Genomic DNA, 72,089 nt, shown 5'->3' on the forward strand with positions numbered 1-72,089 from the left:
TCAGTACATGCACATGGAGCAAATTTCATCAGAGATGTGAGGACTAAAATGTTATCAAAAGATACTCAACTGTAATTTTGCAATTTAGGCACTAAATTATTTGCTCTAGGGGTATCTCAGAAAGTAAAAAATTGAGATTTTTTCCTCATACATGACTTTTATCTCATATATGATTTATGAATGACAAGAGCCCCAGGATTTGTTGTGCTTTATTCTTTTCTTGTTTCTGTACAATGATAGTTTTAAAGTTGACTTAATTTTATCCAGGGGTGAAAGCTCACTCTGCTTATTTAATTTATATGCAGAATTCAGTTCAGTTCAGTCACTCAGTCATGTTCAACTCTTTGTGACCCCATGGACTGTAGCACGCAAAGCCTCCCTGTCTATCACCAACTCCCGGAGTTTACTCAAATTCATGTTCATTGACTTGGTAATGCCATCGAACTATCCATCCTCTCTTTTCCCCTTCTCCTCCCACCTTCAATCTTTCCCAGCATCAGGGTCTTTTCACATGAGTCAGTTCTTTGGATCAGGTGGCCAAAGTATTGGTGTTTCAGCTTCAGCATCAGTCATTCCAATGAATATTCAGGACTACATCATGTGAAATGCTGGGCTGGATGAAGCACAAGCTGGAATCAAGATTGCTGGGAGAAATACCAATAACCTCAGACATGCATATGACACCACTCTTATGGCAGAAAACAAAGAGGAACTAAAGATCCTCTTGATGAAGGAGAGTGAAAAAGCTGGCTTAAAACTCAACATTCAAAAAACTAAGATCATGGCATCCGGTCCCATCACTTCATGGCAAATAGATGGGGAAACAATGGAAACTGACAGACTTTATTTTGGGGAGCTGCAAAATCACTGCAGATGGTGACTGCAGCCATGAAATTAAAAGATGCTTGCTCCTTGGAAGAAAAGCTATGACCAACCTAGACAGTATATTAAAAAGCAGAGACATTACTTTGCCAACAAATGTCCATTTAGTCAAAGCTATGGTTTTTCGAGTGGTCATGTATGGATGTGAAAGTTGGACCATAAAGAAAGCTGAGCACTGAAAAATTGATGCTTTTGAACTGTGGTGTTGGAGAAGTCTCTTGAGAGTCCCTTGGACTGCAAGGAGATCCAACCAGTCCATTGTGAAGGAAATCAGTCTTGAATATCCATTGGAAGAACTGATGCTGAAGCTGAAGTTCCAATACTTTGGCCACTTGATGGAAAGAACTGACTCATTGGAAAAGACCCTGATGCTGGGAAAGATTTAGGGAAGGAGAAGAAGGGGATGACAGAGGATGGGATGGTTCGATGGCATCACCGACTAAATGGACATGAATTTAGTACACTCGATTGTACCATGACTGAGAAAGTTTTATTGGACAATACTAAATCAGGAGTGGAAAGAACTCCAAGGAATTTTTGATATCTGAAATATTTGAACGTCACCAAGAAATTGCTAACTCTCAGAAGACTTCAGTAACACCATAGTGAGAAGCAGGAGAAGCTATATGGAATATTAAAGGCTATTTTTTTTTCCCTAATAAAAATATCCATACCCTTACAAATTCAATTATGCTAAATTTCTATATAAATGTAATATTCTCTATGAAATGATTTTTTTCTGCAATTCTGTGAGTCAAAACATATCTTTTGCTAGAAGTTTTAAACATACAGTCACATTTTTTTATGACTCATTAGCAGCTTAAAGTAGCTTAAAAATATAAGGTGCCTATCTCACAAAATCACAGTACAACATGTAATGCCCCATTTACAAAAATATATCCAGATTTTGCTCCACACAAATATATGTAGCTCAATTTTCTAATATTTTCAATTGTTGAATACCATATAAAATTGAATTAAATCAGACCTAAAAGTAATATCTATAATAATAACTTTTCATTTGATCTTAATCTGCAGAAAGAGAATTTGTATCACACATATAGCTTAAAATGTTAAACATATTGAAGATTAAATTCAACAATTAAAATAAATGTGAAGCTAGGAATTTAAAATTGTGACATGACTGTACTACAGAAAAATCATTTTTGGTTCTTTAATATTATTTCTCAATTAATTTTAATTTTGCAAAACAAGTATGCCAGGCAGTCTCTTGGGCTGAGAATCATAGAGATGAATACCACACAACATTGTCTTTCTCACATTCTGCTGAGAAAGGCAGGCAAGAATGGGATGTTTTGTACAGTTTTATTTGTTCAGTAATGCTGGTAGATCATCTGTGAACATCTGGCTGACTAGATATCTTAATATTTATGTATTTTGTCTAGCCACAATTGTCAACTTATTCTAAGAACTGAACAGTCAGGCCTGATATAAAATATTGGCTATATTCTGCATGTTGTGCAATATATTCTTATAGTCTATTTTACTCATAATTGTTTGTACCTCTTATGGGCTTCCCTGGTGGCTCAGATGGTAGACAATCTGCCTGCAATATGAGAGACCTGGGTTCAATCCCTGGGTCAGAAAGATCCCCTGGAATAGGGAATGGCTACCCACTCCAGTATCCTTGCCTGGAGAAGTCCATGGACAGAGGAGCTTATTGGGCTACAGTTCATGGGATTGCAAAGAGTCAGACATGTTCACTTTTTAAATCTCTTACCCCTATGTTGCCTCTCCCCTCTTCTTTTTCTCCAATAGTAACCAATTATTTGTTATCTATGAGTCTCTTTTTTACTAATATATTCACTAGTGTGTTATATTTTTCAGATTCCACATATAAGTGATATCATATTTATAAACTTTTTCTGTATGACTTATTTCACTTAGCATCATGCTCTCCAAGTCCATCAATGTTGCTGCAAATGGTAAAATCCTGTTCTTTTATATGACTGAGTAGTATCCCATGGTGTGTGTGTGTGTGTATATATATATATATATATACACACCAGATACATGATTTCTAAGAGGAGAATGATGATAGAATTTTCATGAACCTTGTCCTTTTATATGCTAATGCTTTCAAAACTTTTATTTATATTTCTTTGTTATTGCAATGGGACCTTTTTATAAGCAAAATAGTTTTAGAGGAGAATTTCTCAAATATTCTATCATTTCTCTTTGAACTCCAAATTATCATGTATCGCATAAATAGTTCACTTAGTTGCTCTTTGAGGTGGGTCATCCTTAATGAATATTCTTATATAAAATAGGTATCTTCCTCCTCAACTTTCTATTACAACTTGTACAGATCAAAGCTGAGGTATTTGCTTGTATGTACTTGTTAAGATATTTGTTCACTGCTGCTGCTGCTAAGCCGCTTCAGTCGTATCTGACTCTGTGCGACCCCATAGATGGCAGCCCACCAGGCTCTGCTGTCCCTGGGATTCTTGAGGCAAGAACACTGGAGTGGGTTGCCATTTCCTTCTCCAATGCATGAAAGTGAAAAATCAAAGTGAAGTCGCTCAGTTGTGTCCAACTCTTAGCGACCCCATGGACTTCAGCCTACCAGGTTCCTCTGTCCATGGAATTTTCCAGGCAAGAGTACTAGAGTGGGTTGCCATTGCCCTCTCCAACTTGTTCACTACACTAGATAATAACATCTCATGGTAAGGAATTATGTCTTAGTAGCTTTAAATTTGCCCATCCTCGGTCTTAGTTGAATGCATAAATGAATGAATGTTGCTAAGCTGCTAAGTCATTTCAGTCGTGTCCAACAACTCTGTGTGACCCCATAGATGGCAGCCCACTAGGCTCCTCTGTCCCTGGGATTCTCCAGGCAAGAATACTGGAGTGGGTTGCCTTTTCTTCTCCAATGCGTAAAAGTGAAAAGTGAAAGTCAAGTCGCTCAGTCATGCCCGACTCTTAGCGACCCCATGGACTGCAGCCTACCAGGCTCCTCCATCCATGGGATTTTCCAGGCAAGAGTACTGGAGTGGGTTGCCATTGCCTTCTTTGAAATGAATGAATAAACTACTACAAATATCTTATTATTTATTTATGCTAGATTCCCCTGTCTCTTGTTGTAGTTCTCACAATTACAGTTAACACTTCTACAAATTTAGGGATTTGTTAATGTTTGTTTCCTACCTTGAATCTAGGTCCTTGAGAGAACAGACTTCATCCATTGCAAGGAATAGCAGAACAATTAACTAATGTTATATGAAAAGTTTCACCTTCCCAGGTGGTGCTAGTCGTAAAGTATCCACCTGCCAATCAGGAGATACAAAATATGGGTTTGATCGCTGGTTCAGGAAGACCCTCTGGAGAAGGTCATGGCAACCCACCCCAGATTTCTTGCCTGGGGAATTCCTGGACAGAGGAACCTGGTGGGCTACAGTCCATGGGGTCACAAAGAGTTGGACATGACTGAGTGCTAGCACAAACACACACACACACGTGGAAAGTGGAAATAAATAAGAATATAGCAGAAAGACCATGACTAGAATTGTAGGTTGGAGACTCACCTACTCAGTGGTATTTACAGTCTTAAAAAGGTATAACTGCATTGAGGAGTGAAAAGATAGACTCAACTGAAGGCTTGGGTGACAGTCACATTTAAGAAATGGGGAAAGAAAAAGAAAATGAAGGAAAGAAGTAGACGCAGTGATTAGAGAGATTGGAGAATGGGTAAATGCGAGGCAAGGAAAAAATTGTGCAAGGAATAGAGATTTAATGACACCACATACCGTAGACAGGCCAAGTAGCACTGAAGAAAGGTAATTGAATTTGAAGATTATGGGTGACATTTGAGAAATTAAATTCAACATAGAAGTGGGAGTTTAACCATATAAAATGAGATTTATGAGGGGATAAATTGTCCAAAGCAGCAGTTTTGGAGTACATATTAAAGAATTTGGGGGGTAAATGGAAATAAAACACTACAGTACTTTACTATTTAGTAAGAAATTATATCAAAGGTTCTAAAAGTCAAATCAATGGGCTTACCATATCAATCTTGCTGTGGACAGGGATGAAGCTGGTAGTAAGGGTGTTTACATCATCTCTAATGTCAGAGACATGATGTTTATTTCCCTTACTTTATGGTCCTTCTCAACACAGAGAGAATGCTACCACTAAACTTTATGAATTATTTGTATATTAATGAATTTCATGTTGTATATGTACCAGGAATTAATAAAAAATCTAATTTTATGAAAATTTCTACTTAACTATAAGCAGTGTAGGACATGTGGAGAAGGCAATGGCGATCCACTCGAGTACTCTTGCCTGGAAAATCTCATGGGCGGAGGAGCCTGGTAGGCTGCAGTCCATGGGGTCGTGAAGAGTCGGACACAACTGAGCGACTTCCTTTCACTTTTCACTTTCATGCCCTGGAGAAGGAAATGGCAACCCACTCCAGTATTCTTGCCTGGAGAATCCCAGAGATGGGGGAGCCTGGTGGGCTGCCGTCTGTGGGGTCGCACAGAGTTGGACATGACTGAAGCGACTTAGCAGCAGCAGCAGCAGGACATGTAATTCAAATAAAAATAAAAGTTTGAAATTTATTAGCAAGTAGTAGTTTTTTTTAGCAAGTAGTAGTCTTTTTTCCCCCTGACCAAAGATTACAGGCTTTAATAAGTTACCTTGGAAATGCTTACCAGACAAAAGTTAATGCATAAGTTCAAATATATCCTATTTTAAAAGTAAACGTATACTCAAATAACTTTAAATGCTAAAACAAAAGCATATTTTATATATTCAATATACATTATTCATTCAATTTGTTTGTTTGTTTGCAAGCTTATTTGGTGCCAGATATATCAGTGAACAAAAGCAAGTGAAGATCCCTGCCCTCATTCAGCTTACCTTCCAAGGACATCAGACTGTAAACATAACAAATAAGCACTTATATATTATATGAGAAGATGATTGAAGCTATGGATAAAACAGAGTAGAGCAGAGTAGGAAGTAAGGGGTAGGAAGGCAGAGTGTAGTCTCAAATGAAGCGGTCAGGGTAGGTCTTAAGGGAAAATGAACTTGAGCAAAGGTTTAGAGGAAGACTGTAAGGAAGGTAAGTTGAGGGAATTTCTGCAGAAGAGCAACCCTGGGAAAGGAAACAAAGGCTTTGTGATGTATGAGAAACTAGCAAGGAGGCCAGTGTAGTTAGAAGCAGGGAGCAAGGAGAAACCAGGAAGAAGGGGCAGGAGATCAGAAAGGTAAAGGGGACAGGGTGAGCATGATCTAGGTCTTTGAAGGTCATTGTAAAGACTTTGGTTTTTGTCACAAAGATAATCAAGTCTCCTTCTCTTTTGCTGGCTCCTATCAAATCTCTTATAGTTGACTTGGGGATACATTAAATGTTCCCCATATCCATAATCGAATGGATATGTTTATGTATGTTCCAGTCACCTCTGCTTCTAAGAATATAATTCAGGAATCTTCCTACCCACAATGTAGTGACTCAGTTTACCCACCATGCTTTAAAAGAGTGAGCTATATAACAATATGACATTGTCCTAAATATGCAGCTAGAAGTTAATCTATGAAACTTCATCTTTTTTAATTTTAATTTATTTATGTAAATTGGAGGCTAATTGCTTTACAATATTGTAGTGGTTTTTGCCATACATTGACATGAATCAGCCATGGGTATACATGTGTTCCCCACCCTGAACCCCCTTCCCACCTCCTTCCCCATCCTATCCTCAGGGTCATCCCAGTGCACCAGCCCTGAGCACCCTGTCTCATGCATCAAACCTGGACTGGTGATCTGTTTCACATATGATAATATACATATTTCAATGCTATTCTCTCAAATCATCCCACCCTCGCCTTCTCCCACAGAGTCCAAAAGTCTGTTCTTTACATCTGTTTCTCTTTTGCTATCTTGCATATAGGGTCATCGTTCCATCTTTCTAAATTCCATATATATGTGTTAATATATTATATTGGTGTTTTTCTTTCTGACTTACTTCACTCTATATAATAGGCTCCAGTTTCATCCACCTCATCAGAACTGATTCAAATGCATTCTTTTTAATGGCTGAGTAATACTCCATTGTGTATATGTACTACAGCTTTCTTAACCATTCATCTGCTGCTGGACATCTAGGTTGCTTCCATGTCCTGGCTATTATAAACAGTGCTGTGATGAACATTGGGGTATACGTGTCTCTTTCAATTCTGGTTTCCTCAGTGTGTCTGCCCAGCAGTGGGATTTCTGGGTCGTATAGCAGTTCTATTTCCAGTTTTTTAAGGAATCTCCACACTGTTCTCCATAGTGGCTGTACTAGTTTGCATTGCCACCAACAGTGTAAGAAGGTTCCTTTTTCTCTGCACCCTCTCCAGCATTTATTGTTTGTAGACTTTTTAATAGCAGCCATTCTGACCAGCGTGAGATGGTACCTCATTGTGGCTTTGATTTACATTTCTCTGATAACGAGTGATGTTGAGCATCTTTTCATGTGTTTGTTAGCCATCTGTATGTCTTTGGAGACATGTCTGTTTAGTTCTTTGGCCCATATTTTGATGGGTCATTTATTTTTCTGGACTTGAGCATATGTTTGTATTTTTAATAATTCTTTTCCTGTAGTTGAGATCTAATCTTACCGCATTGTGATCAGAAAAGATGCTTGGAATGATTTCAATTCTTTTGAATTTACCAAGGCTAGATTTATGGCCTAGGATGTGATTTATTCTGGAGAAGCTTCTGTGTGCACTTGAGAAAAAGGTGAAATTCATTGTTTTAGGGTGAAATGTCCTATAGATATCAATTAGGTCTAATTGGTCCATTGTATCTTTTAAAGTTTCTGTTTCCTTGCTAATTTTCTGTTTAGTTGATCTTTCTATAGATGTGAGTGGGATATTAAAGTCTCCCACTATTATTGTGTTGCTGTTAATTTCCCTTTTCATACTTGTTAGCATTTACCTTACATATTAAGGTGCTCCTATGTTGGGTGCATATGTATTTATAATTGTTATATCTTCTTCTTGGATTGATCCTTTCATCATTATGACGTGCCCTTCTTTGTCTCTTTTCACGGCCTTTATTTCAAAGTCTATTTTATCTGATAAGAGTATTGCTACTCCTGCTTTCTTTTGGTCTCCATTTGCATGAAATATCTTTTTCTAGCCCTTCACTTTCAGTCTATATGTGTTCATTGTTTTGAGATGGATCTCTTGTAGACAGCATATAGGGGTCTTGTTTTTGTATCCATTCAGCCAGTCTTTATCTTTTGGTTGAGGCATTCAACCCATTTACATTTAAGGTAATTATTGATAAGTATGATCCCGTTGCCATTTACTTTGTTGCTTTGAGTTCAAGTTTATAAACCTTTTCTGTGTTTCCTGTCTAGAGAAGATCCTTGAGCATTTGTTGAAGAGCTGGTTTGGTGGTGCTGAATTCTCTCAGCTTTTGCTTGTCTGTAAAGCTTTTGATTTCTCCTTCATATTTGAATGAGATCCTTGCTGGGTACAGTAATCTGGGTTGTACGTTTTTCTCTTTCATCACTTAGTATGTCCTGCCATTCCCTTCTGGCCTGAAGAGTTTCTGTTGAAAGATCAGCTGTTATCCTTATGGGGATCCCCTTGTGTGTTATTTGTTGTTTCTCACTTGCTGCTTTTAATATTTGTTCTTTGTGTTTGATCTCCGTTAATTTGATTAATATGTGCCTTGGGGTGTTTTGCCTTGGGTTTATCCTGTTTGGGACTCTCTGGGTTTTGGACTTGGGTGGCTATTTCCTTCCCCATTTTAAGGATGTTTTCAACTATTATCTCCTCAAGCATTTTCTCATGGCCTTTCTTTTTGTCTTTTTCTTCTATGATTCGACTATGATTCTATGACTCCTATGATTTGAATGTTGGGACATTTGACACTGTCCCAGAGGTCTCTGAGGTTGTCCTCATTTCTTTTAATTCTTTTTTCTTTTCTTGTCTCTGCTTCATTTATTTCCACCATTCTATCTTCCACCTCACTAATCCTATCTTCTGCCTCAGTTATTTTACTGTTGGTTCCCTCCAGAGTGCTTTTGATCTCAGTTATTGTATTATTCATTATTTATTGACTCGTCTTTATTTCTTCTAGGTCCTTGTTAAACATTTCTTGCATCTTCTCAATCCTTGTCTCCAGAGTATTTATCTGTAACTCCGTTTTGTTTTCAAGATTTTGGATCATTTTTACTATCATTATTCTGAATTCTTTTTCAAGTAGACTCCCTGTCTCCTCCTCTTTTAATTGGTTTGGTGGGCATTTATCATGTTCCTTTCCTGCTGAATATTTCTCTGCTTTTTTACCTTGTTTAGATTGCTGTGTTTGGGATGGCCTTTATGTATGCTGCTAGTTTGTGGTTCCTCTTTATTGTGGAGGTTCCTCCCTGTGTTTGGGGTTGGATGAGTGGCTTGTCAAGGTTTCCTGGTTAGGGAAGCTTGCATTGGTGTTTTGGTGAGTGGAGCTGGATCTCCTCTCTCTGGAGTGCAATGAAGTGTCCAGTAGTGAGTTTTGAGGTGTTTATGGGTTTGGTGTGACTTTTGGCCACCTGTATTTTAATGCTCAGGGTTATGTTCCTGCATTGTTGGAGAATTAGCTTGATATGTCTTGCTCTGAAACTTGTTGGCTCTTGGGTATAGCTTGGTTTCAGCGTAGATATGGAGGCTTTTGAATGAGCTCTTGTCAATTAATGTTCCCTGGAGTCAGGAGTTTTCTGGTGTTCTCAAGTTTTGGGTTAAGCCTTCTGCCTCTGGCTTTCAGTCTTATTCTTACAGTAGTCTCAAGACTTCTCCATCCATGCAGCACCAATGATAAAACATATAGGTTAATGGTGAAAAGATTCTCCACAATGAGGGACACCCAGAGAGAGTCACAGAGTTACATGGAGAAAAGAAGAGGGAGGAGGGAGATAGAGGTGACCAGGAGGAGAAGAGGGGAAATCAAAAGGGGAGAGAGCAATCTAGCCAGTAATCAATTCCCTATGTGCTCTACATAATCTGGATCACTCAGAGAGGTTCCAGGAGTTCCACAGAGAAGAGAAGAAGGAGGAAGGAGATAGAAGTGACCAGGAGGAGAGGAGGGGGGAGTCAAAAAGTCAAAAAGAGAGAGACAGATATAGCCAGTAATTAGTTCCCTAAGTGTCCTCCACAGCCCAGACCACCCAAAAAGATTTACAGAGTTGGATAGAGAAGAGAAGGGGGAGGGAGGAGATAGAGGTGATCTGGGGGAGAAAAAGGAGAGTCAAAAGGGGGAGAGAGCAACCAAGCTAGTAATCATACTCCTAAGTAAAAATGGGTACTGAAGATTGAATCCCTAAAGGTACAAAATTGATAACAAAAACCAAAAAGTGAAGATTAAAAATCTAGAGTAGAGTTAAATTCTCAAAAATACAATATTAAAAAAATCACAAAAATTGTAAAAATATATATGAAATTTGCTTTAAAAATAGGGTCTTTTTTTGCAAGTAATAATAGGTTATAAAAATGAAAATCAAAGGAGTAATAAAGAACTTAAAAATTTAAAAATTACAAAATGATAATAGTAAAATATATCTAGGAATATCTCTGGAGCTGTTAAGGGCAGTGTGGGGTCAGTTCAGTTTCAGATAGTTCCTTGTTCCAGCTTATACTTCTTCTCAAGGTCTATAGGCCCCTTCCAATGTAGTCAGTGCTAACTACGGGGTTTTAATCTGTTGCACCTGTCACTTCCAGAGTTTTTCCCTCTTCTTTGTTTATTTTAGCTTCCTCTGTTTGCAAGTCTCTTCAGTGCCTAATTTACGCCCTGACACAGGGGGTAAAGGTGGTCACTTATTTAGGCTTGCTTGTTCAGTTATGCTCTGGGGAGGGAGGAACACTGCAAACAAATATCACTGACATGTGTGGGGAGTGCTCACGGTGTCTGGGCCACACTGGCTTTGCCCCTGCTCATGGCATGTGTGATTTTCTGGTCTACACTGCTCAGGCTCCAGGTTGCTCTGCAGGGGAACTGTCTAAAGCGGGCCTTGGGTTGTGTGCACTTCCCAGGTCTGAACCACTCAAGTTCAGTTTCTTGGGTATTCCACAAAGGCACAGACTCGGTTGGGCCTGCGTTCTGTGCCTTTCCCAGGTCCATACAGCTCAGGTGACCAGGTGGTTGGCGGCTCACTCTCCCAGCTGGGTGGTGGGTCTTATTACCTCCGCAGTCGCAGCCCCTCAGTTTCCTGGGTGCACCGCAAGAACACCATCTCAGGTGTACCGTGTGTCTCCTCTGGGGACCTGATCTCCAACTGCAACTCTCCTGGCGGATGTCAACCATCCAGAATTACAGGAAGACTTCGTTAGTAAATGAGAGTCTGTGCACAGTTTGGTGAAGGATGCCACCTCTGGGGCCAAGGTTGCCCCTTGCCTTCCGGCTCTGACTGTCGCCCACCTGTCTCTCTGCCTCCAGTGGGGGGAGGGGCTGGTCCACAGCTGGCTAGCTCTCCTCTGGTATTCGCTTAATCCTTTGTTCTGTGAGTGGGCCAGGCTGTGCCTCAGCGCTTTTAGCAGAAAAGCCTAAGACACTAGAGATCTCTTAAAATTAGAGATACCAAGGGAACATTTCATGCAAAGATGGGCACAGTAAAGGACAGAAATGGTAGGGCCCTAACAGAAGCAGAAAATATTAATAAGAGGTGGCAAGAATACACAGAAGAACTGTACAAAAAAGATCTTCTTGACCCAGATAATCACGATGGTGTGACCACTCAGCTAGAGCAAGACATCCTGTAATATGAAGACAAGTGGGCCTTAGGAAGCATCACTACGAACAAAGCTAGTGGAGGTGATGGAATTCCAGTTGAGCTATTTGAAATCCTGAAAGATGATGCTGTGAAAGTGCTACAAACTCCAAGGAACCCCCACAAAGAAAGCAGGAGGGGGTCTTGTGCTGCAATCCAAGTGAAGAAAATGCATAAAATAGGAAATGAGCAGCTGTGTCTGCTAGTGGACTTAATTTCAAGTGAATCAAGAACTTGATGTTTCTTTTTAATTTCTGAGACACAAAATAAAATGTCTAAATTTATTTTAAATTTTCTCAATTGTTTTAATTTTTTTTTCAAATTTTCACTCAGTTTATTTTCTTGTTAGTTCACTTTTATGTTTACTTCATTTGGCTACAAGCTCTCTGCAGAAAGAGACGTGACATCATTTTGTATCTTCAGCATATATTTTGATGCCTGTGATATAACAGCTGTTCATTCAGTGTTCAGTAAGTGAGAGAATGAAGGGACAAAACAAAGTAAAACCGTTAGGCTTTCCATTTCAACTGAGGATTCACTCTGAAAGTATATAGTTTCTTGAAATTATTCTCACAATTTACCAGTTTCAGATGTCACAAACCAAGAACACTGATCTGTATACCATCCAAACATGCCAAGAAATGTGTTCACAAAAATATCACTTTGTTTCTATTAACTGTTATATTTGTGAGTGCATTGGGTCAAGAATGAAGGAAAGGGAAGCCACTCAGGTAGAAAGCTAGTAGCCTTTAGATGATTAAAGAGGCTTATTCTTCCAGGAGGTTCCTTTGTGTTTTAGATACAAGCCTTCTGTTCCCCTTTAATAAAGGAAGGGAAAGGATGTTATATGCAGGAGCTCAGATACCCATAGTAAAGCTATCTTTTATCCTGTGAGTTTTCTCATCTCCTCCAGCTCCATTGGTTACTTTCTGCTAATGCTGCCCTTTTTGCTGCATATTCCATGTCAAGGTCACCTTTCTTACTTTTTAAAGTCAAACGTCCTTTTTTTTACTTGAGTTTCAAACACTATCCTCAATTGCTTACTTCTAAGACTTACTGAAAGAATATAACCTCTGAGAACTAAAAGAATTGTAATATTTATATATAGATTCTAATGCATTAAACACAGAATTTTAAGTATAGTTTAAATATTACTGAGTTGTATGGCTTCCTCTCTATTTATGTCCAGAATTGCATTTGCCATACCTAGCCACAGAAATAGTGTGATTTAATTAATAAATTGCAGGAGGTAAGATGCTAAGCCTTGTTTCTTATTTTCATGAATATGCAGCCATTTAATCATAAATGCACAGCTTTTCAATTACTACCTGTGTGACCTTGGTAAATTACTTAACCTCTATGTAGTTTAAGGACTCATGCTGAAAAATAGATATTAACTAGGGTAGCTAGTTTACTACCTAATAAATGTAATTTATTTTCCACCCAGAGACAGTTTTGTGAATGGTAGAGAAAGCTAATAGTAAGTTTAGTCTAAAAAAAAGGCATAAAAAGCTGGATCATTCAAGAGAATCCAGGACATATAGTCTTCCCATAAAAAATAGTGCAAGTGAAAGTCACTCACGAGTCTGACTCTTTGCAATTCCATGGACTGTAGAGTCCATGGAATTCTCCAGGCCAGAATACTGGAGTGGGTAGACTTTCCCTTCACCAGGGGATCTTCCCAACCTAGGTCTCTGGCATTGCAGGTGGATTTTTTACCAGTTGAGCCACAAGGGAAGCCCCAAAATACTATAGTAGGTAGCCTATCCCTTCTCCAGGGGATTTTCCCCACCCAAGAATTGAACTGGGGTCTCCTGCATTGTAGGCAGATTCCTTACCAATTGACCTACCAGGGAAGGTCATTATTAAATGAGAAAACACATAGACTTAGAACTGTAGGTATTCAATAAATATTAGATTATTGTTATTAATATTGTAATTTATTATTATTTACCTAAGAAAATTCTTGAGCCATCTTTGGTCAGTAAGTAAGTGTCACCCTTCCAAGACAAGTAAACCAGCGTAGTTGTTTTGCCCACTTTTGATTATTTTACATTTTCTTTTGATAGCATCAGTTCAGTCAGTTCAGTCACTCAGTCGTGTCTGACTCTTTGTGACTCCATGAATCGCAGCACGCCAGGCCTCCCTGTCCATCACCAACTCCCGTCGTTCACGCCAAAGTTAATCCATTCTCACCATCAGTAAGTTTCTCTAGTCTGGAGGCAATAAATGAAATACATTCTCAACTGAATGATTGTTTAGTAGAAATCTATCCTCAGTAGATTTAGAAGAGCTGTTCAGTTTTTGTTTGTTTTGTTTTTCTTTTTGTTTTCTGAGTGAGCCCTTCAGGATTATTTTGAAATTGGTCTTGCTCTCTCATTTTAGAGGCAGAATCATTTCAATCCCTTTAATTTCTCCTTATAAGTATAATTTTCCAGGTCCTTCATTTATGTGGTTCTCCAGTGAATTCTACACAAAGTTCTTTAAACTCCTTGCTGCTGCTGCTGCTGCTAAGTCGCTTCAGTCGTGTCCGACTCTGTGCGACCCTGTAGACAGCAGCCCACCAGGCTCTCCCGTCCCTGGGATTCTCCAGGCAAGAACACAGGAGTGGGTTGCCATTTCCTTCTCCAATGTGTGAAAGTGAAAAGTGAAAGTGAAGTCACTCAGTCGTGTCCAACCCTTAGCGGCCCCATGGACCATAGCCTACCAGGCTCCTCCATCCATGGGATTTTCCAGGCAAGAGTACTGGAGTGGGGTGCCATTGCCTTAAGGAGCCTCAAATTGGTCACAGTCCTCTAATAGAGATAAAATGTTGAATATAGTAAGAGTATAACTTAAGATTGTCATATGCTAATCTAGAATTCTATAAAACATTTTATGTGGATAACATACTTGATTTGCTACTCTCCATTTGTGTCTTAGGGGTTTCCTAATAGATATATATAATATCTATTTTTATTTTTCCAATAAAAATATAGATTTTTTCAGGTCTTAATATAACTTCATGATAGTATAGATACTAGACTGAGAGTTCCACAAGGATCAAGACCATGTTTATTTTTATCACCAGTATATAACAAGCTCCTAGCAGAGCACCTGCCACATCAGAGGGTGCTAGCAAATATTTGCTGAACAGGTGAATGAGTGGATCAATAAATGAATAAATGAAGATAGATAGAAATGAGAGACTGCTAAATAAATGTAGTGAATTGCATATCAAAGTTATGTACAAGTAAAAATATCAGTTCTCTGTGATTATGGTTTCAGTGTGTCTGCCGTCTGATGCCCTCTCACAACACCTACCATCTCATTTGGGTTTCTCTTACCTTGGACGTGGGGTATCTCTTCGCAGCTGCTCCGGCAAAGCACAGCCACTGCTCCTTACCTTGGATGAAGTCATCCCTCATACCTTGAACGTGGAGTAGCTGCTCTCTGCCTTCCTGCGCCCACGCAGCCGCCTCTCCTTGGACATGGGGTTGCTCCTCTCGGCCGCCACTCCTGGATCATCGAAAAAGCAAGACAGTTCCAGAAAAACATCTATTTCTGCTTTATTGACTATGCCAAAGCCTTTGACTGTGTGGATCACAATTAACTGTGGAAAATTCTGAAAGAGATGGGCATATCAGACCACCTGACCTGCCTCTTGAGAAACCTATATGCAGGTCAGGAAGCAACAGTTAGAACTGGACATGGACAAACAGACTGGTTCCAAATAGGAAAAGGAGTACGTCAAGGCTGTATATTGTTACCCTGCTTATTTAACTTATATGCAGAGTACATCATGAGAAATGTTGGGCTGGAAGAAGCACAAGCTGGAATTAAGATTGCCGGGAGAAGTATCAATTACCTCAGATATGCAGATGACATCACCTTTATGGCAGAAAGTAAAGAGGAACCAGAAAGCCTTTTGATGAAAGGGAAAGTGGAGAGTGAAAAAGTTGGCTTAAAGCTCAACATTCAGAAAACGAAGATCATGGCATCCGGTCCCATAACTTCATGGGAAATAGATGGGGAAACAGTGGAAACAGTGTCAGACTTTATTTTTGGGGGCTCCAAAACCACTGCAGATGGTGATTGCAGCCATGAAATTAAAAGACGCTTACTCCTTGGAAGGAAATTTATGACAAACCTAGATAACATATTAAAAAGCAGAGATATTACTTTGCCAACAAAGGTTCGTCTAGTCAAGGCTATGGTTTTTCCAGTGGTCATGTATGGATGTGAGAGTTGGACTGTGAAGAAAGCTGAGTGCTGAAAAATTGATGCTTTTGAACTGTGGTGCTGGAGAAGACACTTGCGAGTCCCTTGGACTGCAAGGAGATTTAACCAGTCCATCCTAAAGGAGACCAGTCCTGGGTGTTCATTGGAAGGACTGAGGCTGAGGCTGAAACTCCAGTACTTTGGCCACCTCATGCGAAGAGTTGACTCAGTGGAAAAGACCCTGATGCTGGGAGGGATTGAGGGCAGGAGGAGAAGGGGATGACAGAGGATGAGATGGCTGGATGGCATCACTGACTCGATGGACGTGAGTCTGAGTAAACTCTGGGAGTTGATGATGGACAGGGAGGCTTGGTGTGCTGCAATTCATGGTGTCGCAAAGAGTTGGACATGACTGACCAACTGAACTAGAACTAACTAACTAAAAATATCAGATATTAATATCTATCCATTTCTTCAAGGAATATTTATTGAATACCTTTATGCTAAATACTAAGAATATAAAATAAAATTAAGATAGAGTCATTGCTCACTTATAAAAATAGAGAAAACAACTATGGATTAGAAAAAATAATGATAACTTTAATATACACTAAAATAATACACTCCCCTAGAGAAGAAATGGAAACCCACTCCAGTATACCTACCTGGAGAATTCCATGAACAGAGGAGCCTGATGGGCTACAGTCCATGTGGTATCAAAGAGTCAGACATGACTGAGTACTAGCAGCTTATGTACAATATAATTTATCCTATATATATATGAAGATGGTTTAACAATATGTATTTTTTGTTCATTAAATTATTAACTGAATGGAAAAAATCATATAATCATGGGAATAGGTGAGAAATGTCTTTTGATAATTTCCAAGTATTTCTGGCATTTGTTTTGGCAAGCTGGAAATAGAAAATAACACAAAAAGTAGAAATTAGAAATAATTACAGAGATTATTCTGAAACAGTGAATCACTAGAGGGAGTTTCATTTAATTCAGGAACAAGTTCCCTATATGGACACTATTTTTCAAAAGTCTAGTGTGCATTTTTTTTTTCCACTGATTGCCTTTGGTTTCTATGGTATTCTATTATATTATACAGTCTACAAATAAAATTATTTTCTCCCTTAAAAAAAAGAAATGCCTTGTATTGAGTCTTCCCTAAGTCCTTTTAGTTTCACTTAATATTGCTACTTTGAGAAAAGACATGTAGCAAAAAATATTTTACTTATAAAGAGTACAAATTTTCTTCAAATACTTGATCAATAAAATGATTTTCACCAAATAAAAAGAAAGAAAGGAAGGAAGAAATGAACAAACAAGGGTATAGATACTGGAAAGTGTTAGTCAGTCAGTCATGTTCAACTTTTTATGACCCCATGAACTGTAGGCCCACCAGGCTCCTCTGCCTATGGAATTCTCCAGGCAAGAATGATGGGATCGGTAGCCATTCTTTTCTGCAGTGGATCTTCCTGATCCAGGCATTGCAGACAGATTCTTTACCATCTGAGCCACCAGGGGAGCCCCTATATAATGAAAAGGAAGAGATAAAATTATAATCATTAATATATTCCTGTGTTTGTGTATGAGAATCTATGCAAAGATGTTCATCAAGTTGTCAATAGTATCTTAAAAGAGGGGACATTTGAGAATTTAAGAAATTGCAATTTTCTTATTTTTCTGTTTATATCCTATAGTTAGCATGATAAGAATGGTTATAGCTAAATATATAGTACAGTCCCTGCCCTCACAGAACTGTACTGAGGAGAAGAGACATAGCCATGACCAGACAACTACCTTGTAATAACCTAGCACAAGAGAAGCCCTAACTGATTTCAAGAGAACAGAGAAGGAAGTAACCATGTAAATTACAGGGAAGACTTTGGAATGTGACAAGATTGAGAAAAAAAGAAGTGTTTTCAAGACAATGAAAATAGTGATTATGAGATTAAGGATTATAAAATCAAAATGTGTTTTGGGAGAGGAAATTGTTCCATGTGGCAAAGAACATAGGGTGCAAGACAAGAAAAGAGTAGCTGATAAGGAAGGAGGATTTAACCAGATTGTAAGATTTCTTTATCATGCCAAGAAGATAAGGCTTAATTTTATACCAGTGGTAATCATACATTTTCATTCATGCACACTCAAAATGTTAAAAATTATCCATGTAATATAATATGCATGTGTATGCTACATACTATATGCAGTATAAAAATATATACTATATTGTCTAAAAAACTATATACTGTTTTATATTTCCAAATTGACATAAAAAATTATCAAATTTTAAATGGTTTCAAAGAATAATTTATGAGGACTTCCCTGGTGGTCCAGTGGTTAAGACTCTGAGTTTCCACTTCAGGGGCTCAGGTTCAATTCCTGGTTAGGGAATTAATATCCCACATATTTCACAGTCAAAGAATAATTTCTGTTATATTATATACATGTTTTAGTTGTATGATTGATTCTTGAACAACATTGTTCTGAACTTCAAGGGTCTACTTATGCACAGATTTTTTTCAAAACATATACCATCAGCTCTTTGTATACTCAGGTATTGCATTCTTGGATTACACCAATGATGGATCACAAACTTAACACACCATCAGTCATTCATTACTCTATAGTTGTGGAACCCATTGATATAGAGGGCCAACTATGGGACTGAAGCAGCCAAGGATTCTGGTGTCCACAGCACATCCTAGAACCAATCCCTCACAGATGCAAAGAACAATGGTATTTGCAAATCCTGGAGCTCCAGAGTGTCTCATTTAATTTAAATAAAAGAGCCTTCATGTAAGCTAAATAAAAGATGTCCTGTCATTAAAACCCATCATCCATATTAGCAAGACAAGCAAGTAGGTATATAGGTAGATGTGTAGGTAGACAGGGCTTTGCTTATACTGCAATCGATGAAGAATCTGCCTACAATACAAGAAATCCAGGTTTGATCCTGGGTCAGGAAGATTCCCCTGGAGAAGGAAATGCAAACCCATTCAAGTTTTCTTGCCTGGAAAATCATCAGACAGACAGGTGGATTACAAAATGAAGCCTTGACAAAAATAAGTTCTCTGGCTGAAATAAGATAAAGATTCCTTTAACGTTTCTCTTTTTTTAATTATTTTAATTGGAGGCTAATTAATTTACATTATTGTTGTAATTTTTACCATACATTCACATGAATCAGACATGGGTGTACATGTGTTCCCCATCCTGACCCTCCCTCACATCTCCCTCCCCATCCCATCCCTCAGGGTCATCGCAGTGCACCAGCCCTGAGCACCCTGTCTCATGCATCAAACCTGGACTGGTGACCTGTTTCACATATGATAATATACATGTTTCAATGCTATTCTCTCAAATCATCCTGCCCTTGCCTTCTCCCACAGAGTCCAAAAGTCTGTTCTTTACATCTGTTTCTCTTTTGCTATCTCACATCTAGGGTCATTGTTACCATCTTTCTAAATTCCATATATATGTGTTCATATACTATATTGGTGTTTTTCTTTCTGACTTGCTTCACTCTGTAAAATAGACTCTAGTTCCATCTACCTCATCAGAACTGATTCAAATGCATTCTTTTTAATAGCTGAGTAATACTCCATTGTGTGTATGTATCACAGATTTCTTATCCAGTCATCTGCCAATGGACATCTAGGTTGCTTCCATGTCCTGGCTGTAACAGTGCTGTGATGAACATTGGGGCGCACGTGTCTCTTTCAATTCTGGTTTCCTTGGTATTCATGCCGAACAGTGAGATTGCTGGGTCGTATGGCAGTTCTATTTCCAGGTTTTAAGGAATCTTCACACTGTTCTCCATAGTGGCTGTACTAGTTTGCATTCCCACCAACAGTGTAAGAGGGTTCCTTTTTCTCCACACCCTCTCCAGCATTTATTATTTGTAGACTTTTTGATAGCAGCCATTCTGATCGCCATGAGATGGTACCTCATTTTGCTTTTGATTTGCATTTCTCTGATAATGAATCATGTTGAGCATCTTTTCATGTGTTTGTTAGCCATGTGTATGTCTTCTTTGGCCCATTTTCTGATTGGGTCGCTTGTTTTTCTGGAATTAAGCTTCAGGAGTTTCTTGTATATTTTTGAGATTAATTCTTTGTCAGTTGCTTCATTTGCTATTATTTTCTCCCATTCTGAAGGTTGTCTTTTCACCTTGCTTATAGTTTCTTTCGTTGTGCAAAAGCTTTTAAGTTTAATTAGGTCCCATTTGTTTATTTTTGCCTTTATTTCCATTACTCTGGGAGGTGGGTCATAGAGGATCCTGCTGTGATGTTTGTCAGAGTGTTTTGCCTATGTTTTCCTCTAGGAGTTTTATAGTTTCTGGTCTTACATTTAGATCTTTAATCCATTTTGAGTTTATTTTTGTGTATGGTGTTAGAAAGTGTTCTAGTTTCATTCTTATACAAGTGGTTGACCAGTTTTCCCAGCACCACTTATTAAAGAGATTGCCTTTTCTCCATTGTATATTCTTACCTCCTTTGTCAAAGATAAGGTGTCCATAGATGCATGGATTTATCTCTGGGCTTTCTCTTTTGTTCCATTGATCTATGTTTCTGTCTTTGTGCCAGTATCATACTGTCTTGATGACTGTTGCTTTGTAGTATAGCCTGAAGTCAGGCAGGTTGATTCCTCCCGTTCCATTCTTTCTCAAGATTGCTTTCAGATGACATGATCCTCTACATAGAAAACCCTAAAGACTCCACCAGAAAATTGCTAGAGCTAATCAATGAATATAGTAAAGTTGCAGGATACAAAATTAACACACAAAAATCCCTTGCATTCCTATACACTAACAATGAGAAAACAGAAAGAGAAATTAAGGAAACAATTCCATTCACCATTGCAACAAAAAGAATAAAATACTTAGGAATAAATCTACCTAAAGAAACAAAAGACCTATGTATAGAAAACTATAAAACACTGATGAAAGAAATCAAAGATGACACAAATAGATGGAGAAATATACCATGTTCATGGATCAGAAGAATCAATATAGTGAAAATGAGTATACTACCCAAAGCAATCTATAGATTCAATGCAATCCCTATCAAGCTACCAATGGTATTTTTCAGAGACCTAGAACAAATAATTGCACAATTTGTATGGAATTTCAAAAAAACTTGAATAGTCAAAGCAATCTTGAGAAAGAAGTATGGAACTGGAAGAATCAACCTTTAACATTTCTTAATGAAGCCCTTCTGGCTTTTTTCTCAGGGAAATCACTATCAGAAGCTATGAATTCTTGAAATGCCCTTTTGTTTATAACTCTGAAGATATCTGTTCCTTGGGAATGTACAAAATACCATTCAAGGTGGATGAGTAAAAAGGACAATGATAATTATCAAAGAAGTGTTGGGAAAGGAGGATTTCTAGACAGCAAGATCATTTTCAGGAAAATCTACTGTAGGAGAAAATATACATGAAAATTGAAGACCTGGAGATGTGCTTAATTAAAATCTCATATTCCCTAAAGAGTCTTATTGTGGCCAAGATGTACAACTGTCTCCTTTTCTAGAACACTTTCATTGTCAAGAAAGAGTCAGTACATATTTTTAAATCTATAAAATAAGTGACCTGAGGATATTTGTGTTTTAGGAAATTAGTTGACTATATCATTACTATTGCATTCCACCTACCTAATATGGTGCCAAAAACAAAGAAAGTAATCAATAAGTATCTATAAATGAGTATCAATAAAGTAATCAGCAAATGAAATAAGTAATTAAATAAATTAGAAACTCCAGACTTTCAAGCATTGGAGAAGGAAATAGCAACCCATTCCAGTATTCTTGCCTGGAGAATCCCAGGGATGGGGGAGCCTGGTGGGCTGCCATCTATGGGGTCACACAGAGTTGGACATGACTGAAGCGACTTAGCAGCAGCAGCAGCAGAAACTCCAGAGAATAGGAAGTGTGTATTTCCTATTCTTGGAACTTTCCCAGCCACAGTATTACTTTTCTGACTAGAGTATTTCTATCTTTCTATAAAGTTTAATCTCTTTTGAAGAAACTATGCTCAGATAAAGCTACTTACCCAGTCTTCTCTTTAAGCCTGTTGTGCTTTGTGGTTATCTATGTAATATTTAATGATCACATCACACTTTATTTGTTGACATAATGTTTGTCTTTTTCCTTTAGTATATGATAATATGAATCCCTCTGGCCAGACATTCTCAGTGCGTGAGATATAATGTGTTCAACAAAAATTTAATTAATAGATATTGCAAAAACATAAAGTTATATACTTACATCCCTCTCATTGGTGCTGCCACGACAGTTTTCTGGAATTTTGTGAGGAAATGTAGTTAAATTTAATGATTGCATCTAACGGAGCCTGAGGATCAGCTGGAGACATTTCTCCCTCATTTGAACACAGAGCATAGTTATTTTCTTTCCAAGCCATTACTTTGCCTTTGTCTTTGAAAACTGTGAATCATAAACATTTGTGTTTCACTCTTTGTAATGAATAATAAAAGAGCCAAAGTGTTCATCACTAGAAAAAAACACTCAGTTCAGTCCCTTGGTCGTGTCCAACTCTTTGTGACTCCATGGACTGCAGCACACCAGGCTTCCCTGTCCATCACCAACTCCTGGAGCTTGCTCTAACTCATGTCCATTGAGTCGGTGATGCCATCTAACCATCTCGTCTTCTGTTCTCACCTCCTTGAACCTTCAGTCTTTGCCAGCATCAAGGTCTTTGCCAATGAGTCAATTCTTCATATCAGGTGGCCAAATACAGGAGATTCAGCTTCAGCATCAGTCCTTCCAATGAATATTCAGGGCTGATCTCCTTTAGGATGGACTGGTTTGATCTCCTTTCAGTCCAAGTGACTCTCAAGAGGCTTCTCCAACACCACAGTTCACAAATGTCAATTCTTTGGTGGTCAGCTTTCTTTGTAGTCCAATTCTCACATCCATACATGACTACTCGAAAAACCATAGCTTTTACTAGATGGACCTTTGTTGGCAAAGTAATGTCTCTGATTTTTAATATGCTATCTAGGTTGGTCATAGCTTTTCTTCAAAAGAGCAAGCATATTTTAATTTCATGGCTGGATTCACCATCTGCAATGATTTTGGAGACCAAGAAAATAAATCTTGTCATTGTTTCCATTGTTTCCCCACATATGTGCCACGAAGAGATGGGACCAGATGCCATGATCTTTGTTTTCTGAATGTTGAGCTTTAAGCCAGTTTTTTCACTCTTCTCTTTCACTTTCATCAAGAGGCTCTTTGCTTTCTGGCATGAGGGTGGTATTATCTGTATATCTGAGGTTACATTGAGATTTCTCCCATCAATCTTGATTCTAGCTTGTGCTTCATCCAGCCTGGCATTTTGCATGACGTACACTGCATATAAGTTGAATAAGCAGGGTGACAATACACAGCCTTGACTCACTTCTTTCCTAATTTGGAACCTGTCCATTGTCCCATGTCTGGTTCTAACTGTTGCTTCTTGACCTGCCTGCAGATTTCTCAGGAGACAGGTAAGGTGGTCTGGTAGTCCCATCTCTTGAAGAATTTTCCACAGTTTGTTGTGATCTACACAATGAAAGGCTTTGGCATAGTCAATGAAGTAAAAGTAGATGTTTTTCTGGAACTCTCTTGCTTTTTCTGTGATCCAACAGATATTGGCATTTGATCTCTGGTTCCTCTGTGTTTTCGAAATCCAGCTTTAATACCTGGAAGTTTGTGGTTCACATAATGTTGAAGTCTCACTTGGAGAATTTTGAGCATTACTTTGCAAGTGTGTGAAGTGATTATACTCTTTGCAGCTGAAGATGGAGAAGCTCTATACAGTCAGCAATAACAAGCTGAGAGCTGACTGTGGCTCAAATCATGAACTCCTTATTGCAAAATTCAGACTTAAACTGAAGAAAGTAGGGAAAACAACTAGACTATTCAGATATGACCTAAATCAAATCCCTTATTATACAGTGGAAGTGACAAATAGATTCAAGGGATTAGATATGATATACAGAGTGCTTGAAGAACTATGAACAGAGGTTCATAACATTGTACAGCAGGGAGTGATCAAGACCATCCCCAAGAAAAATAAATTCAAAAAGGCAAAATGGTTGTATGAGGAGGCCTTACAAATAGCTGAGTAAGAAGAGAAGCTAAAGGTAAAGGAGAAAAGAAACGATATACATCTGAATGCACAGTTCCAAAGACTAACAAGGAGAGATAAGAAAGCCTTCCTTAGTGATCAATGCAAAGAAATAGAGGAAAACAATAGAATGGGAAAGACTATAGATCTTTCAATAAAATTAGAGATACCAAGAGAACATTTCATGCAAAGATGGGCACAATAAAGGACAGAAATGGCATGGACCTAACAGAAGCAGAAGAATTAACAAGAAGTGTCAAAAGTACAGAGAAGAACTATACAAAAAAATACTTTAATGACCCAGATAACCACAATGGTGTGATCACTCACCCAGAGCCAGATATCCTGGAGTACAAAGTCAAATGGGTCATTATTATGAACAAAGCTAGTGGAGATGATGAAATTCCAGCTGAGCTATTTCAAATCGTAAAAGATAATGCTGTTTAAGTGCTATACTCAGTATGCCAGCACATATGGAAAACTCAGCAATGGCCACAGGACTGGAAGATCAGTTTTCATTCCCAAAGAAGGGCAATGTCAAAGAATATTCAAACTACCACACAACTGCACTCATTTCACATGCAAGCAAAGTAATGCTGAAAATTCTACAATCCAAGCTTCAACAGTACATGAACCGAGAAATTCCAGATGTTCAAGATGGCTTTAGAAAAGGCAGAGGAACCAGAGATCAAGTTGTCAACATCTGTTGGATCACAGAAAAAGCAGGAGAATTCCAGAAAAACATCTATTTCTACTTCATTGACTATGCAAAAGCCTTGCACTGTGTGGATCACAACAAACTGTGGGAAATTCTTCAAGAGATAGGACTACCAGACCACCTTACCTACCTCCTATGAAACTTGGATACAGGTCAAGAAGCAACAGATATGACCAGACATGGAACTACAGACTGGTTCCAAATTGGGAAAGGAGCAAGTCAAGACTGTATATTGTCACCCTGCTTATTTAACTTATATGCAGAGTACATCATGTGAAATGCTGGGCTGGATGAAGCACAAGCTGGAATCAAGATTGTGGGGAGAAATATCAATATAACCTCAGATATGCAGATGACACGACCCTTATGCCAAGAAACAAAAAGGAACCTAAGAGCCTCTTGATGAAGGTGAAAGAGGAGAGTGAAAAAGCTGGCTTAAAACTCGACATTTAAAAAACAACAATCATGGCATCTGGTCCCATCACTTCATGGCAAATAGATGGGAAAACAATGGAGACAGTGACAGACTTTATTTTCTTGGGTTCAAAAACCACTCCAGACAGTGACAACCTTGAAACTAAAAGACACTTGCTCCTTGGAAGAACTGCTATGACAAACCTAGACAGTGTATTAAAAAGCAGAGGCATTACTTTGCCAACAAAGTTCCGTCTAGTCAAAGCTATGGGTTTTCGAGTAGTCATGGTATGGATGTGAGAGTTGGGCCATAAAGAAAGCTAACACTGAAGAAGTGATGCTTTTGAAATGTGAAGCTGGAGAAGACTCTTGAGAGTCCCTTGGACTGCAAGGAGATCAAACAAGTCAATCCTAAAGGAAATTAAACCTGAATATTCATTAGAAGAACTGATGCTGAAATAAGCTCCAATATTTTCACCACCTGATGCAAAGAGCAAACTTATTAGAAAATACCCTGATACTGGAAAAGATTGAGGGCAGGAGGAGAAGGGGATGACAGAGGGTGAGATGGTTGGATGGCACTACTGATTCAATCGACAGGAGTTTGAGCAAGCTCCAGGAGATGGTGAAGGACAGGGATACCTGGTGTGCTGCAGTCCATGTGTTCACAAAGAGTTGGACACAATTGAATGAGTGAAGAACAACAACAAGAAGTTCAAATTTTATCTTTATTTTTCCAGAATTTCTACATATTGTATGGAAAGAATTTTCAAATTTTCTTATTCCACTAAGTTGTTGTAAACAGTTATACATCCTGGATCTTCTTACATGTTAACTTTTTCATATTAATTTTTACAGTCAATTTCTCAGAGGTTTTTGTACTATAGTTTACTGAATAATTTTGACTTTTAAGTTTTCCATGGATTCACTAAAGAATAGGTGATCAGAAATAACCACTTAAATGTACATTTAACAAAAAATGTTTTTATTTCTATCTTAGTTTATTAGATTCCAAGTTTAAGATAGCCTAGTTCCTGTTAATTATTTCTAATCATCACCAGAGTTTTAATCAATTCTTCAGTAGATTTTCATTTTAGTTCCAGCATCAATTTTTCATTCAAGTCTAATAAAAATTAACTTTTCATTTTCCAAATATATATGACTACATTTGTATTCTAAATTATTCCATTAGGCCTAATCTTTTTTTTTTTTTAATCCATACTTTCCCTACCATTATAAGTCTATTCCAGTTATTGGTACACTACTGAGTTCTATTTTAGTTGCTCCCTTTAAAAAAATGTTCCCTTTAAAAAAATGCCAGTAATTTTGGCATTTAATTTCCACTCTTTGGTCATCCAGCTATCTCCTTCTTTTATACAAGGATATGGTATGTTCTATTCCTTCATGCTAAATTCAGGTTTTTGGTTTTTTTTTACTTCTACACTAGGAATTGACCTATTTGCTGCTTTTAAACATCATTCACAAAAATTTGTGTTTAATGTAATGAGGCTGAGAATTTATGACCTTCTGTTGTTGGAGACTAAGATCACTATAAATTTATTATTTACTACTAAATTTTGTAACTCAACAATGAATGAATTCTAAAAGAAAATCACAAATTTGTATTCATGAGGGGACTTATGTGGATTCATAAGTGAGTGAGTGATTGTTCATGAGTGATCACTATGTGGATTTACCTGGGCTGGATATCCAAAATAATTTGAGCTCTGATTTCAGGGAATGCCAACACAAAATGAGAGCTTGGATGATTTATAGTTATGCAAATACCTTCTAGTAAAATATATCTTTTCCAAGATTTTTCTTAAGTAAATAAAAATGGTAAGCAATTTAATATCAGAAGTCATGATTTGTTCATATATTTTCCAAATCACCAACTTCATTGGCATACTAACAATCATCCTTCAATAAGTATTTAATGAATTAAATCCTATTAGAATTTGGCCACCAAACACCAATAACATGTTCTAGATTCCTGATCCCTTCAATTCAGGGGTTGTTAGGAAGGTTAACTCTTAGGGACCTTATACATCTATCTAGATCACCATATCTGTTTTTGCAAATCTGAGATATGAGATCTATATGGGAAAATGTACGGAAATCACTTCTGAGTGCTTGTGCTTGAGCTCAGCCACTCAGTTATGTCAGACTCTGCAACCTTATGGATTGTAGCCTGCCAGGTTCCTTTGTCCATGGAATTTTCCAGGCAAGAATGCTGGAGTGGGTTACCAAACAGGGATCAAACTCACGTCTCCTGTGTCTTCTGCATTGGCAGGAGGGTTTTCAACCACTGAGCCACCTGGGAAGCCCTCACTTCTGAGTAGGTGGAATGTTATTTTTACCCAAGATACCCAATAAATTAGATTAAGAATTTGTTTAACAACAACAACAATAAAATCTATATCAGTGATAATAACATCTACAAATAACTCAGTTTGATATCATTAATTCACACAAGAGTTTTGTATTTGTTCCTTTCAGGTAAATTCAGTCTTACTCTATAATCAGGAACTCTAGTGAATGCAACTTAACCAATGTTTCTCATTTAAGAATCACCAGTAAAGTTTATTGAAATACTAATCCTTGGGCCCCATCCTCAGAGTTTCAGATTCAGTCAGGTTCAGTTGGGACTTGAAAATTTAATTTGCTGACATATTCTGAAGATTCCTGGTGCTTCCAGTCCTGATGTCACTCTTTGAGAATCACTATACTACCATACGCACCACTTTTAAAAAATTAATTAATTAATCAGTTTAGCTGTGTTGTGTCTTGGTTGCAGCACATGGGATCTGGTTCCTAGATGAAGGAGTGAACCCATGCCCCCTGAATTGGGAGTGTGGAGTCTTAACCACTGACCACCAGGGAAGTCCTGTGCATTACTTTTTAAAACTTTATTTTGTTTTGAATCTCCCCAAATTAATTTCTTTTATGGAGCTATACTTTTATTTGAATATGATACTTAGGACTACATTATTCAAAGATTATGACATTTTCTTTCTATGCTTTTCTTTTTAATATCTGTTTCTTACTTGAACTCTCTCCCCTTTTATAACATTTTTGAGATAATATTACTATACAATGAATCAAAGATGACTATAGATCAAAGTTTGTATTATGCTCTTAGTTAATTAGATGTTTATTTCTCACCTTTTTCCAAAATTTGAGGCAGATAGATCAAAGCAAAGCTAATTAAACCACAAAGTTATTGAAATCAAGGCCTGATTTCCTTAGCCCCTTGTTGTGGACTGATCTTCCTGCTTCTAATTACCTTCCCACCACTGAAGTGACCACACTGGCCAAGGCAAGAATCATGATGATTATGGTCAGACTGGTCTGCGACTTTAGCTTATTTTTCTAACATATTCCATATACACTGTCTACAGAGTGCCTGATTTTATACTTTACACTCAGCAAGAAAGTCACCTTAACGTCTCCATCTATCTACTGCCTGCCAGAGAGCAGCTGCAATGTATTTACCATCAACTGAGAAAGAAATCTATATTTATCGGGATGTGGAAGATGCTGAATTTACCGACAATTGACAAATTAGTCTGGAATGAGAATGCATATAGAAATAGCCTGCAGTATGCCATTATGTTGTGACATAAATATATGGTCTCTTCCCTCAACTTATGCCAGAAGCAAATGAACAATGTTTCAGCAACATGAGTAATTTCTCATCTACATTAGTATGCTTTTATTTTTTTTTCTCTCTCTCTTTGAGTTGTTAATAGCTATAAGGGGATATCCTAATAACCACAGCGAAATTCACTTAGAAAGCCATATTAGCAATTAGTAAAATCTCCAAATGCTATCGAATTATTAATTTAATAAAAAAATTTAATTTAAATTTATTCTCTCTCCCACTTGCTCTATATTTATGTATGTGCATATGCACACATATATGTGTACACACATAGCTCTATAATAGCAATATACAACCTTATATAGACTGATTAGCATCTATATAAGCATCCTTATATAGCTGATTAGGCTTTTTATAATGCTGCCAGACAAATTTTTACTCAAGCTATAAATGGATTTATGCCCCCAAATCTAGTCATGTTCAATGAGGTGATATGGTCTAGCAATTAGGAACATGAATCTGAAGTCCTTTGTATTGAAAACCAGCCTTTTTCCTTGCTGTCCATATGATACTCGATAAGTTAACTATTCTTTCACAACCTCCCTTTCCTCACTTTTGAATTAAGTATTAAACATGTGATCCTGTTGTAGACATTAAATTCATATTATATGCAAAGTGATAGCTTAATGGCTGGTACATTGAATTTAATATTATTGAACAAATAGTATTAGTAGTGATTATTGAGCATTATTATTAGTAGAATAAATTTAGTAAAAATATGATCTATTCAGTATATTAGTCAATCACCCTGGCCATTAATTCCAGTGTGGTGATGAAACTTTTGTAGTTTATTTTCCTTAAATGTCAGATACTTTTAAAAACTGCAGTATCACTCTATAAACTAGATAAGCATAAATCTTGCTCTTTTAGGTCTTTGAGAACTTTGTTCAAGAGACATGTAAGTTTAGTTAACTTGGTAATAGTCAATTCCTACTGAAGCCAATGTGACAGATCTTTGCTACTACTTCATCTCCAGAGAACACACTGTAATTTTATTGTTCACTAACTACATAACAAACAAATACTAAAGTTTATAAGATCTGTAGACTATCAGAGTGTTCACTTAAAACACTTACTGACTAGTAAATGAGACGCAAAATCAACACAAGTCTACTGTAAATAAGAAAGAACACACATTTTTATTTTTCCTGTGCACAAACTCTTTCCAGATAATTGTTGCTACACAATTGGAAAAGCAAGAATTTTCAACAACAAACTAATGACAGTCAACTTTAAGTCAAACTTTTTCTGTCTGAGGCAGGACACTTGCTTAAATTTCAGGGTAAATTATTAACCACAAGAGCTGTTTGAATGTAAAAATTGGACATTTTTTAGAGAAATAATTTATCTAAACCTCAGTAGAAGGGTCATGCCTCTATTTTGATCCACTTTTGTGAGTGAATCCATATCTCAGACAACATTTACAATAGTTCCCTGCTTTGAAATGTCTACCTTCTGTTGATCTAACTCAGCATGAATTGCTTGTCTTTCAAAGATCAAAGGTAATCTCAGAGATTGGTAGGCTATGTTTAGACATCTCTAAAAAGTCACTTAAATTTTATTTTTAAAATACAATCTAAAATACAATCTATATTGTATTTTAAGATGCATTAATATTTTCAATTTTTCTTGATTAAACACATACAGATAAACTTCCCAAGGCATCTCACCAAAGATGTGCATGAAGAGCAAAAAACCCATTGAACACACCTAGCACCTAAAGCTTTCTCCAATACAAAACCATTCTCCAATACAAAGACCAGGGCTCCTTGAAGAAATGTCTGATTCTATCACTGGGCAGGAAATATATAACAAGAGCCTTGAGCATCTTGTATTTCCAGAAAGCAAGGAAGTGCAAAACAAAATACAGACAAATCAAAAAATCCCACACAATAATGGGATATGTAAAATGGATATCAGTGCCAAGCAAGAGTTCCCAGTTGCCAAAAGTGGAACAATATCAGCTAAATGCAAAACATATATACACACATAAAAGTAAAGGAATAGTATTGGCTTCTCTCCCAAGGTATAAAACAAATATCCATTAGTTTGTACTTATATAAATAAACTACTAAATAAAAAAGTAAGTGGGAAGAAGATACAAATTTCCAATGCAGAAAAATTCTTAATGATTTATGCATTTATTCTGCCCTTAAAAGAGAGAGCACAACACCCCGCTTCTTATGTATGGGCTGCTCATTGTAACTTCCTAGTAAACTGTACACTGTGAGAAGTAAACAAAAAGAGTGACTTTACGGTGGAGAAATTTGACAGAACCTCAGCCAAATGATCAAGGTCAACATCAAGAGTGCTAAGTCACGCTGATAGCATGTACCTCTGATAGGATATTATGAGAATTGCCCTTCTGTGGTTTTCCTCTCTGAAACCCATAATCCCAGTCTAATCATGAAAGCATAAGATAGATCCCAAATGATGGACATTTTACACAATCCCTGACCAGTACTCCTGGAAATTATCAACATTACACAGGGAAATTTCAGAAGTTTCCATAATCAACACGAGCCTAAGGAGATGTGATTTCTCAATTTAATAAAGTAATCTGGATGGGATCCTAGAACAAGAAAGGGACATTAGGGAAAAACTGAGAAAGTTTGAATAAGATTGGGATTCAATAATATAATAATGTTCATTTAGTAATTGTGACAAATATACCATAGGAATATAAGATGTTAGAAAGAGGAGAAACTGAGTCTGGCATATATGGTAACTCTCTGTACACTTCACAATAATTCTGAAAGTCTAAAATATTCTCATATTTGAAAGAATTATAACTGATCAATTTAATATGAATTTCAGAAGTTTCAAATTCAAGCAATTTTCATCAAAAGAAGAGTTTTCTATTGTTTTCTAAAATCACAACCATATAGGTAACATTCACGTCCATAAATTGGGTCAATAACATGCAGATACTTAACAAATTATTTGAGTCTGGCATAACTGAGCAGAAATAGCAGGCGGTGCAATTTCAAGTATCATAAATAAAACAGAAATTGATTTCCAGTAATTCTTCTGAGCACAGTGTGTTTTGTATTTGAAAATTGCTCTAAGAAAAAAACTAAAGTCAAAAACTGACCTGATATATTATTATTGATATTTTAAGGGAGAGGTAGAACTCCCAAACTACACTAATTGGATTTCTTTCTCCCCTCTTCTCTGAGTCACACTGAAGATTACTGTTAAGAGTGTAAACAGTTCTAGGTGTAAAGCCCTTAAGAAAACAATTTATAATAATTCTCTTAACAACAAGAATCCTCTTTCACATTACTCATTTTCCTGAAGCAATTTCTCTCCTTATTTGGTTGTACAATTAACTAAAATGATAGTAAGTGTTATGCCTTTAAAATAAAACTAAATTAAATGGTAATGCAGTAATCCATCAGTTACAATGGGGCCCACTGATGGATTCAAATGGATTAGTATAAAAATATTTTGTTGAATTAACAGTACATTTAATGTTATGTACTCACCATTACAGCAGGGAATAAAATACCGTCTTAGTTAATCTCTCACTGTTAGTGCCTGGAATTTTTACAATCAAAAGGATTATTCTTTTGCAAATGCAAATGGACAAAACTACTTGACAGCCCCTTTTTAAAATAACTCAAAATCTGGGTTCACAGCAACAGTAAATGATGGGAGAGAAGGTCATTTAAACTTAATATCAGTTACCAAAATGACTATGACCAAATAAATTATGTATTATATTCCCATTCTTTTTCCCCCCTGTGGTTTTTGTAGCAAGTTTTTCCAATTGTTTTGTATTTGTGTATATATGAATATGTAACAAGGGACTGCAAAGAGATCCAACCAGTCCATCCTAAAGGAAATCAATTCTGAATATTCACTGGAAGGACTGATGCTGAAGCTGAAACTCCAATATTCTGGCCACCTGATGTGAAGAACTGACTCATTGGAAAAGACCCTGATGCTGGGCAAGATTGAAGGCAGGAGAAGAGGACGACAGAGGATGAGATGATCGGATGGCATCACAGACTCGATGGACATGAGTTTGAGCAAGGTCCAGGAGTTGGTGATGGACAGGGAAGACTGGCATGCTGCAGTCCATGGAGTCGCAGAGTCAGACATCACTGAGCAACTGAACTGATTGAATATGTAACATAATTCTAACATTTACAGTATAGCTCTGCAAGCATACTGTATAATCAAACACTGGTCTTGAATATGCTTTAGATTCACATCAGACAAAAATATGCAGTCATGCACAGATGACTATTCCTCCATGTGCGTGGGTGTTCAGTCACTTCAATCATGTTCAACTATTTGTGACCCTATGGACTGTAGCCCTCCAGGGTCCTCTGTCAATGGGATTCTCCATCAAGAATACTGGAGTGGGTTGCCATGCCCTTCTCCAGGGGATCTTCCTGACCCAGGAATCGAACCCACCTCTCCTGAGTCTCCTGCATTGCAGAGGGATTCTTTACCCACTGAGCCACCTGGAAAGCCCTTTTCCTCCATAGGTGAGTTTCATTGATATTTCTCCACTTCTACTAAATGAAAGTCATTTTCATCTGAATTTTTAATAATTCTAAAATGTAGCACTGCATTCAGCAAAGGCAAAATAATATCCCCTACAGTTTAGAATTTCTGGGACTCTTCAAGGCCATAAGTTGCCTTTAAAACATCTCTAGTCCAGAACATGCAACACTTATGGCCACGTTTTATTAGCTGTGTTACATTTCCTGAAAAATTCAAATGGGGATATTTCAAATAGCAAACCATATGGTCTACTCCACATTTAGAAGTTCTTTTATTTTTCCATTTACAGAGAAATTTTTCTGCATTAAATATGTACAGAAAAATCTGAATGTACTTACCATATAGAAAAAAAAAAGACAAATTTGTGTTTCTTTACCTCTCCTTAGTAATAAGACTATGAACCACAGGTGGAGAGTCAGGAGGAATACAGCTTACCTAATTCTTTTTATGGTTTAGAGCCAGCCTTGCAGAACCCTCACACCACAGAAGAAGACATACTCTGAATAGCATGGTCATATTTTTTTCTCCCAGTGAACCCCAATTATGGGTCACTAACACTGAAATGAAAGGAAGTCCTTTTCTCCCTTAATTGAAGAACACCAAAGGAGGAAAGCAGACACAAGAAAAATGACCACCATGAAAAGGAAGTTAAAATGATTTTATTGAACTGGCTGCATTCCTAGCCACCTAGTGTATGAAGTAATAACAATCAGTTATATTACAGTACATGATTAATAACAATGACTGATCCTTAGATCCCTGACCATCTATCCATCAGTATCTCAAGCGGGCATTACTCATATTGCTTCTCAGAATGGCTGTCTTCCATCACACCACTGTAATTTCATCTTTATGGTATCATACACTCTGCAAAATGCAGCATTTAAATCTGGTAAACTTGGTGGGGAGTGGAGCTATTTTTAAATGGTGTGTACAAACTTCACAAGAGACAGTGGCATAATCAAATTAATTATAAATCCAAATCATTTGATTTTGAGAGGCATCTGAATTGTTACATATGGCTGCAGTTTATCACCATAGAACACGGCGAGAAAAGATAGCTTTAACAAAACCTATCAATGTAAGTTCACTCTCGTACACTGTCACAAAACTTTTGTGCCCTCATTGAACCTAACTTCCATTTTTAACAGGAGCTTATGATTAGGTTTGCAATTACCCCAGAGTTCATGCTGCAGCATCCTTTAATATTTCAGAGAATAGCAATCCATCATAGCCTTTAATATTTGGGGGAACAGTAAGATATAAGTTATGGGAGTAATGATATTAGATTTCACTCACATAATGTTTAAAATTTCAAAGTACTGAAGCATATATTATCTGTCTCGGGGATAGGTTTTGTTTTTCTCATTTTTGAGTATGAGAAAATGGAGGCTGAGAGGGCACACAACTAAGAAAGAATGGGATCATTCTATGTTTTAGATCTTAACTATAAATTTTGATTTATTTTCAATTCTGGTTTCTGTGCACTCTTAAGAGAATAGGATTAATTATAATTTCACAAGCCATCTTCATTCATCAAAAAAAAATCTATCATAGGGAGACCATTAGTAAGTAACAGAGCTGTGGTCTTCATTTCCTATTTCCACACTTCTGAAATAATTGGAGATCAACCCAATTATTCTTTACGAAATGCCCTATTCCATGATTTTAAAAAATTGTAATGGAAGTAGAGAGAGTTTAGTATCCACGATTCTATGAAGAATCCAGTTTTCCACCACGCATCATGGACTTCTGCAAGTTTGAGGAAAGCACTGTTACCTTGCTCTCTAGTGAAGGCTGATTATCTCCACACAGAGCTGTCTAAGAGAAGTACATTAAGTCCTAAGAGCAGCTGTTTGCTCATGTTGCATACAGATTAAGACCTAGAATTAAAAACTCTCTCAGACCTTCTTTTAAGGACCACAGTTAAGAATCAAAATATCCTATCTAACACTCTGATATCTATGCCATTTGTCATCACTGAACGTAAGGGCTGAGTCCGCACCTTCTTTTACCAATGGTCCTGCCTTAAGCAGAGTCAGACAAGACACATTCTTGGTGGTGGGACAGGCAGTGACAAAACCAACTCTGGCTCTTTTAAAGTGATGCAAGTTTTGTGTATAATATATACAAAAAGTTTGTGTATAATGTATAGACCTCTCTATGTTGTACAATGCGTGGTATTTTTTGTAAACCCTCCTTGTTCTTGGGTTCTCAACGAAAATGTTTTGGAAAGACTTTTGTAAAGTATGTCTGTTAGAGGGCAGTGACTAGAGAGTAGAATTAGCAGAAATTAAAATATCTTCCAAATCCCATCTTCTAAGGTCTTCATTCATCTCAACTAAAGTGCTTCAAAATTATTCTTACTAGCACCTAACTAAATTGTAAAATGTCTGTCATCAAAACTGTGAATACTCTGATCGGTATTTCAGAAAATGTCCATAGTCCTATTCAGGTTTCTTCTTTTCTGTCCTTTCAGTCATTCTCTGTCTTTCTCACTCTTCTTTCTACTCACATTTCTCACCCTTCTCTAAAAGATTCAGGGAAATGTTGAGTTAAAAGCAAGACCAGCATAGAGACATGGCTGGACTCCATTGCCAGGTCCACCGACGCAGCAGCTCTATGACAGTAATGTTTCTCTTTTGTTGACCTAAATTGCGTTAATTTTCATGTTATAAAAAAAAAAAAAAAAAAAAACAGATTTTGACAATTTTTCTTTCAAGTCTAAACATTAACCTGTCTTGCTGAGGCTGCTGCTGCTAAGTCAGTTCAGTCATTAAGCTGTCTTCAGTTCAGTTCAGTTCAGTCACTCAGTGGTGTCCGACTCTTTGCGACCCCATGAATAGCAGCATGCCAGGCCTCCCTGTCCATCACCAACTCCTGGAGTTCACTCAAACTCATGTCCATCCAGTCGATGATCCATCCAGCCATCTCATCCTCTGTCATCCCCTTCTCTTCCTGCCTCCAATCCCTCCCAGCATCAGAGTCTTTTTCAATGAGTCAACTCTTCGCATGAGGTGGCCAAAGTATTGGAGTTTCAGCTTCAACATCGGTCCTTCCAATGAACACCCAGGACTGATTTCCTTTAGGATGGACTGGTTGGATCTCCTTGCAGTCCAAAGGACTCTTAAGAGTCTTCTCCAACACCACAGCTGTCCTAGTTCCAATCAAAAACATTTTAATCTCTTTTAAAATAATTTTTACATATTCTAAAATTAAAATGATAAAAACAAACTTGTAGCTTGATGTATATTAAAAAAATGTTAGTTGTGGGCCTTTGATCTGAAAAGTAACTCAGTCAATTTCAAATAATTCATTAAACAGAACTTTCAGACTGGAAACACTTCTAAATTGCTCTCATTTATGCTATTAAAATTGAGCATTTATACAGACTATTCATGTAAGAAATTATTTTTAAAGTAGATTTATTTTTACATGACATTGAATATAAATTAGATGCAAATTTACTCTATTCAAACAAGTATTTAAACTACTTACTTCTTAGTAAATTGAAGAATCAGTGACAATTGACTTACAATATGATGTCATTTTATTATTTTATACATTTGCTTGAAATTATAAAATGATTAAATTTTTCATTGTGTAATTTGATTGGTCATTAGTATATCTGCACAGACCAAATATTTTCAATATTTTAATATTACTGGAAAAATATTTTTCAAGTTTAGTGAAAGTATCTAGATGAACTACTCTCTGAGTCAATATCAGTGATGTGAAAATTACATTTTTAGATATAAAATGTAATTCAGGGTTCTGTCTTGTGTACAAAATTACTAATTAAATATAATATTCATCATTTTTAAAAACATCAGGTACAACTCTCCTAGTTTTTAAAATGTTATTTTTCTAAGGTGTTGAAATGTTTAGATGAATGAAATAGCTACAATATTCTGATTCATGAGTCATTAGAGTGGACTTGTATCTATGGTTGTAGGAGAAGTGCTTGCATTTATTTTTGATGAGAGCAATTAATCTGTTCTTTTTCCTATGTTACTTCATTGATTAATTGGGCAGATAATGAGTGTGATATGATAAATGATTTCTTCTTCAATTAGCTGTAATTCTTGTGAAGGACAATGTTCCAGTAAACTTTTTAAGCTAAAGTTGTTTCAGCTATTGTGACTGGAAATTTTTATAGAATGTAAACTCTTTGTGGAATAGGTCCGTTTTCTGTGTTCCTATCCCATAACCCATCTCCATCTTTCCCTAAGTGGCACTCAGAACCTTTCCTATACCAGCAACCAGGCCCTGGCTGCCTTGATTGTACTAAATGACCCCAAGGGGCAGAAATAGGTAAAACACCAGAGAAGCTGGCAGGAAACCTCCAACACACTTTGTGAAGAGCAAGAGAGATAGAAGAGTTGAATAGAAAATTATTGTCACATTGTGTACTTTGGTGAGGACTGGTTAACATTATTGATAATGCATTTTAAGTTGCCCTTGCCCATTATGTGATTTTTCTCCCAAGCAGTATTTATCTGAGCAAGGCAAGCAGAGAAAAGACAGATACTTGATTGAGTTTTCTATATGAAAGTGAGACTAAAGTAAATGCATACATTCAGACATATAGAAAAATGCATAGAGAAGGAAGATAATTCAGAAGGAATGGAAGTTGAGGAAAGGGGTCAATGACTAGGACACTCAATGAAGGTCAAAAACAAAAGTTGCAGGAGTGGCTGAGCATAATCACTGGGAGGATAGAGCTGCTGCTGGAGACTAAGTAGTACTTCTTTAATATTTCAAAGATATAGCCATTTCATAGTATGTAAGATTCAGGTTCTGACCCTGAGAGTCAGTGAATGAGGAGAGCAAAATAAACTGTTTCCCTTAAAAAAGTTTGTTGAGAAATTTAGATACTAAATAGATCATCCCCATTAACATGATCATTGACCATATGATTCTTTTGATAACCAGTCATGTTATCAACATGGCAACTTACATCATCTCCATTTTTGTCCCACGATTACAACTTTAGTTCAAGCCCTCATAATCATTCACTTTAACCTGACATTTTATCCTAACTACTATCCCCGATTCTTGATTTACTCATCCCCACTCTATCTCACTTGTTGTTGTTGTTCAGTAGCTAAGTCGTGTCTGACTCTTTGCAACCCCATAGACTGCAGCACACCGGGCTTCCCTGTCCTTCACTATCTCCTGGAGTTTACTCAGACTCAGGTCCTTTGAGTCAGTGATGCCATCCAGTCATCTCATTCTCTGTTGGCCCTTCTCCTTCAGCCCTCAATCTCTCCCAGCATCAGGGTCTTTTCCATTTAGCTGGCACTTCACATCACTTGGCCAAAGTGTTGGCTCTTCAGCTTCAGTATCAGTTCTTTTGATGAATATTCAGGGTTGATTTCCTTTAGGAATGACAGGTTTGATCTTCTTCCTGTCCAGGGGACTCTCAAGAGTCTTCTCCAGCACCAAACTGGAAAGTGTCAATTTCTCGGTGCTCAGTCTTCTTTATGGTCCAATTGTCACTTCTGTACATGACTACTGGAAAAATCATACCTTAACGATATGGACCTTAGACAGCAAAGTGATGTCTCTTTTTAATGTGCTGTGTAGGTTTTCATAACTTTTCTTCCAAAGAGGAAATTTCTTTTAATTTCATGGCTGCAGTCATTGTCTGTAGTTATTTTGGAGCCCAAGAAAATAAAATCAGTCTCTGTTTCCACTTTTTCTCCATCTATTTGCCATGAAGTGATGGGACTGGAAGCTATGATCTTAGTGTATCCAATGTTTAGTTTTATGCCAGCTTTTTCACTCTTTCACCTTAGTCAAGAGGCTCTTTATTTCCTCTTCACTTTCTGCCAGTAGAGTGGTATCATCTGAATATTTGAGGTTATTTATATTTCCCCTGGCAATCTTGATTCCAGCTTGTGGCTAATCCAGTCCAGCATTTCACATGATGTACTCTGCATATAATTTAAATAAGCAAAGTGACAATAAATCACTATGACTGTGGTTCTGGAGGCTGTAGGATTGTAATTCTTGCTTCTTCTGTCTGTCCTCTGATGGGTGAGGATAAGAGGTTTGTGCAAGCTTCCTGATGGGAGTTATTGGTTATGGGGAAAACTGCATCTTGATCTGGTGGGCAGGGACATGCTCAGTAAATTTTTAATCCAATTTTCTGATGGGTGGGGCCGTGCTCCTATAGGCTCTAAGGTCGGCTAAAGGTGACCTTTAAAGGATTTATGCCAATATGCACCTCCCAGGACTGCTGCTGCCAGTGGCCCTGTCTCCATGGTAGGCCACTGCTGACCCAGTCTTCTGCAGGAAACCCTCAAACACTCACAGACAAGTCTACTTCAGTCTCTTGTGGGATCGTTGCTTCTTTCCCCTGGTCCTGGTGCACACATGGTTTTGTTTATTCCCTCCAAGAGTCTCTGTTTCCCCAGTCATGTGGAAGTTTAGCAATCAAATCTTGCTATGCTTCAAAGTCAGATTCCCTGGGGATTTCCAGTCCCTTTGGCAGATCCCATGGTTGGAGAGTCTGAAGTGGGGCCTAGAACTTTCACCACAGTGCAATAACTTCTTTGGTATTATTGTTCTCCAGTTGGTGGGTCACCCATCCAGCAGATATGGGATTTGATTTAATGTGATCGCACCCCTGCTACCATCTCACTGTGGCTTCTCCTTTTACGTATAACTTTGTCCATAATCTTTTGAAAACTCAATCATTTACTTTAATACCAAATGAAAGCCTACATTGTATACCTATAAGAAAAAGTCCAAATGCATTAGCATGACATGGAAGACTCCAAAGCAAACTTTTTCCCCTACCAACAGACTCCACTGTCTTCCTCCCATGTCTATTTCCAGTGCTGTCTGTACTTGGATAGCCATCACTCTCAAATCCACTTAAGACCTGTGGATATGACCTTTTCTCTCTGTGGGGGTATTTCCTGTGTATTCCAGCCCCTACCTATTGTCAGGAAGTGACCAGCATTCCCTCATATTGAGTACACACTTCTTTTGTGGCATTGCATTATACTGATTTGTTTCCATGACTTTTTCCTAGCTAAATGGTACCCTGAGGCCAGAAATTTTTATCATTCAATATTTGACTTTGAGCACTTAGCACAGTGTGTGGAATGAAAGACACTCAATAAAGCTTCAAGGGGTTCTTAAAACTGAAATAACAGGATAATGGAGAGAATGCAGTCAAATAAGCATAAACTTGAAGCCTGTGAAGTTGGAAAAGAGATGGTGATTTTGAAAGTAATGTGGAAATTGAGTTTATACTGATGTTAAGTGTAACATGACTGCTTTAAGTTATGCTGAGTTTACAGAAGAAAAAAAAAAACATTTTTGAGCCAAAAAGAGACTGATGGTATTGGATGGGGAGAGTGTGCAAGGTCCCTGTGGCAGTTAAGAGGCCCAGGGAAAGCTGTTACTAATAGAGAGTAGTTTGAGTATCATTTTCTCTGAAACACTAGAATATAACAATAGCCGAAAGCCTACTTTTTTCTGAATTTCAAAATCTCCCATCTGATTATTCACTATTAAATTATGATTACTATGGATCTAAATATTTAAGGTTGTTTTATAGATACAGAAAATGAAATCTTCATTTTTTATCAGAAATGTGGAAACTATAAGGGAATCTACAAAACGGATGCAAAAATTACAATCGTCCTTGATAACAAGTCATATTTTTTTTTGACAAGGAAAGTCTGTCTATAGCTCTACAACAACACTGATCAACTCTTTTAAGGGTTTTTACTGAAGAAGATGTTAGCAGAACTGGTTCCAAATTGGGAAAGGAGTACGTCAAGGCTGTATATTGTCACCCTGCTTATTTACTTATATGCAGAGTACATCCTGTGAAATGCCAGGCTGGATGAAGCACAAGCTGGAATCAAGATTGTGGGGAGAAATATCAATATAACCTCAGATATGCAGATGACACCACGTTTATGCCAGAAAAGAGGAACCTAAGAGCCTCTTGATGAAAGTGAAAGAGGAGAATGAAAAAGCTGGCTTAAAACTCAACATTCAAAAAATAAAGATCATGTCATCTGGTCCCATCACTTCATGGCAAATAGATGGGGAAACAATGGAAACAGTCACAGACTTTATTTTTTTGGCAAGAGGGGGGCTCCAAAATCACTGCATATGGTGACTGCAGTCATGAAATTAAAAGATGCTTGCTCCTTGGAAGAAAAGTTATGACCAACTTAAACAGCATATTAAAAAACTGAGAGCTTTACTTTGCCAACAAAAGTCCATCTAGTCAAAGCTTTGGTTTTTCTAGTAGTCATGTATAGACGTGAGAGTTGGAGTATAAAGAAAGCTGAGCACCGAAGAACCGATGCTTTTGAAGTATGGTGTTAGAGAAGACTCTTGAGAGTCCCTTGGATAGCAAAGAGATCCAGCCAGTCCATCCTAAAGGAAATCAGTCCTGACTATTCATTGGAAGGACTGATGCTGAAGCTGAAACTCCAATACTTTGGCCACTTGCTGCAAAGAAATGACTCATTTGAAAAGACCCTGGTGCTGGGAATGATTGAAGACGGGAGGAGAAGGGGACATCAGAGGATAAGATGGTTGGATAGCATCACTGACTCAATGGACATGAGTTTGAGTAAGCTGCGGGAGTTGGTGATGGACAGGGAAGCCTGGTGTACTGCAATCCATGGGCTCACAGAGTCGGAGACAACTGAGCAACTGAATTGAGCTGAACTGAAATGAAGATGCTAATAGAAGTTCTAATGAAAATGTGATTCAGAAGTGGAGTTCTGATTAAGTAACTTTAAAACCTTTTAAGAATTCTAGGAAATAATGCTGTAAATAAACCTCTTCAGCTTTATTATTTCAACCTTCCCCCATTACCCCAAGGCTCTTCTATTAACATCTCTAGAACAATTTTCTGAAGAATTTATCAAATTAAGTTTTTAAATGATTTTTATTTAACATTCCATCATTAGGAAATACCATGCAAATAACTAAAAATATTCATTTATTTGATAATGTTCATTGTTGGAAGTTAACCAAAAGAAATGGATTTTCTATTGTTCCTCTATTGAAAACCTTAATTTTATAAAATTACTATCTTATTATTGAGAATGATTTTCATTTGAAGTATTTTACTCAGTGAAACTTATTCTGTGCCCTTGTGTGGCCCATTTTCACTTGTATTGAGAAGAGAGAGAGATGTAAAAAGAAAGAATGAAAGAGAGAAACAGAAAGACAGAGAGAATCCCATGCATATTTTAATATTTTAGTACTTTGATAATACCTAGTTTCCTGAAGACAGACATGAAATACAATGCAAGGCATACATTTGAAAAAATATAGAAACAACAAATGACAGTGTGACTTATGTAAAATTAAATCTAAGACAAATATAAGAACATTAGTCTCTTGAGACATACAGACAACTGCTGTTATTTTATATATTGCCAGGCAGAATTTGATTTGCCAGCCTTGTTTCTGTCTGCTTAAGGGCTCTGAATTAAAGTTTTATCACTTGAAAATTTTAACAGGAGCCCAAGCTTCTGTTTTTGCATGCAATGCGTCTTTCAAAAACACACATTTACATTTCAGAATTATTTCACTGCTATTTGTAACAATGAAAGCTTCCTAAACAGGTCAGCAGTATGACAGGAATGTGGCTTCCACAATAAGAGGTTGTGGGCTCAGGACTTGCTCGTTTATCTTCAGCTTGTCGGTTATTTTATCTGAACACAAACTTTTTATCTGTAAAAAATATGATAGGGAATAAAAATAGTTTCTAGGTGGCAGAATTTTTTTTTTAATGCATGAGATAATGTAATGAAATACTTTGAAAACTCTTCAGTCACCAAGCAGACATGAATTATTATTGTCATATCATTGTATAACAATAATGATTGTGCAGAAAAAAAAATACAGTATTTGAAGAAAGGAAGCTGACTTTGAGGTCTGGCTATGCTTCGTGGCAGTCGTGGGCCTCTCTGCTCTAGTCCCCTCAGTGAGACAGATGCTAGCACCTACTGTATAGATTCCTGTAGGAATCAAATGAGATATTTGTAACAGGATAATTGCTTCCTGAAGAACATATTAGGAACCCTGAGGCAGAACTCAGTTTTAGGAATAACTACAGTAAGGCGAAACTCAGTTTTAAAGCCACACATTGAAATAATCTATCAAACTTGCAAATATTTTTGTAAAGTTTGAAATTCTTTATTTGTCAATTGAAGAATGGAATTTGGTGGTCCACCAGCAATATAGCCTTACAAATAAATTTTAAAAGGTGCTCTATGTACATTTTAGTCAATTAATTAATCACAAAGTTTTACCTTTGTTTCTCATTAATTTCAATCTCTTTCTCTTGGTCATACACACATACACACACACACACACATAAGTGTGCATGCCTATAATTTATGGTTCCTACATGCTGCCAAAAGTGGCCTGCTCTGCTGAGGCAAAAGGCAAAAGGCAGTCCATTGTCGTTTCAACATATACTTGAGAGATTTCATTTTCATGGGTTTTTTTATACGCGGTCATGGGGGGATTGCAGATGCTAGGCTTATGTGCAGATATGCAATGTGCTGCTTATAGGCCTCCTTTGTTTCCTCATGTGCATGCCCATTGTCTCTACAGCTTGTACCATCCTAGACTTGATGCAAGATTCCCAGGCCTAATCTAGTGACAGCTTTATGTTCATGGTGGTTGTCAACCAGAGCATTTTTCTCAGAATGTGAATATGAGTAGCCTTTTTTTTAAAAGGAATAGGATCGACAGAGTGTTACAATACTGCTTTGATTTTTTCTGTTTTATATTTACTTTCCACATCCATATATACTCTTAAACCCATGCAAATTCACTCTCCTGGTAGACTCTTCAAAATGAAATTGTTTTCTAATTCATGTTTGCAGAAGTGTAATGGAATATGACTATACATTTCATGGCATCTCACATTATTATTATCATTCCTACCATCCCAAATACTAATGCTGAATTATATCTGTCATCCCAAATCAGCAGCACAACTAAGGTTTCTTATTTTTAAAATTTTGACCTCTTTTTCCATTGAAGTATAGTTAATTTATAATGTGTTAGTTCAGGTATTCATCAAGTGATTTATACATATATACATATATAATTTTTCTTTGTCAGTTTCTTTCCCATTAAAGATTATTATAAGATATTGACTATAGTGCCCTGTGTGATATGGGAGGTCTTTATCTATTTTATACATAGTAGAATGGATATGTTAATCCTAAATCCTAATTCATTTCCTCCCACCCTGCAATCCCCTTTAGAAATCATGCTTTGTTTTCTATGTCTGGGAGTCTACTCCTATCTTGTAAATAAGTTCTTTGCATAATTTTTTTTAATTCTGCAATAAGTGATATCATATAATATTTGTCTTTATCTGCATGACATACCTCATTTAATATGAAAATCTCTAGGTCCATCCATGTTGCTACAAATGGAATTATTTTCTTCTTTTTATGGCTGAGTGATATTCCATTATATATATTTTTATAAATATATATATATACACACAAACGTATTTGTATATATCACATCTTTATCCATTCATCTGTTGATGGACATTTAGGTTGTTCCCATGTCTTTTTATTGTTGCTCTTCAGCTGCTTAGTCATATAAAACCACTTGTGACCCCATGGAATAAAGCATGCCAGGCTTCCTTGTCCTTCACTATTCCCTGGAGCTTGCTCAAACTCATATCCACTGAACTGGTGATGCCAACCAACCATCTCATCCTCTGTCATCCCCTTCTGCTCATGCCTCCAATATTTCCAAGCATCAGGGTCTTTTACAATCAGTTCACTCATCTCAATCAAGTGGCCAAAGAACTGGAGCTTCAGCATCAGTTCTTTCAATGAATACTCAGGGTTGATTTCCTTTAGGATTGGCTGATTTGATCTCCTTGCTGTCCAAGGGGCTCTCAAGAGTCTTCCCCAACACCACAGTTTGGAAGCATCAATTCTTCAGCACTCAGCCTTCTTTATGGTCCAATTCTCACATCCATACATGACTACTGGAAAAACCATAGCTTTGATTAGATGGACCTTTGTCAGTAAAGTAATGGCTCTCCTTTTTAATATACTGTTTAGGCTTGTCATAGCAATTCTTCCAAGGAGTAAGCATCTTTTAATTTCATGGCTGCAGTCATCCTCTGCAATGATTTTGGAACTCAAGAAAATAAAGTCTGTCACTGTTTCCCCATCTATATGCCATGAAGTGATGAAACCAGATGCCATGATCTTAGTTTTCTGAATATTGAGTTTTAAGCCAGCTTTTTCACTGTCCTCTTTCACCTTCATCAAGAGGCTGCTTAGTTCCTTTTCCCTTTCTGTCATTAGGGTGGTGTCATATGCATATCTGAGGTTATTGATACTTCTCCCAGCTATCTTGATTCCAGCTTGTGCTTCATTCAACCCAGCATTTCACATGAGGTACTCTGCATATAAATTAAATAAGCAGGGGGACAATATACAGCCTTGACTTAATTCCTTTCCCAATTTTGAACCAGTCCGTTGTTGCATGTATGATTCTAACTGTTGCTTCTTGACGTGCATACAGGTTTTGCAGGAGGCAGGTAAGGTGGTCTGGTATTCCCATCTCTTTAAGAATTTTCCACAATTTGTTCTGATTCACATAGTCAAAGGCTTTAGCATACTCAATGAAGCAGAACTAGATATTTTCTGGAATTCTCTTGCTTTTTCTATGATCCACCAGATGTTGGCAATTTATCTCTGTCTCCTCTGCATTTTCTAAATCCAGCTTTTACATCTGGAAGTTCTTAGTTCATGTACTGTTGAAGCCTAACTGGAAGGATTTTGAACATGATCTTGCTAGCATGTGAAATGAGTGCAATTATGAAGTAGTCTGAACATTCTTTGGCATTTCCCTTCTTTGAGATTGAAATGAAAACTGACATTTTCCAGTCCTGGGGCCTCTGCTCAGTTTTCCATATTTTCTGTCATACTGAGTGCAGTACTTTAGCAGCAGCATCTTTATGGATTTGAAATAGCTCAACTAGTATTCCATCACCTCCACTAGCTTTGTTTGTAGTAATGCTCCTTAAAACCCACTTGACTTCACAATCCAGGATGTCTGACTCTAGTTGAGTGAACATATTTTCATGGTTATCCAGGTTATTAAGAACTTTTTTGAATAGTTCTTCTGTGTAGTCTTGCCACCTCTTCTTAATATCATGTCTTGGCTATTGTAAATAGTGCTGCTATGAACACTGGGCTGCATGTATCTTTTCAAATTTTAGTTTGCTCCAGATAAATTTAAGGAGTAGGGGTGAAGGATCATATGGCAACTATTTTTAGTTTTTTAAAGAACCTCTGTTCTGTTCTCCATAGTGGTTACATTCTCAGCAACAGCGTAGGAAGCTTCCTTTTCTCTACATCCTTTCCAGAATTTACTATTTGTAGATTTTTTAAATGATGACCATTCTGGCTGTTGTGAAGTGATATCTCATTGTAGGTTTGATTTGAACAACTAAGTTTTTTGACCCTCAAAATGTATGCCTTCACTTCATCTTTGAAAACTGTTATATAGAGTTGTAAAATAGTGTGTTCTCTACCAAAAAGCACACATCTTTAGGAATACGACAGAGTATGCACAGCCACTCATTCCAGGACCAAGAAGGCTGATCCTGTTGCCCTGGTAAACAGCACAAAGGAGTGCTGTGACCCCAGCAAGGACAGTGTCCAAAATGCTTAGACAAGGCCTGCAGACAGGACACCTCTTATAGATGGGCCTCCTGAAGGACCATACCAACGTCTACATTTTAAGAGGAAGCTACCTCTGAGCCAGAGTGAATTGTCTCAAATGAAGTCATCAAAATAAGAGGAGGAAACGAATAGTGAACAAGGAAGCAGGATTATTAGGGGTTAGGGAATGGAGCCTTGCAGGACATTTGGTGCTACTCAAATCATCCATAGACATTTGTGTGCTCAGTTACTCAGTCGGGTCCAACAGTTTGTGACCCCATGGACTATATCCCATCAGTCTCCTCTGTGCATGGGCTTGTCCCGGCAAGAATATTGAAGTGGGTTGCCATTTCCTCTTCCAGGGGATCTTCCCAATCCAGAGATCAAAGCCATGTCTCCTGCATCTCCTGCATCATAGGTGAATTCATTACTGCTAAACCACCAGGGAAGCTTGTAGAGATTTGGTTCATGCCAAAAGGTCCTTGATATTCAGTCATGTCTAAAATTATTTAACCTGGATCCAATATGCTTATTCCAAATTTCAAGGGCCTTTTATCTTGAAACATTTTGAACAAGATCTAATATCTGCTAACTAGTTGGAGAAGGGATAGCTATAGTGTAATCTTCCAAGTTAATTGTAGATGACTTAGATTGCTTTTTTACCTGCATGAAGATAATGAGCAAAGAAAAAAATGATGAGATAAATATGAGGAATGAGTGTCTAAAATATACAAGAGAGTGGAAAGATCATAGAAAAAAATTTAGAAGCCATTGCTATAGATTCACTTTATTTCTCAGTATTTCCATGTCTTTCAGACCATTCTGGAGATTTCCTAGTACTGTTTTGTCCTCTGACTTCTGAACCCTTGTTAAATACACTGTCATCTTTACTCCCCAGCAGCCCTCAGCACCACTGCCAGACACCATAGGAGACTGAGTCCTAACCCTGTACACTCAAACAGTCCTGACAACCAAACAGATTGACATGACCCTGTTAAGAATATGTGCCAACACAGCAATGATAAAATCAACCATCAAACCAAAAAAGATCTAGACCTCTGTTATTCTGAGATAAGCATTAACTCCTCCATAAATATTTTATGAAGTATTTCCATTATTCAGTCTGTCTTTTAAAAAGCAATCTTTCATAGCCCTTGAGGAAGAAAATACCAAAAGTAAAAGCAGAGGTTTGAAAAAAAGGAAAATCTAGATTTAAAAATCTAGTCTTTCACAGATATTGTTCCCAAAGGAACACCATGATAAATCACCTGAATACCAATCTTATATTCTCAGAGTCTGTTTCTTCAGGAACCTGATCTGCAAAGGCTGATCCAAAAAACGTACTTGATATTTTCTAGCACTAGAAAGCAAGCGCCAAAGCAGGATTTTGGTGTTGGATGACCAACCTCCAGACTTACGAGGATCTTATCACCCAGGTGGAGCACTGAATCTGTCCTTACATGTAATACTGACATAATTACTAAAATTTTCACCAGTGGTGCACTGGGAATTGATTCCAGTGAAGGGGAAGGGAGTGATGGTTGCAGTGCTTCAGGCGCTTAAGAAGTGCCAGAAATAATAGTAATTATGAGATCAGTGAACTTGGAGAACTATTGCTGAGAGTATTCAGTGCACTGGAAAAGCCAATAAAAGGTGGAGAGTGATTAATAACCACTTTTGGTGGCTCAGAGGTTAAAGTGTCTGCCTGCAATGCGGGACACCTGGGTTCAATCCCTGGGTTGGGAAGATCCCCTGAAGAAGGAAATGGCAACCCACTCCAGTATTCTTGCCTGGAGAATCCCATGGACGGGAGAGCTTGGTGGGCTACAGTCCACGGGGTCACAAAGAGTTGGACATGACTAAGCGACTTTACTTTACTTTTAAGGCTAATTATGAAAGTCAGAAGATTTTCCTGGCAGGACAGAGACTCCCTTCTTACACAACCAGATAACCATTTTCTTCCTGGTTGAGACCAGAGGACACCGTTTACCAAAATAATGAGGAATGCCATGGTGAGATGGACACCAGTATCACCAAAAAGCTCAGTCATGATCCCCCTTTGTAGGGCAAAACTAACAGTATGAGATGCTTTGAACATAAAACTATGTTCAACTGGGTTGATAGATTCTCAGAATAATAAAGGCCCACCAGTGCACTTAGTTGCAGAAGCCAAGTGTGAACAATGATTCTAATGAGTGATAAGGTTGCAATGTCAGCTTTGAGGGCCTGACCTACAGATTGCTTGGAGATGCTTAATAGTACTAAAGAAACCTGTGATGCCCAATAAGTGTTCAGTTTGTACAAACATAAGAATTCAAGTGTAGGTCAGAAGGCTAAGGGAAGCAATCCCATTAAAAATTTATAATCTGTTCCTAATATCCAGAACTGATCAGTTTTCAGACCCAGATCTGCTGAATGAAGCACAGGTTTTGTCCCCAGGAGGAAGGATCCTGTTCAACCCCAATAGGTGTACACAGTGATTATTTCCCCAGACTTAGTCCAAAGGACGTGTAACTAAATTGGAGTAAGAGATGAACTCATACATTTCAAAAACTGTTGGACAGAGAATTTGAATCATTACAAGTTGGATTTCCTGGAAACAGAAATTTAAATGTAATTTAATTTGTAGGATTTTGAGACTACTAAGAATTTAAAACTGTGGAAATGAGAGGCAAGAAACAAAAGTGTCAGAAGTTGAAGTCGAGTGTTATGATGGCAATAGAGTTGGTCTACTCTACAAACTCTACAGAGAATTAGGGAGATAGAATAGCCCTTCAGAGTTGTATTAAATTGACCTATTATGGTAGAATCTTTATCTTCTCTCACTTGATGAGTCCCTGGAAGTGGACTGACCAGAGAAAGGGCATGACTTTTGGTAAAGTGACTTTCTGCAGCTAAGGCTGTTCCTGAAGAGATGCTCAACAGCTGGGACATCAAGTCCCTTATAGAAGGGAATATGGATGGCATTTCACCACATCCACCATGACGTGAACTTTGATGCCTGATAATGATTCCTCCAGTCCTTCTCCAAAGGGTCCTAAGCCATTTACTCAGATAACTTCACACTGGGGTAAAGGGACTACTGAGTCATTATTAGATATTGAGGATATCAGTTTGCTCTGATGGTAATATTTGTGGACTTGAAGGATTGCAGCATCATCACTGACCCTATGGTAGAGTAGATGCATACCTATATGAATCTACCTATATGCATACCTATATGCATCCAAATAAAATATTAGTGAGTTCTGAACCAGATCCAACTCAACAATAGTTCTACTAGTTCTACAGACCCAAGGTTCAATTTCCAAGATGAAAATGTAAAATTGGAGTGAACATACTTAGAGATGAGCAGAACCCCAAACACTGGCCGCTTGACCTCTGTGGTAAGAACCCTACAGCGAGAAAAGTCAAATGAAAGTCTCTATCACAACTCACCCCACCTCTGGCCAAGAGAGTATATCAAAGACAATACTGCATCCTACAGGGAATAATAGAGATTTCTGTCATCTATTAAGATCTGAATAATGCAGCAATGGTAATTTTTTAATATATAGCCATTTAATTTACTATCTTGAACTCTATAAAAGCCAAAGAGATACAGAAGAATGATAGTGGGTTACCATAAACTCAACCAATAGGAAACCCAAATAAACCTGCTGTACCTAATGTGATATTTTTGATGCAATAGCTTAACAAGTTCTCTAATACATAGTAGATGGCCACCAATCTGGTAAATGCATCTTGTGCTATTCCTCTCAAGAAGCAGCATAAACAGTATGTGTTCACATAGGACAAAAAAGAGTACATGTACATTTACCATCTTTCCACATGGTTATAGGATCTTAACCTCTATTAAAATATAGTTGGAAGGGACCTGGAAAATCTGGATATTCTTCAAAAGTGTGTAATGGTCACATATTATATATGACATATTGATGACATCATGTTATTTGGAGTGAATGAGTAAGAAGGGGCAAGTATGTTGGAAATCTTCTTAAAACACAAGTGCTCCAGAGGGTAGTAGATTAAACCCTAATACAATTTAGGCACCTACAGAATCAATAAAAATTTGGGGGCTTCAATCATCAGGGGAATGCTAAAACATATCCTTCAAAATAAAGGAAATAAAAAAGAATAAGAAGATAAGCTTGGAGAATATATCTGCAGAAGACATATTTGGTTGAGCTTTACTATCCAAATACACAAAGAACATGCTAAATTCAGTGATAAGAAAACAATCACATTTTAAAATGAACCGCAGACCTTAACAGAAACCTCACCAAAGAAGACATACAGATGCCAAAGTTATATTAAAAGATTCTCCATGAGATACCACTACAAACCTATTAGAATGGCCAAAATCCAAAACGCTGACAGTGCCAAATGCTGACGAGAATGTGGAGTGACAGGGAGTCTCATTCATTGCTGATGGAAATGCAAAATATTATAGCCACTTTGCAAGACAGTTTGGCAGTTTCTCATAAAACTAAATATATTCTTACCATATGATCTAGCAATCACATTCCTTGGTATTTACACAAAATTTAAGAGTATATGTCCACACACAATACATGCCTGCACACAGATGTTTATAGCAGCTTTATTCACAACTGCCAAAACTTGGAAGCAACCACAATGATGTTCTTCAATAGGTGAATGGATTAAAAACTGAGGTAATCCAGATACTAAAATAGCAGCATTAAAAAGAAATGAGCTATTAAATAATGAAAAGACATGAAAAAACTTAATCACATACTCCTAAGTAAAAGAAGTCAATCTCAAAAGGCTCCATGCTGTATAATTCTAACTATATGGCATTCTAGAAAAAGCAGAACTATGGATACAGTAAAAAAAAATCAGGGGTTGCCAGGGGTTAGGCAGGAGGACATGCTGCAGGCCATGGGGTTGCAAAGAGTTGGACACGACTGAGTGACTGAACTGAACTGAACTGAGGGAGGAGGGTGGGATGACTCAGTGGAGCACAGTGAATTTTTCAGTTAGTGAAAATACTTTATATGATACCACAGTGGTGGACACATTAGAAGTCTGTCTAAAATTATAGAATATACAAAACCACGAGTGAAATCTAATGTAAACTATGGAGTAGGATGATAATAATCTGTCAGTGTAGGTGCCTCAGTTGAATCAAATGTACTGCTCTAGTGGTGAATGTGGATAACACATGTGTAGGACAAGGGATATGTGGAAAAAATCAGTACCTTCCTCTCAAGGTGACTAATTCAGAACCTAAAGTGTTCTAAAAGATTTTATTTTAATATTTTAAAGATGATAATATTTATTTAGACTTTGTCTCATGCCAACAGCAGACTGCACCATAACTCTGAGAACACTGGAGACCTCAAGTAAAAATTATTTGTAAATACTGTAAATGTGTGAATAAAGTTAAAGACTTTTCTCCTCAAAATATAACTTCCTAGGAAAATAAAGAGCTTATATTCAAATCCTTTTTGTATCAAAGGGTAGATTCACTTTAATACAATAGCTTCAAAGGACCTAAATCTGTGCTAATTTGAGATGTTTTAGAAGTCAGTTACCAGAACTGTACATTTATGCTTTAATCCTCCACTATCAAGAATAATCAGTGTTTTGTCTGTTTAATGCCAGGGAGCAACAGTCTATTTGAGCATGAGCTCAGTCCTCTTAAAAAAATAAAATGTGTATTGGTGTGCATATGTGTATATGTGTGTGTGTGTAGAGAACAGAGACAAAGAATATGTGCCAAAATACTGACAATGATTGCCAATATCCATAATTATATTTCATATTAAATTTCTATGTACTTCTTTAGTTAGAAAACAATTCATAATAAATGTAATTATTGAAGTGCAAAAAAAAGCAATCAATTCACAGAATAAATAAGAAAAGCAAAGGCTTGAGAAATATACTATGTACATGGATCAGAAGAATCAATATAGTGAAAATGAGGATTAATACCCAAAGCAATCTATAGATTCAATTCAATCCCAATCAAGCTACCAACAATATTTTTCACAGAACTAGAACAAATAATTTCACAATTTGTATGGAAATACAATAAACCTTAAATAGCCAAAGCAATCTTGAGAAAGAAGAATGGAACTGGAGTAATCAACCTGCCTGACTTCAGACTATACTACAAAGCTACAGTCATCAAGACAGTATGGTACTGGCCCAAAGACAGAACTATAGATCAATGGAACAAAATAGAAAGCCCAGAGATAAATCCATGCACCTATGGACACCTTATCTTTGACAATGGAGGCAAGAATATACAATGGAGAAAAGACAATCTCTTTAACAAGTTGTGCTAGGAAAACTGGTCAACCACTTGTAAAAGAATGAAACTAGAACACTTTATAACACCACACACACACACACACACAAAATGGATTAAAAATCTAAAGCTAAGGCCAGAAAATATGAAACTCCTAGAGGAAAACATAGGCAAACTCTCTCTAATATAAATCACCACAGAATCCTCTATTACCCATCTCCCAGAGTAATGGAAATAAAGACAAAAATAAACAAATGGGACCTAATTAAACTTAAAAGCTTTTGCACAATAAAGAAACTATAAGCAAGGTGAAAAAACAGCCTTCAGAATGGGAGAAAACAACAGCAAAGCAACTGACAAAATATTAATCTCAAAAATATACAAGCAGTTCATGTAGCTCAATACCAGAAAAGAAAAAAAAATTGACCCAATCAAAAAATGGGCCAAAGAACTAAACAGACATTTCTCCAAAGAAGACATACAGATGGCTAACAAACACATGAAAAGATGCTCAACATCACTCATTATCAGAGAAATGCAAATTAAAACCACAATGAGGTACCATCTCACACTAATCAGAATGGCTGCTATCAAAAAGTCTACAAATAATAAATTCTGGAGAGGCTGCAAAGAAAAGGGAACCCTCTTAGACAGTTGGTGGGAATGCAAAGTAGGACAGCCACTATGGAGAACAATGTGAAGATTCCTTAAAAAACTGGGAATAAAACTGCCATATGACCCAGCAATCCCACTGCTGGACATACACATTGAGGAAACCAGAACTGAAAGAGACGTGTACCCCAATGTTCTTTGCAGCACTGTTTACAATAGCCAGGACATGGAAGCAACCTAGATGTCCATCGGTAGGTGAATGGATAGAAAGCTGTGGTACATATACACAATGGAATATTATTCAGCTATTAAAAAGAATGCATTTGAATCAGCTCTAATAAGGTGGATGAAACTGGAGCCTATTATAGTGAGTGATGTAAGTCAGAAAGAAGAACACCAATACTGTATATTAACACATATATGTGGAATTTAGAAAGATGATAATGATGACCATATATGTGAGACAGCAAAAGAGACACAGATATAAAGAACAGACTTGTGGACTCTATGGGAAAAGGCAAGGGTGGGGTGATTTGAGAGAATAGCATTGAAATATGTATATTATCATATATGAAATAGATCACTAGTCCAAGTTTGATGTATGAAATAGGGCACTCAAAGTCAGTGCACTTGGACAACCCTGAGGGATGGTATGGGGAGGGAAGTTGGAGGGGGTTCAAGATGGGGGACACATGTACACCCATGGCTGATTCATGTGAATGTATGGCAAAAACCACTACAATATTGTAAAGCAATCAGGCTCCAATTAAAATAAATAAATTAATTTAAATAATAATAAGAAAAGAAAACCAAAGGCCTAATACCAGTCTATTCATTTTTTTCTGTGGATTTGAATCCCGAATTGAAAATGTTGAACTATATCGTAAACAATTTTTAAATATCACTTTCAAAAGTACCGTTGTGACAGTTATAATGGAAAGAGCACAAATATATATCTATTGGATGAATTTTTAAAAATCAAACAACTGTCTTAATCCAAAGTTTTACAGCCTTGGATTTATTGACATTTTAGACCAGAAAACTCTGTGCTGTGGGGGACTGTCCTATGCACTGCAGTATGCTTAGGAGTTTCCAGAACACTAGATGCCAATAACAACCTGCTCCCAGTTCTGATGTGATGGTCAAAAGTGTCTCTAGACTTTGCCAAATGTTCCCTTGGACACAAAATCACATATACGCCACTGAAAACTACTACCATAAAGTTACATGAATAAATTTTATGATCTTATGATGATCTGGAGGGGTGGGATGGGGGAGTAAGTGAAAGGCTCAAGAGGAAGGGGATATATGTATACACGTGGCTGATTCACATTTTTGTAAAGCAGAAGCTAAGACAACATTGTAAAGTAATTAAATTCCAATAAAAATGAAGAAAACTTTTCTGAATCCATTATGATAATTTATGTACTCCAGAAAATGAACTACAATCTAAAATATTTAAAGAATTTTGAATATATATATAAACACATACATATATACATATACTCAATATTATAACTCTAAAAGACTAGAAGAGGGTGCATAAACAAATATGTCCCTGATTGGATAATTCAAATATAAAAATCTCTGTAAAATGAGATATGCCATTATCCACTAACTAATATCTAGCCCTTTCTTCCTGTAGCTAATGAGCATGGACATGAAAGAAACATACTAAGGCCTATAGTTTTCCAACAAAAGATAAAATCCAAGTGGAAAAAAATTAATTCCAAACCCAATTACATATCTAGTGGTGCTTTAGAAATGCTTAATGTTTTTAAACTAATACTTTAGAAAACAGACAAGAGCGCCTATTTTAAGAAACAAAATTAACCCAAGAGAGCTGGAATCTTATAACTCTATGACATCTTAAATTTGTACCAATTTCTTTCTTCATGCTTTGAGAAAATGGAAAGCATTTCACAAATTACACAGTGACAAGTCAGATTTTAGTCAGACTCTGTCCTGACATTTCCTTCTTCAGGAAATTAACCAATAGCCAGCTCTGTATGATAGCTTAATTGTGCCAATTTCTAGATTTTGGTTTGATTGTGCCCTGAAATTGGCTCACCACTCTGCAGAGTATATATAAAACCCTCCTGACTGAGAATGGTGTTTGACTTGGCTACAAGGTAACTTCTTTTTTCATCATGTCCACTGCTTGAGTTAGTTCCGTGAATTCTTCTTCACTATTGTCTTCAAGATTACATTATTAGATTCCAGATCCCCTGTTGTAGACACTGCTCATGGCCTGCCCAATACTCTTTCCTCCTCTCTCTTTCTACATTGCATGTGCTGCATGCTAAGTCACTTCAGACGTGTCTGACTCTGTGCAACCCTATGGACTGTAGCCTGCCAGGCTCCCCTGTCCATGGGATTCTCCAGGCAAGAATATTGGAGTGGCTTGCCATGCTCTCCTTCAGGGGATCTTCCCAACCCAGGTATCAAACCCACGTCTCATGTCTCCTGCATTGGCAGACAGGTTCTTTACCACTAACGCCACCTGGGAAGCCCTCTTCTACATTAATGGCGTTTTTTCCTACACCCAGAGTGGCAATGAGTCTCGCTAAGACATTCCTTTTCCCAGTCTCCCTTGAAGCTAGGATATCTATTAGCAGAAGCCTAATCAGTAAGATGGAGAAGGCAATGGCACCCCACTCCAGTACTCTTGCCTGGAAAATCCCATGGACAGAGGAGCCTGGAAGGGTGCAGTCCATGGGGTCACTGAGGGTCGGACACGACTGAGCGACTTCACTTTCACTTTTCACTTTCATGCATTGGAGAAGGAAATGGCAACCCACTCCAGTGTTCTTGCCTGGAGAATCCCAGGGAGAGGGAAGCCTGGTGGGCTGCCGTCTATGGGGTCGCACAGAGTCGGACACTGCTGAAGCTACTTAGCAGCAGTAGCAGCAGCAATCAGTAAGATGTAATTAGATATCTTTTGGGAGGTTATACAATCTTTTTTTCTTTCTAAGAGAAAATCCTGTGAGTTTTTGTTCTTAGCCCTTAACCCTTGTTCCTTTTTCTTGTCCAAAATGTTAGTGCAATACCTAGAGCAGTAGCAGACACTTTGTGATCATAAGCATGAAAGAGTAAGGATGACAGAGAAAATACAGAGATTCTGGGTCATTGCAAAATCTTGAACAGTGACACCAGTTCTCAATGGTCTACTGCAGATTCTTCATCACATGATTGAAGTCACTCCTGACCTGCCTACACTCTGCATGTTGCCTGATTTACATAGTGCAATCCCTCATTGGTCTACTGTTTATTTCTGCTTTCTTGTTTTGTGCCTTAACCCTAGCCCTATTCAGTGGGACATGTAAGCATCTCCTATTCTGGGAGCCATCATTATTGTACACCATTTCCCTACAGTGCACCTCTTCTGCCACATGGAAGCACCCAGCACCAGTTGGTTTACACATGTTGGATCCATTACCTTGATCCTGGCCCAGCTTCCCCAGTATTTACTCCACACAAGTGATCAGAGTCAGGTTTCCCACCTGGAGTCAATTCCACCTAAGTTATATCCAACTTGTCTGGAAAGACATCATCCCCCATGTGACTTGGTTCTCCCCATTATTTTACTTGAGAATTTTTGTTTCATAAATAAACTTTTTATCTTTGTTCTAGCTGTAAAATAGATCTTAAATGGGGGGTAATTTTGACCCTAGGAAAATATTATGCAATGTCTAGCAATACTTTTTGTTGTCACAGGGTTGGGTTGGGGGAGTTACCACTGCATCTAGTGGGTAGAGGCAAGCTGCTAAGCTGCTAAGTCACTTCAGTCGTGTCCGACTCTGTGCGACATCATAAACAGCAGCCCACTAGGCTTCCCCATCCCTGGGATTCTCCAAGCAAGAACACTGGAGTGGGTTGCCATTTCCTTCTCCAGTGCATGAAAGTGAAAAGTGAAAGTGAAGTCGCTCAGTCATGTCTGACCCTCAGCGACCCCATGGACTGCAGCCTACCAGGCTCCTCTGTTCATGGGATTTTCCAGGCAAGAGTACTGGAGTGGGGTGCCATTGCCTTCTCCATGGGGTAGAGGCAAGGAATGCTGCTAAATATCCTAGAATGCACAAGAAGAACAGCTTCCCACAACAAAGAGCCACCCAATACATAAGATCAATAGTACTGAGGCTGAGGTAGTCTGCTCTAGGGCAAATGATTTTTACCTTAGCTGCACGTTAAAATGAAATGGAGAATTTTAAAATAGTCTCTCTACACCAGGGCTCAACCCCCAGAGATTACAATGTAACAGTTCTGGAATGGAGCTCACGCTGTTTGAAAGTTTCCCAACTGACAGCCAACGTTGAAAACCACTGAGCCAATCATAACTCTTGAGTCTGGTATACCTGTTAGAGAGTTGGCTGGGGCTGGTGAAGAGAGTGTCTAAACCGAAAACAAGGAAGGAAATACAGAAAGTGGGCAAAGAATGAGAGCCAGAAGAGGATTTTCTACAAGGAGAATTAATCTCAAGGTGAAAAGCCAGGAAGGGAAGGAAAGATTACTTAAGAAAGTGCTGTGTGTATCAAGAAAAAAAGCTCAAGGACCTAGTTAAAGCATAAATAACTCAAAGGTGTTGGAAACCCTCATTTTAAAGTTACTAAAGTATATGTCTGGTTATACATCTATAGTTATAGTTTTATGTTTATACCTAATACTATCTAGCTGCCCTTTTATAGCCCTGATTATAAGAACAGTGCATATGGATAAATAACAGAAGCTGTATGCCAGGGTAGAAATTGTACTAAACTCTTTTTAAAAATTATTTAATATTGTTGTATTATACCACATCAACAATTTTATATAAACTTAAAGCCAAATTAATAAGACTTAGTGTTAAAATTTTGAAAAACAAAAAAAATGAACAACATATATAGAGTATATAGAGTACCAGCTTATAGAAACAACTATCATTTTCTAAAATTATTTATTCATTCATTCATAGCGATAGTGTAACCTGATGGCTTAATGGTACTGAGCAGGAGTCAAAATGTCTTTTCCACTTTCATTTTAACACCCTGACTTAAAACAACCCTGCCATAAATACCTCACAATCCAAAATGGGTATAATGTTTCTATCAGTTTAAAACCACCACCTTATTTTCATCTCACACATTAAGAAACAGAGTTTAATGTCACATTATTCCAGTGCAACACAGAATATTGCATGTACTTTAGTATAAGATTTTTACCAATGAATCCACACCCTGAATCTCTGTGCTCAGGGACTTTTCTTTCAAATTCACATTAACCTAGTTCAGTTAAATGTGGTGATTGCTTCTGCAAATTCACAGGAGTGTAGTTAAGTTTGTTATATATGGCCAAACCCATCTTCATTTTGCAGTGTCTACAGCTTGTATTACATCTTTGACTTTCATTTAGTTCATAATTCATTTGAAATACGGTTGTGAAATGAAAATCTGTGCCTGTAATATTCCAATGCTAATTAAGTAATAGCCAGTTTCTTTGCTCAAGGATGTTTTTCACTAAAGATTGATACATAGATCTCTGACAGTAAAATGATTAAGTCTAACACTGCATTTTTTATCCTTATGAGCAATTCATCAACTATCAGCAAAATCTTGTTTGCAGCACTGAAAGTGGGCCACTTGATCAAATTCATTGTGTATATTCCAAAATATACAGTAAATGAACTACTGGAATAAGCAATAACAGTATATACACAGTGTTCTTCAGTTGCTTTTCATCCAGCCCAGTGGCTTTTCAGTAACATTTTACCAAAATCTACAGTAAGAAATTCAATTTCCCTTGCAACCCAGGATATATAAGTGAAGTAAATTTTCCCATGAAACATATCCTTAAATGCATGAAAGGCACTGTAATATTTTCCATTCAGTAGTTATAAATTTTTAAAAGTCCCTGACACTAATTAGTGAATTTTGACCTGTAGTTGGAAAAACACTAAGATCACATAAAAAAACTTTCAGAACATGAAGGAAATTTTTGAAAACAGACAAAAAAAGAACAATGAACCATGGAAATGGAGATTACTAACATTGAACAATATAATGAATATTTCAACATTTTCTTAAAGACTCAACATTATGTGATATACTTTTAAGTATAATATAGTTAGGTTTCAGGATAATGTACTATGCCATAGGGCGGTGTACTATGCCAAATATTACATTGTATCCTATTGTTAACATTTTCTAAATTATTCTATTTAATTTTCTAGTTTACTTGGCACTAGAGATAAAAAATCCACCTGCCAGTGTGGGAGATACAGGTTCCATTCCTGGTTGGAGAAGATGCCCTCGAGTAGGAAATGGCAACTCACTTCAGTATTCTTGCCTGGAAAATTGCATGGATAGAGGAGCCTGGCAGACTGCAGTCCATGGGGTCGAAAAGATTGGGACTGCTGTTGCTGCTGCTAAGTCGCTTCAGTCGTGTCCGACTCTGTGCGACCCCACAGACGGCAGCCCACCAGGCTCCCCCGTCCCTGGGATTCTCCAGGCAAAAACACTGGAGTGGGTTGCCATTTCCTTCTCCTATGCATGAAAGTGAAAAGTGAAAGTGAAGTCGCTCAGTCATGTCCGACTCTTAGCGACCCCATGGACTGCAGCCCACCAGGCTCCTCCATCCATGGGATTTTCCAGGCAAGAGTACTGGAGTGGGGTGTCATTGCCTTCTCCGAAGATTTGGACATGACTAAGCAACTAAGCATACACACACCAACACTTATTTACTCTTAATTATTCATACCAAAACTCCAAAACTGAAAAATTGAAACTTTTCTTTTCATTCTGATATTCTATCTTTACTACTAACTGTGGTTAATAAAGGACTAAAAAAACAGTTATAACAAAGTTCATGAAGAAATATCTAAGTAGCAAAATAGATACATCCTCAGTGTTAATTAAGAAGATTTCAACTCACAAAATATATGCCCAAAGAATGAACTATATTTGATTAAAAAAAATAAAATTAGCACACACAAATGTGAGAGGAAATCTTATTTGTTTGTCTTACTGATAAAGGTATTTGTCAAATAACTAAATGATTTCATTTCATTTCATGTAGCTGATAACCTATCATAAGTATTTTAATTACATATGAAACATTCACTTATTCCAGAGAAAGTGTACAATAAATAAGTTGGCATTGTTGTAAAAATTAAATGGTATTAATATTCTTATGAGATTTTTCTTTCATTAGATGTATATATAGAAATTAACAGCATAACTATTTCCAAAAGAAACTAATTATAATCATACAAACAGCCTAAAACTATGCCTATAATTTTCTTTTATTTTAATTCTTACAATATCAAATGTTCTCTACATGTACGTGAAATTATAGAAAAAGATTCCTTAAGAGAGTTCAGAGCAAAAGAATATGCAATTTTTATCAGCACATTTTAATTTAGATCAATCTTTTGAAAGCAAACTACTGTCTTATCCTCTGCTTATGAGTCTTTTTTACTAGATAGATTCTCTATGATTTTATACCTTCATATCTTTCTATGGATTTGTTTTCATTTCTTCATACATCTTCATTTCACATTAGTCTTTCTCTCCAGAATAATATCAGATTATTCAGATAAAAAGTTATGAAAAGTTAAGTTATATTTTAAGAGCCATTCTCTTGAATTACTGATATATAAAATTCACGACACTATTTGATGAAAAGTTATATTTTCTTTTTCTATTATAAAACTCTTGAGCTATTTTTAAATAAAATTTTTTTCAGAAGTCAAAATTTATGCATCAAACCGTGTGGAAATTTAAGAGTTGGATCACATTCGAATAATGATGATGGCAACTTGTGTAGGAATAATAGAGCCGTTGATGTTGTTGTTGATCAGTCGCTAAGTTATGTCGGACTCTTTCTGATCCCAAGGACTGCAACACACCGGGCTTCCCTATGCTTCACCCTAGACACTTTTTATCATTCTCATACTGACATTTAGGATGTTTCCTTTAGCTGGGAATTTAGAGTAAGATTAAGAATTTGAAGGTACACTAATTTCTTAACAGAGACTATATATTTTAAGCTGTATTTAAGAACAAAAAGAAAAACTAAGCGTATATAACATCAATACCACTTACTTGGCACAGCAATAAAAATTTCAAATATGTGGAACTCCAGGAAAGATGTCACTATTCTCAGATAAAATGCCTACCTTTATTTTAAAAACTTTGCATAGTTTCAAATATATGCATATATACATGAATGTATGTATAAATATGCATGTTTATACATACTAGCTTTTATTTGTTTTTGAAAGACTTATTACCTTTCAGTTAATAAATTTCAGGTGTTTTCATATTTCAAAATATATACATAATTATGTTAAGGTAAAAGCTGATAAGCAAGGTGTGAGTTCCACTGGGCCCTGGAAGTAATGACTGTTGGCCTTTGTATAACCTTCTACTCTCAACACTTCCACAAACACAAACACACTGAGTCAACCTCTGTCATCACTTACTCACTCACAACTCCGAGGCTGAATTGGGCCCTGAGCGGCACAAACTGGGAATCCCCAAGGAGTCAATTAGAATCACACAGCAACTGCACAGGATGACATCTGGACATGGAATTATAGCCAAGATAGTGGCGGCTGACTTTGTCATAGCATGTCTATATTGCTCTCATGACTTCTGACAAAGGGGGAGGTAAGATGTTCAAGCAATTAAAGACTGTTTGGAGCTGGCATTTAATATTGACATCAGAGGTATGCTTCAGCATTTGAAAAACAGAGATGCTATTTATAACTTTACCATAAATTTAATTTGATGACTTTCCCACTATGGCAATTCATATGGACAAAGCAATATCAAAATTTAACTGAAAACTACTGAGTAGAACAAGAGAAAAAAAAAATATTAAAAAAATATTTTAAAAAAAGAGAAAAAAAAAAAAACACAATTACATGTAGAGTCATAGAAGTTTATTAGTCCAGCAGACACCAACTGATGTTAAATAAAATCATTTACAGCCAACTCAGTTTAGTTTTACATAATACTAGGATTACTTTGTCTAAAATAAGTTTAAAATTTGGCATATAATGATATTTAATAAAATTATCTGTGATTGAAAGATTACAAGTTTATTTATTTAATTTATTTATTTTCAATTGAAAGATGATTGCTTTACATATTGCCTTGGTTTCTACCATACACAACGTGAATCAGATATAGGTATACGTATGTGAAAGACTACAACTTTTAATTGAATAGATAATTGAAATATATATATATATATATCTCCTCAACTTTGTTTCAAATCCAGTTTTCAAAAATGGTGATCAAAATTTGCACAATCAAATACTAATTTTTCTTTATTCAGATGTCCCCTTTTTGATAATAACTTTCCTCATGATCCTTTTGAAAATTTCACTACCTCTTTCCACAATACCTGAAATCACCTGCCTCCACATATATTTATCACAACTACCACCAAAAAACCTTCTACATATTTTCAGTTGTATTTTTTTCTGTCTTCTTCTACTAGAACATAGTCTTGAATCTTTTTAGTCTTCTATTCATTGGTATATCCTCAATGCCTAGAACAGGGTCAACACATGAAAAAGGCTAAATGAATATTTGTGAATGAATAAACAAAAAATCACTTTCTTTAAACAAGGGATTTTACCTAATATCTGGCATGTCTGACTTTGGATGTGGTAAAAATGATAATAACAGTTTAATGCAATAAATGTTTCACTAGTTAAGATGAAGTAAGCACATCCTACCCAATCTCTTCTAATGACTGCAGCTCTGATATCTGGAGAGAATGCCTGAAGCCACTATTTGAGGAGCCTGGAAAGGAAATAATAGCCAGAAATTGCAGTAGAAAAGAGTTTCTGCTGCTGCTGCTGCTGCTGCTAAGTCGCTTTAGTCGTGTCTGACTCTGTGAGAACCCATAGACGGCAGCCCACCAGGCTCCTCTGTCCATGGGATTCTCCAGGCAAGAACACTGGAGTGGGTTGCCATTTCCTTCTCCAATGCATGAAAGTGAAAAGTGAAAGTGAAGTCACTCAGTCGTGTCCGACTCTTAGCGACCCCATGGACTGCAGCCTACCAGGCTCCTCCGTCCATGGGATTTTCCAGGCAAGAGTACTAGAGTGGGGTGCCATTGCCTTCTCCAAGAAAAGAGTTAAAGGGCCTCAAATCCAGTAGTGAATTTACCTTTTTTCCCCTTTTAGTATCTGGAGGCTTGTACTCAAGGCAAAAGCCCAGAAGTAGGCTTTGGCACAGAGAGAGTCCTAGGATAAGCCCTCCAGTTTCAGTTTGATGCACAGAAAATAAATGTTATTTTCCAGTGCACATGAAACTTTCATCATAATAGATCATAGCCTAGGACATTAAACAAATCTTAACATATTTAAAAGAATCCATATCATACAAAGTATGTTTTTAAACTATAACGAAATTAAACTTCAAACTAATAACAAAAGATACAGAAGATTCACAGAAACTAAAAAGCATATATACTTTTAAATGCCTCAAGATAAAAGAGGAAACCTCAAAGAAAATTAGAAAATATTGTAAACTGCAAAAAAAAAAAAAAAGAATGCAACACAAAAAAATTTGTAGCATGTAGCTAAACTGTTTCCCTGTTAAACTACTAAACAGAGAAACACTGTTTAAAAGTCAAATGTTCTACTGCAGAAGAAGAAGTATTTCAGATGAATAACCAAAGCTTTAACTATAAGATACTAGAAAAAGAAGAGGAAACTAAGGCCAGAGCAAGCAAAAGAAAAGAAATAAAAGAGACAGAACAGAGATACGTGAAGTGGGTAACCGTATGGTTCCATTTATAAAACATGTTCAAAAGACGAAACCATAATGATGGGGAATAGGTCGCAGGTAGCCTGGGGTCAGGGATGGGGAGAGTGTAACTACAGAGGGATAGTACAGGGAGTTTGGGAGGATGGTGGAACTTCTGTACACAAACTAAGGCGATGGTTATGCAAATCTGTACATGTATTAAATTTCATAGAACTGCACACTAAAAATGCCAGTTTTACTGCATGTTAATTAAAAAAATAATTTTAAAGGAATATTACTTTTAAACTCATTAGTGTATTTATTCTGTTTAAGAAGGGATATAAGAATTTTATAAATGTAAAGTATGATATTAATTCTGAATTCAGACATTAGCTTTCAGATTACTGACTTTAGAACCCTTCTGTAATCTCCTCTAAGCTTTGTGGCCCTTATTCTAAAGGCAGGGATAGTACCACTTCCATAAAGGGCTGTAATGTGCAATACTCATCTGAATGGTACCTGGTTGAATAAAGATTCATCCTCTCTACTACTGAAGAAATCTTTCCAAAGTACCTGGAAAGTATCTTAAATCACACTCAAGAAAAACTTATCTACACATATTTTAGAGAATACTCTGCTGTAATATTTTAAAAGAAAGTTAAAATAAGCATGTTTCACCAAATGGCTACCAATAATTTTAAGAGAAAACTGCCCAGTTTAAACTTTGTATAGTCACAGATACGGTATAGGTTAATAAAACATGCTCCTTCTCTAGAAAGAAATGTAATTAATAATAAATAGCTTCATCCAAGGTTTTTCCTATTCTTTTTGTTGTTGTTGTTGTTGTTTTGTCCTGAGAAATCATGCTGAAACACAATTATGTATTATAAATATGTGTTTAGAATTGGGAAGATTTACTATTAATATATCGATAAACAGCTTTATGGTTTCTCTTTCTCAATAGTTTCAAAATGTGGAAAATTAATATTTTTCACTCATTACCATAAGATTTCTTCCTTTGACTCTTCAAATTTCTCTATCCTCAATCTTTTAAAATCATGAATAGATGTCCCCCTTAATCTTGAGCAAAGGCAAATATTTATTTCAGCTGTCTCTCAATAAACCTTCTGAATTAACATGTGACTTATAAAGTTGAAAATTATGCTAAACAATTCAATAAACTTCACTGGTGAACATGAGAGTTAAATTGTCAACTTATTGTAAATATGGACTAGAAAATTATTTTAAACTGCTATTTTTGCTCACACTGGAATTGAATTTAATGCATGTCCCACTGTAGTCTGTAAAATCAGCACACAAAATAAGCTGGTGAAATTACACTTTTAAATTTTACATCCTCTAATAAATCATTCAGTACCAAACTTTATTTGTAATTATGGATTTATACAGATTAATTTTTAAATCATTCTACCAGAACATGGAAACCAAAAGATTGGCTCAAATAAAAACTAAATCAAAATAATTACCTCCTGAATTACTTCTTAACATATGTGTATTATATTTTCCAAGGACATTATAAACTGTATCTGGAAGAACAGTAGAAGTCATGAAATCAAAATAGAAGTCTCAATTATAACATTGAAGACTTTTGTGTCATAAGGAGAGATAAACTGTACTTAAACTGGGAATTTAATTAGCTTACATGAGTAAAATTTTTAAAGTAGTGCAGGCCTTTTATCGTGATCTTACATCTTAATAATGTTACCATGGACCAAATTTTCTCTGCCTTCCCACATTACTTTTCATACTGTTACCTTATACTTAGGCTCATAAGAGGCTTCTTCTCAAAAGTTCTAGAACACTCTCTCTGGAATCAAAATGGCTATGAAAATCACATTTCATATTCTCAAACCATACAATTCTATCCTATGAAAGAAAAAAATCTCCTCTAGTAACTTCTTTGAGAAAAAAGTATAAATTTTCTCTTTCCCCAAATTCTTTCTTCTCATTGCCCAGATTGTGTCACAGGCCTATTTATGAAGGTTGGGGTTGGGGAACAAAGGAGTCATAGCTTGTCTTCCAAGGAGCAAGCATCTTTTAATTTCATGGCTGCAGTCATCATCCACAGTGATTATGGAGTCCAAGAAAATAAAGTCTGTCACTGTTTCCATTGTTTCCCCATCTATTTGCCATGAAGTGATGGGCTTTATTTTCTTGGTCTCACTGCAGATGGTGAATCCAGCCATGAAATTAAAAGATGCTTGCTCGTTGGAACAAAAGCTATGACAAACCTAGATAGCATTGAGAGGGTAACAGGCAGGAAGGCCAAGGGTCTCCAAACCGAGAAAATAGGCTGCAAGTGTCAGACGTTTTTATCTCTCTTAAGCGGCAGGAGGAAACAAACTAGCGATATTTTTTTCCTTCTCTATACAAATTTAAAAGGTTTCTCTTAAAATATTGTGTTGCCATAATGACACCTGGTTTCACCTGAATTTACCTTGTGTTAACCAATGGATTTTTCTTATGGAAATGTTTGTCTTAAGCTATGTTAATATACTATGCATTTACCCCAGACTCTGTCTTCAAGTCGGTTTGCCTAATGGCTCAGAACCTACTTGACAAACCTTTATGTCATACTCAGACATTGTTCCCCTAATCTATGTAAACAAAACTATATGTATGGTAATCTGCCTTTCTACAAGATTCAAGTCAATCATTTTATGGCCCGGGATGACTCGTCTGGTGCCAAGATTATCCCAAAATACATCTTATGGATGAGGGGCCTGGTGCCATTCTGAGTTTTAAGACATTCCTTTCTTTCATTAACAGACTGCTGGTGACTATAAAACATCCAGCTGAAGACTAGCAGAGGGGTGCTCTTTCTGCCCTCTTCTGATGCCTATGTCAGAAGCTTTCTCTATCTTCTTTATACTTTAATAAAACTTTATTAGACAAAAGCTCTGAGCGATCAAGCCTCATCTCTGGCCCTGGATTGAATTCTTCTCCTCCGGAGGCCAAGAATCCCGGGGTCTTTTTGTGAATGAATGAAATGCCCTGCGCAAAGCAAGTGAGAAGCCCTGCTCTGTGGTTCCGCGGTGACTTCCTATTGTTTATGGCAGAAACTTGTCAGGGGTTTATACCGACCTGCCAATGCCAAGAGGTGCCCAATGTTTCTTTTGGGGACTGACCAGAAATGGGCAAAGAATGTGGACTGAACTCTTCTTTCTCGGTCAAACTTTTCAGTCTCTTTGACCATTCCATAACTCCTTGGGAGTTAGAAGTACTAACCTATCTGTTGGATCACAGACTTTCAAGGGACTTGTGATCTATGCTGTTACTGTGTACAGTTACTTAGGTCCTCAACTTGGATTGGTAGTCAGGAAGCGCCTAGCCTCGCTAGGAATTGAAAGTTCAGAAGTTAGATGGAGCTCTAGCTACAAGAGCATCTCTGAGGTTAAGGGTTACTCAGATTGGAACTAAAATGGGTTTTTTCCTTTGGTAATGCTGGCTTTTAGTGGACCAGAGGAGGCTCTTATACTGGTGTGGTGATGTTTGGAAGGAACATCTCAGTTTTATGTTCGTATCAGTCTTATTGTGGTCAGGAATATACTCAGGGTCATGCACAGGCACTCAAGTGAAGAATGTTTCCCCCAGTGGTCTTAGCCTGGGAGGCATTCCAGAAGGCTACTCTGATTGTACCCTGGGTGGCATCAGAGGCAAGCAAGATTTTAATAGTGAGGAGCTGGACGTCAGTCAGGGATGCCATCAGGTCTACCCCTGGTGCTTCCCCAACCCGTCTCGGTGGTAGAACTAGGAGGGACGAGTATGACACCTGTGTTGGTAAGGGACAGACTAAGTCCGACCAGGAAAGAAAAGCTTTGGTGTGAAGTCTGTCTACACCCCCATCTAGAGCATGGAGGGACGCCTCTGGTAGAAAGATGGCACTGGTGGCTTTTTTTCTCTCTTACAGAAGGGAGCTAACAATTCCAGCCTCACTCCTTTGAACAGTATCCTGAAAAAATGAGATAGATTTGATCCCCAGGGCTTAAAGAAGACACGCCTGGTCTTCCTATATGATATTGCATAGCTGTGGTACCCACTGGAGGATGGCGAACGGTGGCCAGTTGGAGGGTCTCTTAAATATAATACTGTTTACAATTAAACTGGTTCTGTAGAAAACAATGGAAATGGGTAAAAGTAGCATATGTGTTGCCCTTTTTCTCTCTGTGAAATATGCCAGACTTATGTCCTAAGGGTATAGATTTAGGTGTGACACCTTCAGCTCCCTCCTGTCCTCCTACTTTGCCCCAGTACCCAGGGCTCCAAACTGGGCAAATTGGAAGTCAGAGAACCCCCCGCTCCCAAGAAGGGTTGCCTTGGTCTCAGTAAAAACCCAAACTGAGATTCAAACTGCCCAAGTAGAGGTCCAAACAACTCCTGTCTCAGTATGACCTCAGACTACTGTGGTTTCAATAGAAACTCAGACCATCGAAGTAAGAGATGAGGTAGTGGACAGGAGACAAAGAGATAAAGATAAGCAGGTTTCTCCAATCAATCCCTGGGATCATATGCACAGAGCGGCCAGAGAGACTGAGGAACAGCCACACAAGCTGTTGCCTCTTCATAAAGCACCCACCAGGAGAAATAATCAGTCTAAGAGAGTTAATAAGCCTTTTCTTATCAAGAAATACAAAGAATCAAGGAGGATCTGGGAGACTATTTAGAGGACCCAGAAAAATATATTAGAGCTTTTAAAGGTGTTACTTTGCTTTATGACCTTACTTGGAAGGATGTGACATATATCTTGGGACAAACGCTGACTCCCAACTCAAAAACTCGAGTTTTGGGAAAAGCGATTGCCTATGGAGATGAATGGTTTGCTAATGAATCAGTAGGGAGGAGGGAGGATGAGATAACCTCCCTTCCCACTGGGAATCACGCAGTCCCAATTACAGAACCAGACTGGGACTACAACACAGCTAAAGAAAGATGGGATCAGAGTCATTTTGTCAGATGTATTCTTGAAGGACTCAGGCAGGCACGTGCTAAGCCTTTACACTATGGCAAATTGGCAAACATAGAACAGGAGGAGAAGGAAGCTTCTGGTAAATTCCTAGAGAGACTGAGAGAAGCCCTTCGTAGATTCGCTGAGATTGATCCTGAAAGTGAATAGGGAAAAGTGATCTTAAAAGATAGATTTCTCACTCAGTCAGCTCCAGATATCCATTGTAAGCTATTAAAACAGGCGTATGGACCAAATCAGTCTTTAGATAATCTGTTACGACTGGTTTAGACAGTCTATTATGGTAGGGAACATGAGAGAAAGAAAGAAAGGCAAAAAAAGACAAAGGAACAGGAGGAAGCCTTCGCAATGGCTGTAAGAACTGTTCTTAAACAGCCTGAGAAAAATGCCCAGAGGGACCCATTGAAAAGGGATGGGCTTGCTATTACTGTGGAAAGGAGGGGCACCTCAAGTGGGATTCCCCTCAGACATCCAAGCGGTCCCCGGCTCCATGTCCGGTCTGCAAGGGACCACACTGAAGGAGAGACTGCCCCCAGAGGCATAGGTTTCAGGGGTCAGACTCTCAAGACAATCAGGACTGAAGGTGCCCAGGGGTCCCCACACAAGCTCCTGTCCTAATTACACCTGAGGAACCCAGGGTATTAATAACTGTTTGGGGCCAATCCGTCGATTTCCTTTTAGATACTGGGGCAACTTACTCTGTGCTTACTGAAGCCACTGGCCCACTTTCTTCCCCATCCGCTTCCGTAATGGGACTGTCTGGATGAGCCAAAAGGTATTACTTCAGTTTTTCTGTAAGCTGTGATTGGGACTCTGTGCTATTTTCACATGAGTTTCTGATCGTTCCAGAGTCTCCCTCACCCCTTTTGGGGAGGGATATACTGAACAAGGTCCATGCCTCTGTTTTCATGGATATGGAGCCCTCCCTTTCTCTCCCTTTAATGAAACAAAATGTAAATCCTAGAGTATGGGCTGATGGAAAATCTGTGGTCTAGCACAAACTGCTATTCCTGTAGTTGTCAAGCTCAAAGACCCACACTTATTTCCACATAAGAAGCAGTATCCACTGAAACCTGAGGTTAAGAAAGGGTTAAAACCCATCATCAAAAATGTAAAGAAGCAGGGACTATTAATGCCCTGTAACAGTCCATGCCACACTCCTATTTTGGGTATAAATGGTAAATGGAGACTAGTTCAAGATTTACAAATAATAAATGAGGCTGTACTTCCTTTACACCCAGTGGTGCCTAATCCTTATACTCTATTCTCTGAAATTCCTGAACGAGCCAAATATTTCTCAGTAACTGATTTGAAAGATGCCTTCTTATCACTGCCTTTGGTGGAGAAAAGTCAATTTCTAATTGCCTTTGAAGACCCTACGCAGCCAGCTTCTCAGTTAACCTGGACAGTTTTGTCCTAGGGATGTCGTGACAGTCCTCACTTATTTGGACAAAGTTTGTCACAGGATCTACAAAACTTCAATAGCTCTGAACCGGTGGTGTTACAATATGTAGATGATATTTTGCTCTGTGCTGAGACAGAGGAAGCTTGTTCACGAACCTCAGAAGACTTCTTAAACTTTCTGGCAAGCTGCGATTACCAGGCATCAAGAGAAAAGGCTCAGCTTTGTCAACAATCTGTTAGATATCTGGGCCTAATCATATCAGAAGGGACTAGGGCCGTAGGCCCAGAGAGAATTAAACCTATACTAAATCACCCCCTACCTATGACTTTAAGGCAATTGAGAGGATTTTTGGGGAATCACGGGCTACTGTCGCATTTGGATTCTGGGTTATGGGGAACTTGCACGGCCTTTATAAAAACTTACAGCTGAGACACGGCAGGCCCAAACCAACAAACTGGTTTGGTCTCCAGATACGCAAAAGGCTTGTAAGGTTCTTCAGACCATTATATCTACTACTGTGAGCAGGAATCCCTTATAAGAAATGGAGTAGCCATCAAAGTCAACAAAGACTCCGAATGCAGTACTTGGATGCAATCTCAAAAACGACACAATGATCTCTGTGCGTTTCCAAGGCAAACCATTCAATATCACGGTAATTCAAGTCTATGCTCTGACCAGTAATGCCAAAGAAGCTGAAGTTGAACAATTCTATGAAGACCTACAAGATCTTCTAGAACTGACACACACAAAAAAAGATGTCCTTTTCATTATACTGGACTGGAATGCAAAAGTACGAAGTCAAGAAACACCTGGAGTAACAGGCAAATTTGGCCTTGGAGTACAGAATGCTGCTGCTGCTAAATCGCTTCAGTCGTGTCCGACTCTTTGCGACCCCAGAGACGGCAGCCCACCAGGCTCCCCTGTCCCTGGGATTCTCCAGGCAAGAACACTTGAGTGGGTTGCCATTTCCTTCTCCAATGCATGAAAGTGAAAAGTGAAAGTGAAGTAGCTCAGTCGTGTCCGACTCCAAGCGACCCCATGGACTGCAGCCTACCAGG

At 37.5% G+C, this 72,089-nt stretch overlaps 1 non-coding gene across 1 annotated transcript; it reads left to right on the plus strand.

The window, feature by feature from the left end:
- Positions 1-18,177: 18,177 nt before the first annotated feature.
- TRNAG-UCC (transfer RNA glycine (anticodon UCC)) lies at positions 18,178-18,249 on the plus strand. Its single transcript has one exon. It is a non-coding gene; the product is annotated as a tRNA-Gly (tRNA).
- The last annotated feature ends 53,840 nt before the right edge of the window (positions 18,250-72,089 follow it).

This window comes from Bos taurus, chromosome 1, assembly GCF_002263795.3.
Source record: "Bos taurus isolate L1 Dominette 01449 registration number 42190680 breed Hereford chromosome 1, ARS-UCD2.0, whole genome shotgun sequence".
Taxonomy (NCBI): Eukaryota; Metazoa; Chordata; class Mammalia; order Artiodactyla; family Bovidae; genus Bos; species Bos taurus.